The sequence below is a fragment of the Malaya genurostris genome, chromosome 1 (assembly GCF_030247185.1).
Source record: "Malaya genurostris strain Urasoe2022 chromosome 1, Malgen_1.1, whole genome shotgun sequence".
NCBI classification, from domain to species: Eukaryota; Metazoa; Arthropoda; class Insecta; order Diptera; family Culicidae; genus Malaya; species Malaya genurostris.
The window spans coordinates 79,598,197-79,659,144 of record NC_080570.1 but is presented as its reverse complement, the minus strand read 5'-3'; the positions used below and the strand labels follow the sequence as shown (position 1 = coordinate 79,659,144).

At 38.1% G+C, this 60,948-nt stretch overlaps 2 protein-coding genes across 2 annotated transcripts; both read right to left on the bottom strand.

Annotated features, from left to right (window-relative positions):
• Window positions 1–3,576: 3,576 nt before the first annotated feature.
• On the bottom strand, window positions 3,577–47,646 carry LOC131440588 (glycolipid transfer protein). The gene is made up of 5 exons (XM_058611998.1): window positions 47,562–47,646; window positions 15,132–15,464; window positions 15,000–15,055; window positions 14,675–14,944; window positions 3,577–4,825 (listed from the first exon to the last, which is right to left on the bottom strand). The coding sequence occupies exons 2-5, from the start codon at window positions 15,262–15,264 to the stop codon at window positions 4,658–4,660; spliced, it is 627 nt and encodes a 208-aa protein (XP_058467981.1). The 5' UTR covers window positions 15,265–15,464; window positions 47,562–47,646; the 3' UTR covers window positions 3,577–4,657.
• Window positions 23,053–47,568, bottom strand: LOC131440580 (uncharacterized). Its single transcript, XM_058611979.1, has 2 exons — window positions 46,724–47,568; window positions 23,053–24,195 (listed from the first exon to the last, which is right to left on the bottom strand). The coding sequence occupies exons 1-2, from the start codon at window positions 47,566–47,568 to the stop codon at window positions 23,616–23,618; spliced, it is 1,425 nt and encodes a 474-aa protein (XP_058467962.1). The 3' UTR covers window positions 23,053–23,615.
• Window positions 47,647–60,948: the final 13,302 nt, after the last annotated feature.

Here is a 60,948-nt window from a genome sequence, read left to right as displayed (position 1 = left end):
TGGCGGCTTTACGTCAAACTAAAAATTAATAAATCGTTAAAAACAATTGCGGTTTGATTTTCCGTAACAATCTGCTTCTGGTAGGAAAGGGCAGACAATCAATACAACCTTCATAGGGGTCTGTCGCTGACGATGTCCAGCCAGCGACTGGCACCATTAAGAAGGTGACAAGCGATTATAAATACACTCTCCTACTCAATGCTTGATCGGAGAAATAGGTATAAAGCGAGAGGACTAGTGTTTGATGAACAGAGAAGATGTTTGGATGTGAGATATCGGTCGGGTGAGACGGCCAGGATGTAGACCATGTTCGATGTACGTTGCTATTGTGTCTGTTTCGAGTTTTGCAGTGGCTAAAACAAGATCAGAGTGGCGAAATGGTAGCGCGTATACACGGAATGCATAAGAACGCAGGTTCGAGTCCTGTCTCTGAGCGTATCTTTTTCCAAAAAATTCATCTTTTCTGTTAGTTTTTCTTTCACTTGGCTTCTCCAATATATATTTCCGCTCAGTCATTGCAAAAACTGAACATAGTCATGGCGGCTTTACGTCAAACTAAAAATTAATAAATCGTTAAAAACAATTGCGGTTTGATTTTCCGTAACAATCTGCTTCTGGTAGGAAAGGGCAGACAATCAATACAACCTTCATAGGGGTCTGTCGCTGACGATGTCCAGCCAGCGACTGGCACCATTAAGAAGGTGACAAGCGATTATAAATACACTCTCCTACTCAATGCTTGATCGGAGAAATAGGTATAAAGCGAGAGGACTAGTGTTTGATGAACAGAGAAGATGTTTGGATGTGAGATATCGGTCGGGTGAGACGGCCAGGATGTAGACCATGTTCGATGTACGTTGCTATTGTGTCTGTTTCGAGTTTTGCAGTGGCTAAAACAAGATCAGAGTGGCGAAATGGTAGCGCGTATACACGGAATGCATAAGAACGCAGGTTCGAGTCCTGTCTCTGAGCGTATCTTTTTCCAAAAAATTCATCTTTTCTGTTAGTTTTTCTTTCACTTGGCTTCTCCAATATATATTTCCGCTCAGTCATTGCAAAAACTGAACATAGTCATGGCGGCTTTACGTCAAACTAAAAATTAATAAATCGTTAAAAACAATTGCGGTTTGATTTTCCGTAACAATCTGCTTCTGGTAGGAAAGGGCAGACAATCAATACAACCTTCATAGGGGTCTGTCGCTGACGATGTCCAGCCAGCGACTGGCACCATTAAGAAGGTGACAAGCGATTATAAATACACTCTCCTACTCAATGCTTGATCGGAGAAATAGGTATAAAGCGAGAGGACTAGTGTTTGATGAACAGAGAAGATGTTTGGATGTGAGATATCGGTCGGGTGAGACGGCCAGGATGTAGACCATGTTCGATGTACGTTGCTATTGTGTCTGTTTCGAGTTTTGCAGTGGCTAAAACAAGATCAGAGTGGCGAAATGGTAGCGCGTATGCACGGAATGCATAAGAACGCAGGTTCGAGTCCTGTCTCTGAGCGTATCTTTTTCCAAAAAATTCATCTTTTCTGTTAGTTTTTCTTTCACTTGGCTTCTCCAATATATATTTCCGCTCAGTCATTGCAAAAACTGAACATAGTCATGGCGGCTTTACGTCAAACTAAAAATTAATAAATCGTTAAAAACAATTGCGGTTTGATTTTCCGTAACAATCTGCTTCTGGTAGGAAAGGGCAGACAATCAATACAACCTTCATAGGGGTCTGTCGCTGACGATGTCCAGCCAGCGACTGGCACCATTAAGAAGGTGACAAGCGATTATAAATACACTCTCCTACTCAATGCTTGATCGGAGAAATAGGTATAAAGCGAGAGGACTAGTGTTTGATGAACAGAGAAGATGTTTGGATGTGAGATATCGGTCGGGTGAGACGGCCAGGATGTAGACCATGTTCGATGTACGTTGCTATTGTGTCTGTTTCGAGTTTTGCAGTGGCTAAAACAAGATCAGAGTGGCGAAATGGTAGCGCGTATGCACGGAATGCATAAGAACGCAGGTTCGAGTCCTGTCTCTGAGCGTATCTTTTTCCAAAAAATTCATCTTTTCTGTTAGTTTTTCTTTCACTTGGCTTCTCCAATATATATTTCCGCTCAGTCATTGCAAAAACTGAACATAGTCATGGCGGCTTTACGTCAAACTAAAAATTAATAAATCGTTAAAAACAATTGCGGTTTGATTTTCCGTAACAATCTGCTTCTGGTAGGAAAGGGCAGACAATCAATACAACCTTCATAGGGGTCTGTCGCTGACGATGTCCAGCCAGCGACTGGCACCATTAAGAAGGTGACAAGCGATTATAAATACACTCTCCTACTCAATGCTTGATCGGAGAAATAGGTATAAAGCGAGAGGACTAGTGTTTGATGAACAGAGAAGATGTTTGGATGTGAGATATCGGTCGGGTGAGACGGCCAGGATGTAGACCATGTTCGATGTACGTTGCTATTGTGTCTGTTTCGAGTTTTGCAGTGGCTAAAACAAGATCAGAGTGGCGAAATGGTAGCGCGTATGCACGGAATGCATAAGAACGCAGGTTCGAGTCCTGTCTCTGAGCGTATCTTTTTCCAAAAAATTCATCTTTTCTGTTAGTTTTTCTTTCACTTGGCTTCTCCAATATATATTTCCGCTCAGTCATTGCAAAAACTGAGTTTTAAGTTAATATGAGTCAAAACGGGATTGTATCCGTTTAAATCGTTCGAAATTCTAAAACAATCATTATGATTTATAAATACATTCAGGATTTCTTGTTATAATCGGGTGTTGTTCAATCCCGTTTACAGCAACAATGATTAACAGCAACAATGATTAACGTAACCCAAAGGCATTTGATTCTGACATGCAGTCGTTTCATTTTCATGTGTAAAATTATATAGTACGATTGTACATAGAAAGTTCATGATTTGTTTAACGAATTGGCTTTCATTTGTAACTGATAGAAAATTTCACGACATTAGGATTTCAAACGAGCTCACAGTTTTTACATTTATTAAATGTATAAACATTAATTATCTTGAATTAAATGTGTTTGAAAGTCTGTTTCCACTGTGATTGCAATGCCTTTCTGTGTGAGAAAGGCATAAAAGGCAATCAATAAAGTATTTCTGATTGGTTTTTGGGTAAGTTTAGCTAGTGTTTGGAGTTCACGAATTTTGGAAACTTGGGTAACAGAGGTATTTTGGCTCACTTTAGGATTGATTGTAATTTGGCCCACTTTGTGAAAATATCTACCAAATGTTGTAATATCTTTGGAAAACCCTTCCGCAATAGGTAAATTAATGTGATTAACTTCAAATTAATGCAACATCGATTAAAACCATAAAGTTTGTTAGGTGGGCCAAAATATATGAAGCGGCTAAAATACCTCTGTTACCCTAATCGTTTCAGACACCGTATTTTCAGCGGACAGTACATATAACATAACACGATCATATTAGTAGTTCATCAACAAACAAACTTAAACAAAGGTAATGCAAAAAGAACGCAAAAGTCATAAAGAAATTTATATTTTAACATTGAATATCGAAATTAAATGATTGCTTTGCAAAGGTTGGTTTTATATTTCTTTTATTATTTAAACACTGTGCTATCTTTTACTGAAGTTTGGCACTTGCTGCTATGGATACGACGATTGTAATGTCACTGGTTGCTAAGATAACTTATTTGGTAGCCTAATTGCTTCCAAACAGTTTGTTTCAAGCCATAGTTTAGAAGACAGTTTCAAAGTCATTGAACTAAATTTCGGGTCAGTTTTGAACTTGACTATTCTGTCGAGTTCTTTCACATCCCCGCTGCGTATTGTGAACACAAATCAGTTTCGTGAAAATAGTTTGAAGAAACTACGCTGGGTCAAATCCAGGTTTCACAAACAAAAACAACATAAGTTCAGAGGTGAATGGTTTTGAAAGCAATAAATGTTGTCTAGTAATGTATGTAGACAAGATTCAGATTATCGAGGTGATTCATTTGATATTTTCATATTCTATATCTGATAATACATGAATTATGTTTTCTTGTCTTTTAGAAGTACGTTACTTTGCAAATGTATGGGTTCAATTCCTACTATTCATCAATGTGTATTTTTGTGGATTTTGGTTAGCTTCTGATGTCATTACTTTTTATCACGAAGTAAGCAGTATGTCGCGTATAAAAGAATTATAAACTATTTATATCTAAATTGTCTATACATTTAGTTTTGGAACCTTTCGAAAACCAACCGCGTTTTGTCAATATTGTGTCTATCTGTAGCAGCTCCCACTGAATGTCTTCGACTGTATTTGGGTTACTCAGGAAATCTTTTAGACAAGGTATATACATCTTTAATAATTTTTTTTTCTATTATTGAAATATGTAATTTTTTGTAGATACCTGACTTTGCCGGATTTTGGATAATATCTATGTTCATACAAACTCCTCTTCAAACGTACATGTTGATTAGTGAACAAGTTTTAAAGCATAATATATGTTTAGTTTTTAATGCATTCCATTGCTTTTTGTTATTCGCACAACTTATTTTGAGCTTCGCTGCAATTCGTCGCGCATCACACTTCCGCCGTGAACAGTTCCAATTCGCTCATGGAAAGCTTCAAAATTAACATTAATATATTCGTGCGAGTGATTTTTTTACTTTATTATATCTTATAGGTTTTATTTAAATTATGTTCATCAAAGAAGCGATTTAAGTAATCTATGTTGGCTCTAAAAGTGACAAGGAATTTTGATAGAGCTTCCATATTTTTTTCATTTGAGTCTGATGAACCCAGAAGTGTAGTCCTAGAAGGAACATAATGATGAAGAATCTGAAAAATAAATGAAAAGTAAATTAAAATAAATAGTATAATAATCAAATTGACACTATACATATATTTGCAAATAACAGCCACCCATGTAGATATCTCAATGTATGTAAGAAATTTAATGGTTGTTTGGCAACCGTAGAATGGTAGCAGTTGGTCGAAGAGAAAAATGCGTATAGAATCATTGCATGGCTAGTACTACGATTCTACTGATACTATTAATCCTTCCAGAAGTTCTATGAGGAGCTGAACCGCTGGTGTATACAACGATCGAGAACACTCAAACGGCTGCCAGGAGCGATTCAATGATGACTGTCAAAACCAAAATGACATAAAAAACTCGATCTTCGTAACCCGCGAATTTTCACATTCACTTCTTCGCTGCACATTTCCTATCATTAGAGTCCGAAATAATCAGTTTTCTTGCGGTTCTGTTCACTCTGGCTGTCAGTGGTATGGCAAACGGCTGGCAACTATTTCTTCCTCAGAACCGATTGGTAAAGCCCTGGTGCATACGGTTGTCTTATTTGAGATGTACATCTGGCAGCGATGAGGCAGTATATCTGGCAGCGGATACCAGAATAGCTGCCAGCCATATTCTGCCCACTAGCTGATACTTTGGCTGGTTGTAGAACCACCTATCGTGCGGACAGATAAAATTGGACGGCTACGATAGGCCGGGCATGTCATTGGGATGCCGGTCGGCAACCTAGTTGAAAAGATTCTTGAATCTGATACGGTAGGCGGAGCTAAGTAAGCAAAGTGGATCGATCTAGTGAAAGGGGACTTACGGAGTATCCGGGCCTTAACTGGCTGGCAAAGAGCAGCCATGGATCGGGCTACATCAGGACGATTGCTAGATATAGCACACAACATCAAAAAACTTGGCTGATAGCAGTCCCTGTCAGCTTGGAGCGAAATCAATCTTTAGTTCAGCACCGCCATCGCACGACATCACATTCAATGTATCATGTCAATCGTATGAATGCGCAGTCCTGCTATTTTGGCGCGCATGAATTTAACATTCCTCTCCCCTACTTCTATGTACGAGATTCGACGCGAACTCGCCTGAGGGCGCCATGCTCGCAAGAAAGGATGCTGCCAATGATTTGTTCGGGAAATGTGAGAGCTGAATATCTTGTTAATATGATGTCTTTGTTGATAAGTAAGGTAGGTAAGTTGTAATCAAATTTTCCCCATACCGTGCCTGATTTAGCTCCGCGGTTTCAGCAATATTGGATTTTGGGTTGATCATTTTTGCGTGACTTAGTACTAAAACTAATGCAAATTGTTACAAATCACGATTGGGAGTTGTAGCTGAAGGTTGAATCTACTCAACGGTAGAGATAACCTGAGTAAAAACCGAGTTGAAATGAAGGTTTTTTTCAGTCTTCCTTCCGAAATGAAATTCTGGCTTCGCACCTGTATGTCGTTAGCCGATCATTTAATAATTACAAATAAAATACAAGTTGCAATCTTTTTGTTTCCTAATTCAATGTACCATGAGCATGAACTTAGCGTGGCACCTCTCGTCGATGATAACGCAAATAGGTGAATAATTTGTTGCTTATTTGTTGCTAATTAGTTACGATAATTTTGAATTTGTTGCTCAATTTATTTTTTATTTTTTTGAGTACTTCGCTAAGTTCATTTCTGTCAAATTGCCTATGGGTTGATTCTGACACTTATACAATACTTAGTTGTTTATTGTGTTGATTCATCACACTGCAAAGCGTGTTGTAATATCCGAAATATTATTTCTTTTTCTTTTTTCATAAATACGTTTATTTCAAAAGGCAATATAGATACAAAGACAAAACGTAAAGAATAGTAAAAACGATTATGTGCCCTAAGCACAAACATAGGCTAACCCCTAAATGACCATACCTGAATCGGCCAGTATAAGCCGAAAACAACGTTTTCGTTCGGCACGTCAGGAAAGACGTGGTACTTCGGTACCAACTGAATAAGTGTTTTGTAAGTAGCATTAACTTTACGTCTGCTTAGTGGTTCAAGTTGAACTGTTTAAGTTTGCAATAAGCAGTTCAATTTGAACTGCTCTGCACTGACGAGTCAAAGGCGAAACGTAAAGAATAGTAAAAACGGTTATGTGCCCTAAGCACAAACATGTTCGGAAAGTTTATTAGATCCATTTGTGATATTATTTAATACATCCTTACGCTCTGGAATTTTTCTCGAACCATGGAAGAGATCATTCATCTTCCCCGTATTTAAAAAAAGGCAATAAATGTGAAATATCGAACTACAGAGGAATTGCCGCTTTGTGTGCTGTATCTAAGCTCTTTGAATTAGTCGTTTTGGATTTCATCATACACAATTGCTCTAATTATATATCTTCAACTTAGCACGGTTTCATGCCAAAACGATCTACATCTACGAATCTTGTGTGTTATACTTCCTATGTCATTCAGTCGTTACAGGCGCGACAGCAGGTTGACGCTTTATATACTGACTTCTCCGCTGCTTTTGATAAAATAAATCACCAAATAGCTATTGCTAAACTCGGAAGACTTGGATTCAGCAGTCCCTTTTTGAACTGGCTGCAGTCTTATTTGATTAAACGTACTATGATAGTTAAAATCGGTGACTGCACAGCCGCACCCTTCCTAACTAACTCGGGGGTTCCTCAGGGAAGTCACCTCGGACCCTTTTTATTTTTGCTGTATCTGAATGATTTGAACCTCGCGCTGCAATGTAAAAAACTATCATTCGCCGACGATTTTAAATTGTATCATCCTATTAAAGACCTGGAAGATGCCAGATTCCTGCAGAAACAGTTAGATATCTTCTCCAGTTGGTGCGACCTCAATAGAATGGTCCTGAATGCTTCAAAATGTTCCGTAATTTCTTTCTCACGTAAACGCACAGTAGTTGTATTCGACTATACCATTTCCCAGACTATTCTCAAACGAGAATCGACTGTCAAGGACTTAGGAGTTCTGTTGGATTCAAAACTTAATTTTAAGAATCACGTAGAGTATACGATCTCTAAGGCTTCCAAAATGCTTCATATTTCGCATTACAAAGAGCTTTAATAACATATATTGTCTTAAAGCACTATATTGTGCACTGGTTCGCTCTATACTCGAATATGCTGCAGTCGTCTGGGCTTCCTATTATCAACTCGACATCCAACGCATAGAAGCTATTCAGCATAAATTTATTCGGTTTGCCCTTCGCAGTCTTCCTTGGAGGGATCCCAACAACCTTCCCAGCTATAGTGAGCGCTGTAAACTTATCGATTTAGACTTGTTATCCGTACGTCGAGACATCTGTAAAGCTATTTTCGTGGCGGATTTGTTACAATCTCAAACTGATTGCCCCGAATTGTTACATAAACTGAACCTAGCTATTAATTTTCGCAATCTCCGATCTAATCCATTTCTCAGAACTCAATCTGCTCGCACTAATTACGGCTATAACGGCTAGTATGTGTCGTCTATTTAATCGATGTTCTCAATTGTTCGATTTTCACCTATCTCACAACACCGTGAAAAAATCGTTTCTGAATTACTTCTCTACTTCTTGAGTATTGAGGTTAGAAATCGGGATAGTTTTAATTATCAGTAATAAGTATATGACATGGTATCTGCTGGATTATTGTGATCTTTCCCACTCCGCCTCTTCACAACCTCCACTGGAAACAAGTTTCGCTCGTCTAAATTAACTCGGTCGTCCATTCTACTTTTTCTTTGTCATTCACCATCCGTTTTTCGATCACTAACCAGATCTTTATGCCGATTCTAACCCCGTCGTTTTCTCTGTCTTTCACCATCTAATAGATCTACTACATGCCGATTCTAACACCGTCGTTAGCCCACTCTCGCTTACCACCCCACCCCCTCACCAACCCTTATATAACATTTACCTACCCACCTTTTTCTTCTCTCACCTTTTAAGCAAGAGCGCTATTACTGCCCTGCAATGTTTAGTGTCATCAACTAGTTGTAGAAAGGGTTATAGATTTAGTTTTAATTGTTAGTGTTAAGCCCAAATGTATCTGTTGGATCATTGTAATCTGTTGATACAAATGATGAGGAGGTTTTATGCCTGCTGGAGAGAGAGACAGATTGCCAAATTTCATCTCCATCGGGCTTTTCCCTGCTCTAAAAGAAATAAAGAAATAAAGAAAGAGGCTAACCCCTAAATGAATATAGATACGTTTTTCTTCGCCGTTGCATCCACAATACATAGTATTTTAAACCTAATACATTTCGAATATCATATTAGTATGTTGGAATGCATTAGTTAATCTAATCACTGTTTTTATCAAGCGATTTGCTAATTTAATGCCACTAAAAAAAAAGATATATATTTTGTACATTATCATATAACTATTTCTGTTTGTTTGTATCAGTTCATCGCTTTTGTTCAATATGAGACATCTAGCTAGTGGTTGAACTCATGGAATAAGAAGGAGTCTAACATAAAACAAAAAATAAATCGGAACTCCAATGGTCTTAATGAAATGATGAAGATGTTTCATGTCACGAACTGGGATATTGGATAGTCTACCTTGAGGAATATTATTTCTTGAACACTGATAATTACGGCTCGGTCGTTGATAAGGTTTGTTAAAATGACTAAGCAATTCACCCAAAATAAGATTTGCCGCCCCCACCGTTGGATTAGTGTCCAAAAAAAAGAACTCCTTCAACGAAAAGATGATCACGACTAAAATTTTATAGATATGATTATCAGACAAAAAGGCGGGTGAGTAATATCACAGACATAACTGGACGACGTAAATACGTATGAAAATGATAAAAAATATTTACATCTATTTTCATGCACATATTTGGAGCAGGAAATTGAATATAAAGTTACTCCTCAGATCTTTACTTTTCAATAGACTTTGAAAGCAAAACCAAGCGTGAATTAAAATATGTTGAATAATTCATTGAAAAATCAAGGCAATCTAATTTACTCTTACATCAATAATGGTTTTCAGTCATTTTTTTTCATTCAATTGATTCTGTTTCAAAGTATCATTGAATTACGTGTTGTGCAAATTTCATTTTTTTTCTGAAACTGTTAAAATCAAATTATTCTTGATTTCACTAAACTGATTCTTCGATTTACAAAGATGTAATCTTTATAGTACTTTAGATAATATTTGTAGCAATTAGAAGGGCTGAGTTTGCATAATGTTCTCCATCGTTGCCCACCTTTCGTTGTATTTTGTTCCAATGCAAACGAAGCAGCAGGATGATTCAATCGATCTTCTTTGCAGGGAAACTGGCTCTGCGAACGACCCACAATTGATGCAATACTGAACTGAGTTCTTGATATTGGAACTGGAACTGAGCTCTGTACCTGATCAAACCGGACAGATAGATTTACATAGTAGGAAAAGTTCGCATAGTTTTTTGGGAATATATTATTAGTTATAAAAAGTACCGATTTATAGTAATTCGGAACTGGAGCTAAATTCAAGAATTAAACAGGCTCAAAAATCAGTTGCAATTTAGGTCTAGAACTGAATTCTGAATTTGAATTCCGAAACTAGATTAAGCTCCGAAATCCAGTTCCAGAATGCAGTTCCAGCATGCAGGTTCTAAATTCTGGATCTAAATAAAAAAAGTTTTGTGACATCAAAGACATCATAGCCCTCACATTTTCCGAACAAATAATTTTCCTTACAATTGACATGATATGTTGAATGTGATGCCGTGGAATGGTGTTGCTGAACTGAAGATTGGTTTCGCTTCAAGCTGACAGGATCAGGTGACATCAAAAAGATCTTGCTAGTTCCAATGAAGATAGTGGACAGATGAGAGATCGGGTGAATCGAATGGATGTTAGAGTCGAACCTGTAGGTGGAGATTACTCTTAGCCACAGTTGAAATATCGTCGAGGAATAGGAGGAACTTTCTGAGAGAGATATATAACAGATTACACTTGTATTGAGAGCACGACCTGAGTGTTCGAAGTTTTGTACCACGCAAAGGATCTGCTTTCATAGCTTGTGACTGCTGCTCCCGGCATCCGAAGTCAAAATGATAGAACGACCTTCGTTTTGTACCACGCAAAAGCCTGTTTTCATAGCTGGCGACTTCTGCTCCCGACAAACAAAGTCCAAAGGAGAGCACTGATGTTGGTGTACAAACCTCACCTGTTCCATCTAATGCACTAGAAGAAATGAACGATTTTCGATCAAAGTTTACCTACTGATATGACCTGACTACCTCAAAACCATCTTCCGGATGCGAAAAATGCAAGCAAGCGTGACGAGTCTTTTCATTGTTTCCAAAAGTTTTAGAAAACTTTATTTTTGAGTTAGTTATGGTTATCTCACACTGTTATCACAATTTTATCACAAATTTCTGTTCATATTTCCGATAACTTGTGAAAAAGATTATGTTGTTGGGTTAAGTACAACAAGAAATTTTCACGACTGAGTTCTACTTATTTTTGTACAGGGTAAATTTTGAATAGGCACCCCTTAGTAAAGTAAGTCGTATTCACGACAAAACAAGAACACTCAGCCCCCGCGCAATCTCGATGAGTTGTTTAAACAATTTTGGAAACTCAAACTAGTCTAACCGGGTTCAATGATTTGTACTGTTTATATTGTACAGGAACTGTCAACGATTACTGAATTCATTCCCACCCCTCGCAGTTGGCGGTTAGACAAGTTATGTCTCGAGATTTACCAACATTTTCTGGCGACCCAACGGACTGGTCCATGTTTATCAGTAGTTTCATGACTAATTCAATCGCCTGCGAGTACAGTTTCTTATAAAATATGTTAAGGTTACAACGATACTGAAAAGAATAAGCATATGAAACAGTACGAATTAAATTACTTCTTCCTGAGTTAGTTCCACAGGATATCAGCACCCTCCAATTGTTATATTCATGGAGGAGAGGCACTGGCTAGAGCGCTGCACTGGATGATTTCTAAGATTTGGGAGGAGGAGATTCTACCGCAGGATGGATGGAGTGGTATGTCCAGTCTACAAAAAGGGCGATAAGCTAGACTGTTGCAATTACCGCGCAATCACATTGCTGAACGCCGCCTACAAGGTACTCTCTCAAATGCTTTGCCGTCGCCTATCACCAATAGCTAAGGAATTCGTAGGGCCGTACCAAGCGGGATTTACTGGAGCCCGCGCCACTACGGATCACATATTCGCGATAAGACAAGTACTCCAGAAGTGTCGTGAATACAACGTACCCACGCATCACCTATTCATTGACTTCAAAGCGGCATACGACACAATCGATCGAGAACAGCTATGGCAGATAATGCACGAATACGGTTTCCCGGAAAAACTGACGCGATTGGTCAAAGCAACGATGTATAGAGTGATGTGCTACGTCCGAGTATCTGAGCCGCTCTCGAGTCCCTTCGAATCTCGGAGAGGGCTATGTCAAGGTGATGGACTTTCTTGTATCTTGTTCAATATTGCCCTGGAAGGCGTGATTCGAAGAGCAAGGATCGACACGACACTTCCGAAAGTCCGTACAACTTTTTGGCTTCGCTGACGATATTGATATTGTGACACGTAACCTTGAGAAGATGGCGGAAACCTACATCGGACTGAAAGCTGAAGCTAGGCGTATCGGACTGGCCATAAATGCGTCGAAAACAAAATACATGAGAGGAAGAGGCTCTAGAGAAGAAACACTACGCCTCCCACCACGAATATTGATAGACGGTGACGATATCGAGGTGGTTGACGAGTTCGTGTATTTGGGCTCACTGGTGACCGCCGATAATGACACCAGCAGAGAAATTCATAGACATATTTTGGCAGGGAATCGTGCGTACTTTGGACTCAGAAAAACCCTCCGATCGAGAAAAGTACGCAACCGCACAAAATTGACCATCTACAAAACGCTCATTAGACCGGTTGTTCTCTATGGCCACGAGAACTGGACTATGCAGGCAGAGGACCAACGCGCCCTCAGTGTTTTCGAAAGAAAGGTACTGAGGACCATCTATGGCGGAGTGCAGATGGAAGATGGAACGTGGAGACGGCGTATGAATCACGAATTGCAACAGCTGCTAGGAGAACCACCCATCGTACGAACAGCTAAAATTGGACGTCTACGATGGGCTGGGCATGTCATAAGGATGTCGGACGACAGCCCAGTGAAAATGGTTCTTGAATCTAATCGGACTGGTACGAGAAGAAGAGGAGAGCAGCGAGCAAGGTGGATCGATCAAGTGGAGGGTGATTTCAGAAGCATCCGTGCCTTGAGTGGCTGGCGATGAGCAGCCATGGACCGAGTTTTGTGGAGACGTATGCTTGATACAGCAAAGGACACCCCAGGCCTAGAGCTGTTAGGTAAGGTAAGGTAATTGTTATATTCAAGACTTGAATTGTAAATTACTGCTACTCGAAAAGATACACTCTGTCCCAGACCCTAAAACAAAGAAACTGGAAACGCTATTAGAATTCAGTATGGCCGTATAGAGCTTGTGTGACCATTTGAAAGCAGCAAGGTAACATGCTCATCTGTCAAATCCAGCACACCTCATGGAATTAGTAAACAAGTTACCCACCCACGTGAAACTAGAATGAGGCGAATACTTGCGCAAGTGTGAAATGGTGAATTTAAAAACGTTCAGTGATTTCGTTTCTGAACTGATGTTATCCAGTTGCAAAGCTTTTGAAAATACTGGAAGCAGTAAAAATGTATCTGGTGAATATAGCAGAAAGCGAATGTAGCAGAAAGCAGACCCGTACCGAATGTAGCAGAAAGCAGACCCGTACCCGAGGGGGCCCTTCTCACAAATAAAAATAAAACATCTAACTGATGATTCTTTAAGTATCTAATTCCAAACCAATATGTCACATATTTCGAAGGAATATGGGGGATTGAAACAAGAAGTAAGAAGTTGTATGTGTTGTATCCTATCAAATTGTACCACAGTCCGGATTCAACTTCCTGTTCTGCAATTACAGAGTGACGAGTGTTAAAACATTTAATTCCAAGAATGTGTTTTAGAAGTGTTGGAAGGAGCAAATACTTTCAAACTATTAAGTAAGCTTTTTTAGTTTGCAAATGTTGATTATTCGTCTAACAAATTTAGGTTCCGGAAGCATCAGAGAGCGATCAAAAATTTCAAAATATAACTCACAACGATTCTGAGAAGATATGGCTTTACCAGTTTCAATTAACTATTGAAAATTTTAATCCGTCATCAGAAGTGACGATGAACAGCAAGAAAATTTTCTTAGTACCGGTCTAATACTCCATAATTGAGATTATATAAATTTCTCAGAGATGAAAAAAGGCAAATTTTGGCAATTCTGCATATGATCATTTCATAAGAACCTAATACGTAAAATGACCAAATTTTACAAGAATGATTTGAATGTGTCAAATATACTCCACCTTTCATATAGACGTGTAAGCGAACAAGTTTCAGTACTTAAAACCATTTTCTAGGTGTGTATGTAGTTGTAATTCCTTACTATATTTCATCTTAGCATTGCATAACTATGGACCATACAATAAATAGTAGCGAGATGTCAACTCATTAAAAACTACATAAAAAGAAGTGTGGAAAATATTCATACAACTTTTCACGTAACCATGATGGAATTCTTCTCGTCCGAATCGCCAGACATCGTTAAAATCATGTTCAATGTTATGATAAGCAAAAGTCACTGGCATTTGGTACATTTCATTCGAAGAACTGCACTTATAAATGTTGCTTAATTTCGAGCTGAAATACTGTAATTTACAATAGTTATAAATCAGTTCGTTATAACCAGATAATGTAAAAACACTCGTGACTTTCGGTGTTTTTTGTACTAGTGATAACTTTCGATAGTTTATATTACCGTAAAATTCAATTTGGTGTGTACTCACCTGAAATCCTTTCTGAGCCAAATAACCATGATAGGGTAGTAAAGTTATTTCGTATGCTTTCCTCAGATGGTGTTTCACAGTATCACTGGCAGATGGATCATTCAGCATGTTTCTAAAAAACATTTCGATCATTTCTAATGCACGTTTTAACCACAGCAACCCTTCCGTTACGGTATCGAATAATATGCCATTGCCATTCTTATCATACAGTATTAAATCTTCAAGATAGTAAAAATCCTTCTCGTTTTCATTATATTTGGCCTGCAATCTCTACAGCGAAAAAAAGTGAATCATAAAATTCATAACAAACTTTATTTGTACAAACCTTTACGTTACCACGCATGTCTTTGACTATTGGTGAGAACAATCGCCCGAATGATTCTATTGAAAATGATACGCAAAATGTGTTGTAAGTAGCATTACTTTAGTCGATATTTTGTTTTAACGAAATACCTACCTATACTTTCAATTACTTGGTTGGCTGATTCAAGGAATGCAGTTGTGATGATTTGACTTTTAATGTTCCGATTATCAATTGCGGGAAACGGTTTCATCTTGAAGAAGTCAATCTTAGGTTCCATCGTAGCCATAATCGAGGTTTGTTGCTGTTCTACTTCAACGTCAACACGGAATTAAAATGAACGAGCACGAAGCAGAGCCGTAACTGCTGCAAGTACTTGAATGATTCATGGTGTTGTTAGCATATTGATTAACTGCGATAAGGCTTCTGGCTGGCACTGATATCACCATTCGTATCTATTTACAAAATATTTTCTTTTCTGCTATCAAACTGTTTGACAATATTGATATGAAAAACCTGTTTTAATCCACCTAGTGGTGTAATGATGCATTTTACATTTCAATCATATTCTCATATATACCCGATCATAAGGAAAGAGTAAACTGCTATCATAACAATAGTTTATTAAGTTATCATTGCTTACCCCGGGTTGGCGGTTCAATGCATAGGACGCTGGTCTAATAAACCAGTTGTCGTCTGTTCGATCCCCGACCTGGAAGGATTCTTAGTGTCAGTAGGATCCATAGTACTAGCCATGCAATGATTCTGTACGCTAAGAATCGGGAGCGAAGTCTGTTGAAACAGAAAGGCAAATTCCACAAAAGGAATGTAATGCCAAGACTATTTAGCTATTATAATGGATTGTGAAATGTTTCAAGAATTATTGAACATAGTAAAATAATGAATAAATTTTTTCTAATAAATTTAGAATGATAGCTCGTTTTGTTATAACTTCATTATTTAGACAGTGAGAAATGTATGAATGTATTAAAGGATACTGTCTGCATTTTCCGTCATTTTTTTAGTAAAAGTTCATAATATGTAAGAAAAACTCAAGTTTTGGCAAAATAATGGATTGAAAATTGTAAACCCTGTTTAAAAGATTTTGAAGGCTGATTAATTTATTCGATGTATTATATTAAAACGTATATTGACTTTATGCAATTCCGTAATTTACCAACAAAATGACTACACAAAATTGTTTGAATCACCCAATAATGTTTAATCTATCTAAATACATAAAAGTCAATGTATGTTTGCATTTATGTACTTGGACTTCATAACGCATGAACCATATTTCGGCATATCTCGGGAAATGATAATAAGGGTTTCGATCGAATCTACAAAAAACAACACATCATGATCAAAATATATACTTCTTTGCCCGTAAGAAAGGGTTATTGGAGAAGGGCGTAGAAAATGTTTCTAACAGGCTTAGAGTGTTAGAAAAAGTGGTCTCAATTTGTTGGGGTATATGAAACTCGATCCTCCGGGTCTCGGTTCAATAGTCGGTTTTCACAGTGATTGCACAACCTTTCTCTATGAGAAAGGCAGAACACAATAATCAGCGAATGTAAATTTATGATTCAATGCAAAAATCGGAGAAGTATTACTCAGTATAAAAAACTCGTTTAAATATTTTTAAATACAAACACCGGATAAAAACATTGGGTATAGAAAAAGTCTCGGATTGTATATTTAATGCAAAAATTGTTGAAAACATCTTTTTTTTTCTAAAACTAAACAACAAATTTGTACGCCAAAACAGGTTTATATCTTCTGGTTAGCTGATTCTTTCGAACAAAATGCTTTTATCTGATTACTTTTGGGCCGGCTGTCGTTCAGGAATGCAGCGTGGATCAGACCCCATAACAAATAAATAAATTGCTCTGCGTTCGCAGCGAAATTCGGTCAAAACTCGATCTTTCGATACAAATATTTGTTCGGATGTCGCGAAATATATGTTATCTAAACAGTTTTAGTAATATTAAGTCCGTGTTCGGTTTCTGCATTCAAATATGCATACTTAAACCGCTTTTCTAAATTTAAGTCAATTTTTCATCCGATATTGACATACTACCTTAAGCAAATAGTTCCCGGAATCACCACCGTGTGTCGCTCTCAGTCACCCAATTAGATTTTTTTAGGTAGCCACATCTGTCTACGATATTCTATCAAATTTTCACCGTGATACCTGGACATGAGTAAAAGTTACGCTGTATTGAGTACAGCTGCGATCGTGCGTGTCCTCGATTTTGTACAATTTTCAAAATGGAAATGAATTTTCAACAACGAGTTTACATTAAATTTTGCGTTAAAAAAGGTTTCAATGGTGCGACTACAATGCAAATGTTAAAAGAATGTTTCGGCAACGATACTCTGAAGAAAACAGTCGCTTATCAGTGGCACGAACGTTACAGAAGTGGCCGTAAATCTATGATGATGAGAGAAGCAGTAGGCCATCGACATCAAAAACTGACGAAAACGTCAACAAAATCAAAGAATGGATGACCGTAGACCGCAAATTGACTATTTTGAGAGATGGCAGAAGAGTTAGACATTGTTTTTGGATCGTTTGCGGGAAACAATTCGCCGAAAAAGACCTGATTTGTGGGCAATCAACTCGTGGATATTGCACCACGATAACGCACCGTCACACAATGCCATTGTTACCCGTGAACATTTGACGAATATCATTCAGCAACCATCGAATTCACCTGATTTGGCTCCCTACGACTTTTTCCTATTCGGTCGACTCAAGAAACCGCTTCGTAAAACGCGTTTCAGCACCCGAGATGAGATAATGGAAAGATCGTAGATGGCTTTGATGGCCATACTGAAAACTGAATATAAAAAATGTTTCGAGGATTGGATCAAGCGCTGGCATAAGTATGTTGCGGTCTATGGGGAGTACTTTGAATAAGAAAATATCGATTTTGAGGAATAATCTTGTATTTTGAATTTTCTGAATAAATTCCGTGAATTTTTTGATGTGAATTCACATAATTTTTTCATGCTGTGTCCTTTACAAACATTTACAAAAAGGCCTCTTTCGAAATGGAATAGACGAAATGAACTTGTGCGTTAGCTGATTACTATGCTTCATGAAGTTAGTATAAGACTCATAACTTTTAATTTCGATGAGCATTAATTGAAGAACATCGTTTTGTAGAGTTTCTACTATATGTTCACAGTGGAAACTTTTTGCTGTTGGATGTTTGAAATGTTATATGTAATCAAATCTTCATGTGCAGATATTGTGTTCAAACAAACATTGGCTGTATGGCTGTTTGTCCTGTAGCATACCGTGAAGCAAAGTTCTTCATTCTTGTACAGCACCAACGAAATCGTAATCATGAAAGCAGAAGTCGAATATAAATAGAATTTATTGGAAACAAATGGGATCATAAAAACCTGTTTTAATCCACCTAGTGGTGTAATGATGCCTTTCTCATATCATATCATATGTAATACTGTGGTATTTTTCAAAATAATTTTCTGCGATTCTTAAAAGAATAACCGAAATCAGTTTGTTTGACCGTCTACTGATAAAAACTATCAATTGGAAAAGATTTGAGGACGATTTAGAATTTTTTTAGGGTTTTTCCCCATTTTCAGTGATGGTATAAAATGTTTAACCCACTTTACCCTATATTTCCGGATCCGGAAGTCGGATCCGCATGAAATTCAGAAATTACGTATGGGACCACAGGACCTTTCATTTGAACCTAAGTTTATGAAATTCGGTCGCGCCATCTATGAGAAAAGTTAGAACATATATTTTCTTATTTTTGAATATTTTACCCCATAACTCCTGAACCGGAAGTCGGATCCAAATAATATTCAGGAATTTTTTATGGAACTTCAAGAGCTTTCATTTGAATCCAAGTTTGTGAAAATCGGTTCAGCCATCTCTAAGAAAAGTTAGTGCACTTATTTTCACAATTTTTTGCACATTTTACCCCATAATTCCGGAACCGGAAGTCGGATCCAAATGATATTCAGGAATTTTGCATGGGACCTTTCATTTGAATCAAAGTTTGTGAAATTCGGTTCAGCCATCTCCGAGAAAAGTTAGTGCAAAAAAACGTTACATACACACATACGCACATACACACACATACACACACATACACACACAGACATTTTGCGTACTCGACGAACTGAGTTGAATGGTATATGACACTCGGTTCAAAAGTCGGTTTTCACAGTGATTGCATAACCTTTCTATATGAGAAAGGCAAAACGTTTATTTCAATCTATGGAACAGTCATCTATGAGAAATCGGACACTAATGTGACTAATGGAATTAATTCGGACATGTGTTATGCAAACTTGCAAAACGAAAGAATTGTTGTGTGCTGATTTTAATGGGCAGATTTTATTCAATAAAATTATAAAATTTAACAGCCGGCTATGAGACAAAACAGTTTATACAGGGTCTAACAGTTAAAAAAAAATGTCGGATTAGTAATATAATGCATTGTGTAACCTATACTTCTTCGCTTTCAGAATCGTAATGGTGTAGCCATATTGAATTATGACTCATTCACGACTAATCTATGATGATGATAATGGTCCCACCTCATACCCCTACAAAGATATGAGCAGAACGAGTTATCTAAATGATAATAAATATTTTTGCACATATCTTAACCAGTACACAAAAGAAAACGATCTGAATAATCTAGCAGGTATAGATTCTTCTTCAAAAGAACGGACCAAAAAATAACATTCAAATATTTCGGATTTACTATCCAGGGTTAATCAAGAAAATGTCCAACCCGGGAAGATCCTTGATCACATCAGGAATCGAACCCGATATCTTTATCAGTATCAGACAGTAATTCACCTGGCCCTTCCCGCCGGACCAGTTCATCACTATAAACACCAGCTACGATGGAGTAACGAGACTGCGGATGAGTAGAGCCAAGCCCAATTCCATGAACAACTGTCAACCCCAATTAAGTTCCCCGAATCTATTCCTTAAATTATTAATCAAACCTTGCGATCAAGGTCAAGAGTCAAACTTAACACACTGAATGCTAAGGCTCTTCGGCCAGTCCTGTTCGCTTTCCAAACAGTCACTACCTGAGTCGCGCGCGAGGCTCAACGTTTGTAGAATGCTCATTATTTTTAACTCTCAAACCAGCTAAAAATCCATTATCATCATACCGAACACAGTAACTTAATACGTCTCACAATAATATATATAAACAAAAAGAAATTACAATCTTCGTAATACGTAAAATAAAAAATCTAAAAAAATTGAACTAACTATAACACGGACTTTATGTGTGAAATACATAACTTTTTGAACTCCACCAATGTCGTTGGGCGTTTGATCTGTCTTGGCATCGAGTTGAAAAAACTTATTCCCTTGTACAATAATGAGTTTTGCGATCTGGCTAACAAAAAGCTTGGTGTTATAGCATCAGATGCGTTTCTAGTATTGTACCGATGCAAATCAGTTCCTCTTTCAATTACATCACACAAATATCGAAATAATAATAAAAACAATAATAATGATAAGCGCATGTTCAAGAGTGTTCCATTTCGAGATGCATAATTTATGTCAGTTACAAAATTTAAATCTGAATTTTATAACAAGAAAAACTGGCAGCCCCAGCAGTGTTTTACTCGTGTTCCAAATATACAAAAAATAGAACGGCATCGTAGACCAGTTTTAAATTTGACAGAAGAACTGGTCGAATAAATAAAACTAGAACAGCTTGCTGGGGACACGTTTGTTCCAGTTTCTGTTCTATCATAGATCTTCCATATAGAACTTTTAACTGCTGAATTTGCTCTAAGGGCGTGTTCAGTAGTGTTTTATTTATTCGACCAGTTCTTCTGTCAAATTTAAAACTGGTATACGCTGCCGTTCTATTTTTGCTATATATATTTGAAACACAGATAAAACGCTGCTGGGGCTGCCAGTTTATTTTGTTATAATGTCTAGATTTAGATTTTAAAACTGACAGAAATTATGCATCTAAAACTAGAACACTCCTGAACATGCCCTTAGAGTTCCCTAAAAAAAACTAATTAACTAACTACTTCAACCTCAACATTTTCCTGAGTTTTAGAGTCAATTTTGAAATTTTAGATCTCGATTCATGCAAATTTTTTTTTTAATATCAGTTCCGATATTAAAAAAAAAAATTTTTGCATGAATCGAGATCTAAAATTTCAAAATTGACTCTAAAACTCAGGAAAATGTTGAGGTTGAAGTAGTTAGTTAATTAGTTTTCTTTATTAAAGAGACTTATTGGAATGCTCGATCCTTGAAATCGAGTGAAGATGAATTTTATAATTTTCTCAAAGTTCACAAAATTCATATTGCCATAGTGACAGAAACTTTTCTTAAACCAAATGTCAAATTGAAAAGCATTCCACATTATGTGGTTCATCGATTTGACAGGTTTACTGGGATGGGTGGTGGAGTTGCCATTTTTTGTCCAACGGCAAATTAAAAATCGAATTTTACCTTCTTTCAATACTAAAGTTATTGAAAGCTTGGGAATTGAAGTTGAAACCATTCATGGAATTTATTTCATCGCTAGAGCATATTTGCCAGTCCAATGCACCGGCGAACAAAAACTCACAAGACGATTTGCAAAAACTCACAAGATATCGACCGAAATTTTTCGTAATAGGGGACTTAAATGCAAAACATGTCTAGTGGAATTGTAATAACAGTAATGGTAAAATACTTCATAATCAACTCTCAGCTAGTTACTTCACAGTTCTTCATCCCAGTAATCCGACTTGTTTCTCTTCCGTGAAAAACCCGTCTACAATTGATCTGGTTCCAACAGATCAAAGTCACATTTGTAGTGAACCGATTACACATGCTGACTTTGACTCAGATCATCTTCCTGTAACATTCAGAATTTCCAACGAAGCTATAATTAATCCAATTAGTTCTATATTCAACTATCATAGAGCTAATTGGTTGGATTACAGATCTCACATTGAAAATCATTTGGATCATGAAACTATTTTAGAAAATTCTACGGACATCGACACAGGAATTGATAATTTGAATCATTATATTATCGGAGCTAGAAATCTTTCAGTTCCCAAAGCTCAAACTAAATTAAATTCTCCTATCATCGATGACAATCTTCAACTGTTCATTCGGTTGAAGAATGTTCGTCGACGAAAATCACCCCGATTCTGAAATCCGACGGATTTGTGATACGAACGAATCTACATTTTCGTTCGAGTTCGAATTTTGCATTCTATATTCCGTTCGACTTGTATGATTCGTTCGGGACACTTGAAATTTCGAACACTAACTATCAAAGCTGTCAACACTACTTACACGTTCTTTTTCTTTTTATATTATTCATTTCTTGGTAAAAGAAAACGGTCACACTTGTATAAACAAATTAGAACGATTCTAAACCGAACAGAAGTAATACGAACGCAAGTCGATCGAGTAATGTTCGAAATTTTAACAACTCGAACGAATGATATTCGAGTTCATACCCAACTCGAACGGAATGCAGAATGGAAATTGCACATTCGATCGAAATATTTCGAATCGATCGACGTACAGAATAGGGGTGAATATCAACGTTCTCGTGATCCTGCTATGAAAAACATAGTTAAGAATTTACAAAAAGAAATTAAACATAGATTTACTCTGCAACTGAAAATTTCGCTAAAGAAGTCGAACAAATTAAGCCATATTCTAAACCTTTCTGAAAACTTTCTAAGGTTCTTAAGAAACCTCAGAAACCAATTCCTGCTCTCAAGGAAGGAAATCAAATACTTCTTACAAATGGTGAAAAAGCTCAAAAACTTGCTCAGCAGTTCGAGAGTGTCCACAATTTTAATTTGAACGTTGTGAGTCCTATTGAAAATATGATCATATTTCAATTCAAGTGTTATTACAAGATGACTTTATTGAGACGAATTTTGATGAAATTAAGTCAATTATTAGGAACTTAAAAACGTGAAGGCTCCTAGGGGCTGTCCATAAAAGAATCACGCTTTGTTTTGGCAATTTTTAACTCCCCCCCCCCCCCCCCCCCTTTGTCACAGCAGCAAATACCCCCTATTTGTGTCTAAGTTTGTCTAAATCGGTTCAGCCATCTCCGAGAAAACCTAGCGAGATTATTTGACACATACACACACAGACATTGCTGAGCACGATGAACTGAGTCGAATGGTACTTGGCCCTCTGGACATTTTTTTACTAATGGGTTTTTCAAGTGTTTGCTTAACATTTCTGAAACTTCGCATAAAAAAAGACCGCATAACTCTGAAACTCGCATAAATTCGCATAAAAAAAGTCGCGTAAAAGACGCATATAAAAGACCGCATAAAAAAAGACCTCAGTGTATTACATAACGGTTTTCGATTTGATTTTTTCCATAACAACTCTTAATTTTATCTGTTCCCTTTTACTAAGGATAATTTTATTTTTGCAAAAAGGATGTGACAGAAATAAATAATGTCATTTTCAAACAATATTTCGTATATTTATGAGCTTCATTGCGAACACAGTTATTTAGTTGGAAAAATATGTTCTCGTGAGATATAAGGAATAAGTATTTTCCTAATATATAACTAATAATTTCAATGAACATTTGGCAGTATAAACAAGAAAACTGAATGCACTATTTTTTATAAATCTTGTTTTAGAATATTACCAAAACTATCAATCACAAACAATGTCAGTCCGTCCAATGGTATATCTTCTACAATCTTAAAACATACCGTATTTGTATCTTGAAATGACCAGAACATTTTTAGCATCCCATTCCCTTTATCACGTAACTCTACGAGTTTGATGAATGAATGTGTGCTAGTTATAAAACGAGTAACAAAGTTGAAACTAAGCTTAGTATCACAATTATTATCGCATGTTGTTGAGTTGGAATTGAACCATTTGTTCAAATGTAAAGTGAGAGCACAATTATCTGAGAAATACGTGACATCACTTTCCTTTTGCTGATGATATTTACGAAGAAATTCTCCTGGTCGTTTAATTGTGGTTAGTTTACTATTCATAAGTTCTCTCTTCAAACCAGTCCGACTGACAATTCGATCTGGTAATATATCCGTCATGGTTGGCAACGTAAACACCCGATTAATGAGATCTATTCCGGAGCCCATGAGTCCGTCCTTCGTATGGCCGAGATCAAATATATGACCCATTTCGTGACAAACTGATCCAATAGTTGTAGCGAAGCAGCCACCGTACCTGTGAAAATTTTTAGCAATTAATTCCAATAACTTAAAAAAACATATTAAATAATTATTTGGTTAGTGTAGATCTGTCTATACTGACATGTACTAAAAGAACGAAAGGGCACTTGATTGTTATGTCGCATCGCACAAAGTAATTGAACTCATAAGTTAAAGTCTACGGCAAACAATTCTGAATGAGCTATAACAACAATTAATGTATCATATAGTGTATAGAAAATGACGTTTCCAAATCAATTGAAGGAAGTTTCCGTTCATGATTTCAATCGTCAACGGTACAAGTATTCGGGGGCATTCATAATAAGAAAGATCTTACACGAAATATTAATTAGATCAATGGTATTGAAATTGGCGAAACAAGAATCAAAAGAAGAGTATCCTTCGACAAAAGAGTACACGTTTGCCTATTATCTTTATAGAAAGGTAATAGAATTGCTGAAAAACCGATTTTCGAACGGAGCCTCCGAGTCTGTGCTCAATTTTCTCGAAGATAGTTCAATTTTCTCGGATATGGCTTAACCGATTTCAACAAACCTAGGCTTGAATGGCGTAGACGCACGAAACACGGCAGACTACAGTGGGCTGGCCATGTATCAATAATGCCGGAAGAGAGAATTGCATGCTCAGCTGAGAACCTGGGAGATATCGTCGACTGCGGGATACTCCTCACACTCGCTGGGTGTGCGCAATCGAAGAAAAAGCGCGTGCAGCGGAAGTACAGAACGACTGGAAAACGACGGCTCGAGATCGAGTGTCCTGGCAATCTACAATTCGTTCGACCATGTTTCAAAGACGAGATGTGCACCATTAAAGCAAAGACATCATATTAACAAGAAATCCAGTTCTCACATTTCCCGAACAAATAATTGGCAACATCCTTTTTTACGAGCATGGCACCCTCAGACGAGTCCGCATCGAATCTCGTACATAGAAGTAGGGGAGAGAAATGTCAAATTCATGCGCGCCAAAATATCAGCACTGCGCACTCATACAATTGACATGTTGAATGATATGTTGAATGTGATGCCGTGCGATGGCTTTGCTGAACTGAAGATTTATTTCACTCCAAGCTGACAGGGTCTGATTAAAGTAAAGTAAGTAAGTAGACTCGTGTGAAAGTTACTATTGGACTATGGATCAAATTCGAAGACCAAATGACTATCATTTCTGGTTCCGGAGATATAATGGTATAAGTGACGTAACCGACAAAACGCGTTGATTTTTTACCGCTCAATTTTATCAAAGATGGCTGAACCGATTTCAACAAGCTTAGGTTCATTTCAAAGCAACTATTGAATTGTGGATCGAGGTCGAAAATCAAATGACTGTGATTTCTGGTTCCGGAGATATGATGGTATAAGTGACGTAACCGACTAACCGCACATTTTTCATTGCATGAAGTTCTCCATTTATCCAATATGTTGGACCGTTGGCCCGATGAATGTCCACTAAATCGTCCAACGGGAGACCGATTTGAGACTTTTGTTTGCCGATTTTGGAACATACCATACGCACATACCCACGTCATTTATTTTCGATAAAGAAACTCGACAGGTAGAGGTTCATTGTTGGGCCATTTTCAATATGAGGAATTGGAGCTCCGTTGGACTAGATTTACTGGAGATTTTGGAAGATTCTAACTATCTATTTTTAAAAATCACACTACAGAGATGTAGCATACTTGTAGTAGAATAACAAAACATTTTCTTTTTATACAAAAAATTTCACATTTTTTTGTAGTACGCTCAACATCCAAAAAGATTTGCTTCCATTGCTATATATGGAATAATATGGTTGAGGGTCGTGTTAACAAGGCCAATGTATTGATTGTGCAGCGCCCTTAGGAAATTTTCCTTTGAATTTGCTAGTATTGTAGAAAAAAATAGGAAATTGTGAAGGAAACTTTCATAGCAGCGTAGCCGCAACCTTCAGGTATAAACTTTGTTATAAAACCATAGACAGTTCCGAGCATTAGTCAGCGCAGCAATGTTGTAAAAACAAAGCTATTCTTTTCACGGACACTAGTCACTGCCTCTGGCCTAGCAACAGTGGTCTCGACTTTCGGTAGAACTTCGGGAGAAAGTCGGATGAACTTTCTACTTGAAATCACAAGCTCGGCTTGTACTAAAATCTTCGGGCTTCACCCGAAAGTAAATGTTAGGAGCTTAAAAACCCATAGTTGGGAAGAGTTAGGAGCCAGTTCAGTCTCAGAGTGCGCGGAAAATATCCGTTAGTCTCGGGCGTCGGCCCGTAGACAAGTTAGTAGCTAGCTCAGTAGCGGAGTATGATACAGTATGCATAGGAATATGTGTGCATTGTGAGGCTTGAGGTAGTTCGTCGAAATTACACAAATGGTTCGCATTATAATTTTGTATTATGGTTCAATTTCGCCCTATTGGCATTAAAAGAATCAGTGACCTCAAAGTCAAGTAAGAAATATTGTTTAAAAATGGGATATAATAGATTTCTGAAGACATTTAAAGAATTGAGTGAAAGATTGCTGTAATGAGTGAAGATTTAACAGTTTCATGTGCAGTGTTTGATATTCACATGCGAAAATAAGTATAGTTAGACACAACCATTGCTCGTGTCAGGGTAGTGTTGATAATATACGACAACAAAAGTATGTGTTGAAGAATAATTTCTTTTATTAATGTAAACAAGTAAATGTTGAGACATATATTCGACGAGATCACCATGAAGTGTTGTGAATAGATTTACAAACTCGTGGAGTATGCAATAGAACTATGAGTCAAATTAAAGAAATAGCTCAACATACTATGGTTGTACCATAATTGCACAGAATTTACGGTGAAAGGTAAGAGGTTCCAGTTCTAATGCAGAGTCGGTGTGGAATGGTGTAAACGTGTTTGTTTTTCTTACTGTAGTAGGACATACGTTCATATGTGCATACACCTAATGATATGCCGAGCTTAGTGAGACTGCGTGAAGTGTTAGCCTTATTAACAATCGTTAGTGACTTTTGTTAGATTGTGGGAAAGAACTCCTAAAACAGCCTAATCCTTCACTATTGAGAATAAGTAGCTGTCAAGTGAAAAGCACAAAAAATTGAAACTCAGAAAAGGTGAATTTCGTGATATTAAACTCAAGTACATGGATGAATCAATACAATGACATAAAAGAGAAACCGAATTGGAGAGTGTTACTCCGTATAGAACTGAAAGAAACATCCTCTTCGTTATTCCTCTCCCGCCACCGCTCGGCCGAGGGGATTGCAATTGTATTTATCCACACACTAACAAACATGGCACTATGAATTAATGCTTCTAAAACCAAATTTGCGTAGGCACTAGCTCCACCTATAATGAACTGCGTGAACTATTTACTACCCGTACACTCCTTGTGTTATGTACGTTTTCCTACTAGTTGGTTCCCCCTCGTTTGTCAACACAGATCAGCTACAATTTTTTTTGTATGAAGATGCGGCGCCCTCACCAAAGTTTTTCATTGAATTTCATTGAACTTGCAGCATTGCAAGAATAGCAACCCAGTCGTGAAGGAAAACTCGTCACCTTTCAAGTAAGCCTTCACGTCAGCGTAACCGCGACGAGTAGCAACAAAAATATCTTTTCACGGGCACTGGTCACTGCCATTGACACAGTGACAGTGGTCTCGGTTCCCGGCTCTCGGCATTTTGGTAGAAAGTCGGTTGAACTTTCTACTTAAAATCGCAAGCTCAGCTTGTACTAAAATCTTCGAGCTTCACGCGAAAGTAAATGTTAGGATCTTAAAAACCCATAGTTGAGCCATTTCTTGAAATGCCCATTCTTGAAATGTTTCATTATAACAAATTATAAAAGAAAAACCTGTTTTAATCCACCTAGAGGTTTAATGATGCCTTTCTCATATCAATCATACTATCATATATAATACTGTGGAATTCTTCAAAATAATATTCTTCGATTATGGAAAGAATAACCGAAATCGGTATGTTTGAACGGTGGCGCCATCTATGAGAAAAATTAGAACACATTTCATATTTTTACACATTTTACTCCATAACTCCGGAACCGAAAGTCGGATCCAAATAATATTCAGGAATTTTGTATGGGACCACAAGACCTTTCATTTGAATCTAAGTTTGTGAAAATCGGTTCAGCCATCTCCGAGAAAAGTTAGTGCATAAAAAAACGTTACATACACACTTACGCACACACACGGGTTTCGGGTTGAATTTCACAGTGATTGCATAACCTTTCTATACGAGAAAGGCAAAAATATGCTTTTTTGAAAATATTAGACCCTACGGGCTCTCTTGAGTAGTAAATTGTTTCCATTCTCGAAAGCAGGTTTTGAAAGTCCGTGTCCATCGTCATTCAGTAGCTGCACCAAATTTGTTTAAATTTTGCACACACGTTCTACATATAAAAAACTTTGTTACTTTGGGGAGATATTACATCTACGGCGGATTTTTTCGTAAAAAATCGTAGTTTCCACTTTTCGCCGACTTATTTCTCAATATTTTCCACGAAAAAATCACAAAATGTTGTTCGAATGATGCTTTTAACATGCAAAACATTTGAATTTATTTTGTTGACAGTAATTCTGAAAAAAAAATCGCAAAAATGATGATGATTTTCATCATTTAGACCCTACCCCTCCTTCAGTGAAGCATCACCTGTACAACCGATGCAACATTACGAGGAACATAGAGATAAACATATTTTACTTACTCTTACTTTTTCAGTCGTAGACCACGCGGGTCTCTGCTGTACACAGGAGGCGTCTCCATTCAACTCGGTTCATGGCTGTTCGCCGCCAGCCTCGGTGGCTGCGAAGGGTCCGCAGGTCGTCCTCAATTTGATCGATCCGTCTTGCCCGCTGCCCGCCTTTTCTTCTTATACCTGTCGGATCATTATCGAGAATCATTTTAACCGGGTTGGTCTCCGACATTCTAACAACATGCCCGGCCCACCGTAACCGCCCGACCTTGGCCGTTTGGACGAGAGTTGGTCCTCCCAGCAACTGGTGCAGTTCATGGTTCATTCGCCTTCTCCACGTACCGTCTTCCATCCGCACTCCGCCGAAGATGGACATGACAATGTACGACGGCGAATTTTGCTCGATCGAAGCGTCCTGCGCAGTCCAAAGTAAGCACGATTTCCTGACAATATGCGTCTCTGAATTTCTCTGCTGGTGTCATTATCGGCAGTTATCAGTGAGCCCAAGTACACGAACTCGTAGATCATTTCGATTTCATCACCACCAATCAGAACTCGTAATGGGTGGCTGACGTTATCTTCTCTCGAGCCCCTGCCTTTCATGTACTTTGTCTTTGACACATTGATGTCTAGTCCGATCCGCTTGGCCTCAGCTTTTAGTCCGATGTACGTATCTTCCATCTTCTCAAAGTTGCGTGCTATAATATCAATATCATCAGCGAAACCAAGTAGATGGAGGTACTTTCTGAAAATCGTGCCACTCGTGTCTATCCTCGCTCTTCTTATCACACCTTCCAAAACAATATTGAATAGCAGACACGAAAGGCCATCACCTTGCCTCTGCGAATTTCGAAGGGACTCGAATTTATCCCCGATACTCGGATAACGCACATCACTCGATCCATCGTAGCCTTGACCAATCGTATCAGTTTGTCCGGCGTTCATAGACAAATAAAGATTAATTTTACCTGAGTTCATTGAATTTTCCTGCAACATAGAATCAGACCTTCTAAAATTATTTTAAAAATTTTGCACTTCAATCAAATTAACAATAGCAATACTATCTAGCACGTCTATGTAATTCTTGCCCATCTCCCAAATATGGAAAATGACAATTGATGTTCAAGATCTCCTTCTCATAGTATAAATCCTCCGACTGTTCTCGTTTGTCGACCTATGAGATAAATTTTGCAATAAACACTCCTTTTTAAAGACATTTGCTATAAATTCCACCCTTTTGTTCGCCTTTGCAATGAATATCTAAGCTCGCCTCGAAAACTACAAAATACAATTTGAAAATCAGTAAAAGCATAAAAAAATTCATCTAGATTCCCCAGTGTAACAGTAATGTAATTGAGCAAACCGTGGCACCAAAAGCACCGTCGGGTTTAAAATGGGCGCGTAAAGGCTCCTATAATGTATGCCTACACATTTCACACAACCACCGTAGCTAGTGAAAAAAGTACACCGGTTTCTCACTAGAAGCGCTGTCAGCGACACCGTACAGCGGGAAATTTAGGTTTCTGGATTAAATGTAAAAGTGAACAAACTCAATACTGATGGTTATTTGTAGTGTTTTAATCTTATTTACAGAAGAATGAGGAGAGCCATCTGCAAGAAGAAAAATTCTTGCTATTTCGATAAGAAATGTGCATGTTTATAAAAGAAATTAAAAATCACGTGTCCAACATGACACAATTGTACGTAGTTTTAAGATTAGAGGTTAATTTGGACTTCAAAACATTTGTTCATGTTGGAATAAAAAAAACCTAACAAACTCCATCATCCAGGGTTGTTACAAAAAATAAATCGAAATCAAAACGCACGAAATCCGCGCTATGCCGAAAATTAAAACGCGCGAAGTTGTAAACTAAAACGTGCGATATTCGAGCGAAGCGTTTACATCACTGATTTCATGCAGGTATGTTATTACTTTCCGCAGAACTTGAAAATCCACTTCAATATAATATAAAAATCTGACTAAGTTCGTCATATAAACACAATAAATAAGTCCGCATACAACATGTCACTTTGAGAAACCCCATGAAAACAATTTGATTTCAATTCGCCATCTTTTTCGATGTCCTTAGTTAATGAATGCTTTCTGATGCACGGAAAATGTAAAATAAAATTGCCCACAATTTTGTGATTTCGAAAGAAGTTAAACAGATTTCAGCGAATACATTTTTTGTCTGAAGATCTTCTTGGCCTTTTCCTTCTCGGTATCAAGAATTTGTAGATAGACCACATCAGGTTGATCTAATTTAATCTTTATAATTTCAGTTTCAATTATGTATCACCTCCTGATTTAGCTTTTGTTTTCTGAGACAGCGCCTTCTCCTGTTGTCGAATTTTACTCTGCTTGTCTTTTTGCCTTCCTCATATAGAAAGGTTATGCAATCACTGTGAAAACCGACTTTTGAACCGAGGCCCGGAGGGCCGTGTGTCATATACCATTCGACTCAGTTCGTCGAGTATGCAAAATGTCTGTGTGTGTATGTGCGTATGTGTGTATGTAACGTTTTTTTGCACTAACTTTTCTCGGAGATGGCTGAACCGATTTTCACAAACTTAGATTCAAATGAAAGGTCTTGTGGTCCTATACAAAATTCCTGAATATTATTTGGATCCGACTTCCGGTTCCGGAATTATGGGGTAAAATGTGGAAAAAATTGTGAAAATAAGTGCACTAACTTTTCTCAGAGATGGCTGAACCGATTTTCACAAACTTAGGTTCAAATGAAAGGTCCTGTGGTCCCATTTGTAATTCCTGAATTTCATGCCGATCCGACTTCCGGATCCGGTAATATAGGGTAAAGTGTGTTAAAAATTGTATACCATCACTGAAAATGGGGAAAAACCTTTAAAAAAGTTCTAAATCGACCTCAAATCTTTTCCAATTGATAGTTTTTATCAGTAGACGGTCAAACGAACCGATTTCGGTTATTCTTTTAAGAATCGAAGAAAATTATTTTGAAGAATACCACAGTATTATATATGATGGTATGATTTATATGAGAAAGGCATCATTACACCACTAGGTGGATTAAAACAGGTTTTTTCCTCCTCATCTTCTATTCTTTAATTCTTTATTTATTTGAAGCAGAGAAAATCTCATTTGAGTTAGTTTCTGTCAAACTTGCTCTCCAGCAGACATAAAACCTCCTCATCTTTTTGCATTAACATATTACAATCATCCAAAATATACATTGCCTTAAATCTTTTTATAGTAACTAAATCTAATGAGACAATAACATGAGGAACGATTTCTTGATAACATTACGTGATAAATGAAAGCCGAAAGAATTTAAACATTTGTTAAATATGCGTCACAAGCTACCAATGGGCTCGTTATATCCGTAATTAGTTCTTAGCATAGGGAATCCGAAGAAAAAATAAGATGGAAGATTACGACGTCGAATGTTTGATAGTAACAATTGCAATAGCTCGAAGCAATCGAGTCGCGACTGCAGTAGGTCTGCCACAAAACTAGCCTTGGAAATATTGCGAAGAACAGATAAAAAATCGAGACCAATCACTTTGCAGCCAGCAAAAGTGCAATACAGAGCCTTCAAACAATGTACGTAAAAGAAATCTTTAGAAACGCGGAAAATAAATCCTTACAGCTTCGAGGCCATGTGTTCCTTAAAATTTAACTCCAGAGGAGCACCCAGGTTCTTCAAAGATGATGCGCGTTCGAGAACAGCTTGTGAAATATTATTGTCGAACATGAATACAGACTTTTTGCGACTAAAAGAGATGATGGAGAATTTAAAGGCATTTATAACCATTTTGTTTATGTTACACCAATTAGTTGAATTATATAATTGTTTTTGTAGGAACTCTGAGTCAGCTGCAGATTTGATTGTATGAAATATTTTGAAGTCATAGTCAAACGATAGTTTCATACACTTCATCGAAAAATTTTTATCGTTAAGATACAACAAAAATATAAACAATCCAAGGTGACTTCCTCGAGGAACTCCACAGGTAACAGCAAATTGTGAGGTTGTTCAGTCTCCTATTTTCAGTATGATTTCACGACCAGTTAGATATGATCGCTTGCAATTTTGTCATGTTTTCGATAGTCTTCATATTTATTACATTGGTAAAATCATGCATTCAATATAAAATAAAGCATATTTGCCCATGGCATATTTTCCAGTACCTAATGGATGTAAAATTTGATGCGTAAAAACTTGGAACCGCGCATATATTCGAAGGCTCGTCAAAAAAAAACAGCATTTTACTATACTGCTATGCTTTCTGCAATACACTAATTTATGATATGATTGCAAATCACCTTTAGACTCGAAAATTGATTCGCAACATAAAACTGACGAATCGAAACCACGTCATTTCGTCTATTCGTCCGTAAACGAGAATGGAACTTTCCGTTCGTACGAATGATGTTCGAATACACGTATCGTTTGAAGTTAAACTGCCATATATTTTAGCGTTTCGCATATGGTTAATCACAAGAATTGGACTGATTTCATCAAGGCTTAGCATTTATTTGAAGAAGTTTACTGATATTTGATTTTTTTGTGGCAAACGAGTCGCGTTCAAATTCATTCGAGTGAAAACAAGAATGGCTTATTCGTATTCGTTCGAAAGAACCCGTTCGTCGTACTGCCGATACGGACGTAAACAAGAATGAGGGTGAATGTCTAGATAATTTAATTTAGATGCGAATAGTGCATAAAAACTAATAGATGTTATCGCAATAAAAATGAAGTGAATGTTATTCGTGTGAAGGTAAGTCGAACTCTTTGCAAAGTCAAAGTCTTGGCATTATATTCCTTTTGTGGAATTTGGCCTTTCTGTTTCAACAGACTTCGCAGCCGATTCTTAGTGTACAGAATCATTGCATGGCTAGTACTATGGATCCTACTGACATTAAGAATCCTTCCAGGTCGGGGCTCGAACATACGACAACTGGCTTGTAAGGCCAGCGTCCTATGCATTGAACCGCCAACCCGGGAACTCTTTGCACGCGCCCTTTTTTTTGCTCCAGTTTCCTGGTAACGTAAAGAAAAATGATAGAGAAATAAATCAGGCTCAGAAAGGCTGCCAAACAAGCGGTAGCTCTATTGGATTTTATGTGATATAGTCAAACTTGTAACCGAAACTCCTTGGCCACTGGCCCATCGAGAGACGTTGTTCCATATGCGAGAGAAATGTAATCCGCAGAGCGAGACACGTGGTTATACTTGGGGATCGTTACGTGTTTTAACTTTTTCTTCTTCGTTTCTTTTCTTGCTCAACTCGAGATCGAAGAGCATAAAATCGATGTTTTGTCCACTGAAGAAACTATTTGCTAGAATCGCCTCCTCGTAAATTTTGATCGATACGGCCAACTCAACTAATTGCTGAAACGTTCGCCCATCTTTAATTTTTTGGGGTTGTATAGAAATCACACGAAATATAAGGGAAGGAATAATACGAAATTCACACGAAATATAAGGGAAGGAATAACACGAAATCCGCGAAAATCGCGAAATCCGCACGAACGTAACAACACTGATCATCCTACAACTTACTGGATCAGAATTTCGTAAGAGTCTCAAGATCAGATTTAAAAATTTCGTTTCTTTTTCAAGCCTTCGTTTTTTTTTCTCAGTGTGTAACATTCTGGAACATCGTGAGAGTTTTCTACGCTAAGTTTTTTACGATTTTGGGAGTGTTTTACTCAACATATTGATTCACATCAGTATTAGTCGTGTTCGGCAGTATATTTTACAATACCGGGCATTGGAGTGTACATCTAGCTTAAACTTGTTGTAACGTTATTTGCTGTTAATTCTGGTCAAGTTTGATAGTTTTCGGCACTATACCGACCGTTAGCACTAGCACCGCTTCGTACTTCAATAAGCAGTCTGTGTCATCCTGTGTTCTGCTGTCAACATTGAACAAAGCAGAGATGGAGAAAAAACAATGCGGAGAGTGTCAACACGAAATCAATGATCTTGAGCCAATACGTTGTAGAATGTGTGATACTTTTTTTCACATTAGCCAAAATTGCTGCGGATTCAATTTGCGCTCATGCAAGGATGTTTTTGCCAAAGGCAAGATAATGTTCATTTGTACATCTTCTAGGGGTGAGGTTAATGGTCGATCTATTCGTGCATACATGGCGGATCAAAACAAACGTTTGTCTGTTGAAGTACTCAGCAAAAAAGTTGATTTTATTGCAAATACTTCAACTCGGAAACCCTCTACGACTCGTGATCCCATGACACCTTTATGGCCAAATTCTAACAGGAAGCGTCGTCGTGTGGATAATGACACATCAACACCACCTGCCGATCGAGGCACTAACTCAATGGATTTTGATGAGATCTCAGTTGCTTTCGTCACACCGGCAGCACTTCCGCCTAGATTTTGGCTCTATATATTGATAAGCAATGATGATGTAAAAAAGATAGTCACCCGTTGTCTCCATTCGTCTGATCCATTTGATGTTATTCGACTTGTGCCTAAGGGTGTGGACATAGTTAATATGACCAACATTTCTTTTAAGTTTGGTCTTGATCCAGCACTCAAGCAGCAAGCTCTCGATCCTGCGTGTTGGCCAACCGGCTTGGTGTTTAGAGAGTTTGTCAACGTTTCAAAAAACGTGATGTGCTCGCTTATTTTCTCCCGAGACCAACCAGCAGTAACGACACCGGTTCTCCGGATGACAATTGTTTGAATGCAACACGTTTTTCGGTGGAAATTTCTTAACCGATTTTCACAAACTAAGAAAGAAATAAAAGATTTCAAAATTCTTTAAAAAGTCCCCGAAAAGTTTATCCAGATCCGACTTCTAGTTCCGGATTTACAGTGCGATTAGAAAAAATTTACTATTTCATGAGCATTTTTTCACAAGTGGTGGCGAAACGAGGTGCACATTTTTATAAAACTTACTGATAAATTCATCTACTTGGCAGCTAATCCGATGCGACATCGTGAATTCGATGGTGATTGAAAACTTCGAAAGGCTTGTCGAGCTTAATTCTCAGACCGGTTTTATGTCCTTGTATTTTGATTACATGGCTCAGAATATTAATCCTTCTTCATTTGTTTCCAACCGTGTTCGATTTTCGAATACTTCTGATTCTACTGTGTTTTTCGACACATCCATGAGAGAAGAGATTCGTGGAATTCCGGATCACATACGCCCTCAAGTGGCCCATAATATCTTTCATAATAAATTTAGAACAGTCAACTGTGAAAAGGTGTTTTACACTGACGGATCAAACATCGCAGGTCCACAGGCTTCGGCATCTTCAATCAGAACATCACCGCTTCGTACAAACTCAATGATCCGGCTTCAGTCTACGTCGCAGAATTAGCTACTATTCAGTACACCCTCGAGATCATTGAAACCTTGCCCAAAGACCATTACTTTATTGTCACGGACAGTCTAAGCTCAATAGAAGCTCTCCGGGCAATGAAGCCAGGAAAGTATCTCCCATATTTTCTAAGGAAAATACGGGAACACTTTAGAGCACATAAACGATAAAGAGATAGACGGTCTTATTCGATATCGTTAGTCTGGGTCCCTTCGCATTGTTCCATTCCGGGCAATGAAAAGGCAGACTCATTGGCTAAGGTGGGCGCATTAGAAGGTGATATTTATGAAAGACCAATCTACTTCAATGAATTTTTTAGTATCTCTCGTCAGAAAACTCTCGAAAGTTGGCAAACTTCATGGAGCAATGGCGAACTGGGACGATGGCTACATTCCATTATCCCTAGGCTATCGACGAAACCTTGGTTCAGGGGGATGAACGTGAGTCGCGATTTCATTCGTGTTATGTCGCGGCTCATGTCAAATCACTACACTTTCAACGCACATCTCCGGTGTGTTGGGCTCGCGGAGAGCGGTTATCAGGACATCGAACATGTCGTGTGGTCATGCGTAGAGTATCGTGACGCCAGGTCGAAGCTACTGAAATCCCTTAGGGCCCGAGGTAGACCGCCTGAGGTTCCGGTTCGGGATGTGTTGGCGAGTCGGGATAGTTTACCTTATGATCAAAAAAGAACCGGAATTTTCATTTTAAAATTCCCGCGCTTGTCCAATCGGTAAACTTTTATTTTCTCAACGTTGGCAACACTTTTATACACATTCTGTCAAATGACGCATATCGTACGATTAGTTTTTGTTTGGCGTGTATACAAAGAAGTTGAAAAATTTTCGTGTGACGATTTTTATAATGGATGAAATATTTGGAACAACGTGCGTGCATCAAGTTTTGTGTTGCAAATAGATTTAAGTGTTGCAAATGGATTTAAGTGTTCCTTCAGTGCGCTTCAAAGGTGGTCGTACAAGCTTGGATCATGATGAGATCCCTGGCCGCCCAACAACATCTGTTACTGAAGAAAACATTGAATCGGCGAAGCAAATCGTGTTGTAAAATCGTTCTGTACCGATTAGAGAGATTGCTGTGTTGTTGGGCATCTCTTATGGATCAGCCGAACACATTTTAAATGATGTTTTGGGTTTGAAACGCTAAGATAGTTCGGTTTCACATCTCAACCAAGTCAGTCGATAAAACAAAACCGCTTACGTTCGGGACAAAAGAAACCAAGTACAGCAGGCGCGTAGCCAGAGAAAATTTTCGGGGGGGGGGGGGTTTAGAACATGGTGATAAATCAACACATGTACAATTTATATCACAATGTTTCCCATGGGTTATAATTTTTTGTTTCGGGGGGGGTTTGAACCCCTAAACCCCCCCCCCCCCCCCTGTATACGCGCCTGAAGTACAGTATTGTGTAGTGAACAATCCAACGATCTCGAAATGGGTGAACCAAGCGAACAAAAGCTACCGCCGACACGAAAGAATACAATTGTTGTTGACTTCAGGCAGTGCAAAATTCGACCTTCGATACGAGAACTTGAAGGTTTGCTTAAGGAGCAAATGCATCTTGACATTAAACGTGTGCATTTACTTCAATGTAATAAGACGAATAATGTTGTTTACATCCAGTTTTATAAAGAGTTGGATGCAATTCAATTTGCAAAAGACAATAACAATGTGCACTATGTGGAGCACGAGAACATTAAGTGCAACATACCAGCACAGACTAACAGACATGACAGTATGAGTAAATTCTTATAAAAATCATTTTTCGTGATGCACTAGTTCCACCTATATTGTACTGCGCGAACTATTTACTATCGGTACACCCCTTGTGTTACGAAAAAGTTTTTTTACTAGTTGGTTTCCCCTCGTTTGTCAACACCGATCAGCTGCTTGCAGGGTTGCCTGATTTTATCGAAATATTTGATAATGAATCGTCACAATAAATTATTGGATTACGTTGATAATATATTTAACTTTTTTAGCGATGTTGGAAGGTAAACATTTATTTTTCTCAACGTTGTTCATCTAGACTATTTTTGAATGTGTTGGTAATTTTCACCCTAAATTAAGTGGCAAGTAAATATTGTAACAACACGGATTCGATTTTGTATTGCGTTGGAGGATGAGAAGTAGGCAGAACGAGGCACAATTATGTATATAGTTTTGGCAATATGTATTAAATCGGTATCCTGTATGAAATTCGCATGGACGTATACAAATCAATACATTACAGGTAATTCTGTATGAATGGCAACTCTGTTGGTAAATGAAAAAAATAAACACAGTCTAGATGACAGACAGGATGTTTTTGATAGGGTAACGTGGCGCCATCATGACACATGTGAGTACTGTCCCAAATAAAGGAATATTCGAAACGACCGTTAAAATGATTGAAGAATCTAATTTGAGTGTCCTGTCTGTTAGTCTGTGATACCAGTATATATGGGAGATAGTGCTATAGAAGTGCGTGTGCATGATCTTCCCTCAAGCGTCACCGATTCATATATTCGCAAAACTATGTCCCAATACGGAGAGATTCTCTCTATGGAAAAAGAAAAGTGGAAGAATTTTTTCCCCGGTATTCTAAATGGCGTACGTTACACTTGAAGAAGCCTATAGCTTCTTATGTGATTTTCGGTCAAGATATAAGAATTCCGTGCAAATCACTTGTTACCTATGACAATCAGATGGCCACATGTCAATATTGCCAAAAAGCTGTTCACTACAGTAAGCCATGTGATAAACTGGACAAGGAGACAACTACACCAAAGGACAACGGTGCTTCCTTCACACCAACCCCAACCAACCCCAGTACACCTGTGACAGCCACCAACAACAATGAAGCATCCCCTTCAACGAAACCATCAGTATCCCCTATAGAACAAAGTACACCAACTGCAATGAACAACTTACCCTCCAACCAACCAGCAACTGCAACTAATGTACAAGGCACATCCACAGCAACTCTCAACGAGCCCAAGAAAACGAAAATAAAACGGAAATCACACACAACACCGACGATGAAGCAATGGATGATGAAATAAGCCGCGGACGAAGTGACCCCCGATCCTCGTTGGATGAAAATGGAAACTCATCTCCCCCTATAAAAAGGGTGACAACGAGATCCAATAGCCAAAACAAATTTAAGTAACAAAAATGTAAGCCAATCGGCCACGTAAAGCTTTTACGCAAAAAGGCCAGAATAAAAATTTTATAAAAAAAACATTGATTACAAATAATTAAAAATTTAATTTTTCTGAATTGTTTGGTATCAACCAGTATCAAAGAAAAATCATGACGCGTGTTTGCCTGTTCTCGTGCCCGAGCCGACGGTTTTCAAAATTTCAAAATTTCATGACGCGAAAGTGTAACGAAATTACTCCAGATTTGATGTCAATAACTTTTTCCTTAATTGAGTATTTTCTCTAATTCTTTCACGAAACGAATGAAAAAAAAAATTAGAGGGTTGTATTCAAGACACGACCGAGCACAATAACATTAAAAATGAAACGTTTCTAGGGTCTTCATAATAAATACAAAAATAAAGATGATAATGATGATGATACACTAAACTTCACTACACTTCAAAGTTACTTGAAAGCTCAATTTTAGATATAAACAACCTAAAGATTTAAACCTGAACAAATGAAACTATTTTATTTTATGATGATAATTTTCGAGAAACGTACAAACTTATTAATTTGATTTGATTTATATCGTTTATTTACCCCCAGTTTTAACATAATAATGGTCGTTAACAGTCCGCATAAAATATTTAGTTACTTACATTGATTTTCGCTTTGGCATATTAGGAATGTACGGAATGGATACGCAACAAAATTCCGAAATTTTGTTCATATTGTAACTTGATGTTATTAACACATGAATAAACATTGTCATAGTTACAACGCGTGTAACCATCAGACGCTTATTGTTTTGAAGCAAATAATAATTGAACTCAGACCCTGTCACTTTGGAGCGAAGTCAATCTTCAGTTCAGCAACGCCATCGCACGGCATCACATTCAACATATCATGTCAATTGTATGGGTGCGCAACCCTGCTATTTTGGCGCGCACGAATTTGACATTTTTCTCCCTTACTTCTATGTATAAGATTCGATGCGGGCTCGTCTGGGGCGACATTCTCGCAAAAAAGGATGTTGCCAATGATTTGTTCGGGAAATATAAGAGCTGGATATCTTGTTAATATGATGTCTTTGTTGAACTGAAACTGGCGGTTAACCAAATTCTACGAGGGTTCCTATTCAAACGATACATGTAAAATCGCAAATAAACTTACCTTGAGCTTATCTTTGATACTATATGATATTGCATCTAATTGTTCTGTATATGTGAGCCTGTGGAACTCATTTATACTACTAAACCGAGGATTCCGCTTTTAGATAAGTTTCAGAATTTAATTTTGAATCTTTTAAAGCGTTTAATTCCTGGTGGGACAAAACTTGTTCAGTCACATTCAATGAAAAAGATGAATACAACTTTATACTAAATCCATTTGCGCGCCACCGTTTTGTTCGTATGGTAATGGAGATTTAGGTATGCAAACCGATCCGCTGCCAAATTAAAACATTTTGAAGCTTACAATATTGAATCTTTGGAATCATTTAAATTAGGAAAATCCATTAACAAATCATCGAGGAACAAGCGCTGCACATTAGATCCAAAAATCTATCGCCGATAATTCTAAATTGGCCTGACAGTTACCAGAAAACCAAAATAAAATACTCAATTCAAACCAATTTATCAATGGTATGCAATTGAAATATTCAAATGACGTTATCTCATAAGTTTAAGTTAAATGTTTCCAAATCGATTGGTTGTCGAATTATATAAATCCATCAACAAATGACTGAGTTATAAGCGTTAGAAATTATGACAGAAAAATGTTACGCGATTAGTTTTGCATGTTTTAAATTGACACCCAGCCTCGGGAAGCGAAGTGTAAGGCATTTTTAATGGCAAAATCGATCAAAAATTTGCTAAATACATATTTCAAAAGAATCGGAAACCACGCTGATTCGGTTTTTCAATAGCTAGATGATACATAAGATACTCAAGCGAACACGGTGTTGCACAGACAACAGGAAATTTCACCAACACATAATGCAAAAGCGACAATCCAGCAAGTGAACAATCCAGTCATCAGCTCACTGGACAAGCTACTTGTTTCATTCACAGTCAAACATCAACTAGGCAAAGAAATATTATGCAGCCTATATTTATAGATTTCTCTTCATACTACGCATAACGATACGGTGTTTTTTATGCATGACGCAAAGCCTCCTATGCCGAACAAGAAGTTGACGTCATTTTGTACAACAGGGATTGGTGGATGAAAACATAGGTCGATTCCAACCATTTTTTCAATAGTATGCTATTGAAATACTGAAAAGACGTCGTCATACATGTTTAAGTTAAAAGTTTCCGAATCGATTGGTTGTTAAATTATAACAATCCATCAACAAATGACCGAGTTATTAACGTTCAAAATTATGACACAAAAAGGTTACGCAACTATTTTTGAAACTTTTAATTGACACCCGGCCCCATATAGTGAAAAGTAAGGCATTTTTAATGCCAAAAAGTAAGATTGTTGTTAATACCAAGTTTATTACGAAAACATTGTTTAAATAGTGAAAAAATAGATCCAAACACGAAATATTAAAATTAGCTGAATCTACAAATAGACCCTGTTGCGCGTTTGCTAGCTTCAGTCTATGATAATTCATTAAACAGCAGCCTATGAGACTATAGGAACTTTTGTTTGAGCCTGTTTGTGGAAATCGATCAAATCATTTCTGAGAAAATTGAGTGAGTCTCGTTTTAAACTTTTCGACCACTATTTACGGTACTTATGGAACCGGGAACTTGGAACCAGTATAGCCGAAATCGGTTCGTTTAGTAAGTAACTAATATAGCCTACAAATTGAATACGTTTTAAGCCAAATCTAGAAAAAATTTACCATATTTTGCATCGTCGCTGACAGTGTGAAATTCAATAGCAACCTGTGGAACTACGAATTTTTTTATTTTATGAGTGACATTCGCCCTTATTCTGAATAACGACGTATTGATTTTTCGATCGAATGTGGTTCGATCGAATCATAGCTACCTTTGATTTTGCTAGCGTTATTGAGAATACAATTGAAATACGATCGAAAAAACGATACGTCGTTATTCAGAATAAGGGTGGTTATTCGACACACGCTCACACACATACACCCACAGACACATACATTTCTCAACACGATGAACCGTGTCGAATGATATAAAACACTTAGCCTTCTGGGCCAATTTTTCGAGTGATTGCATGAACTTTCTATATGAGAAAGGCAAACAGTGTACTTTTATAGAAAAGCACCGTTATCATGATCTTGTAATAACACTAACAAGTAGGTACATATTGAAAAAAAGAATTAGAAATTTATATTTTTTCACCTGAAAAATATAAATTTTAATGTGGCAACCCTGCACGCTACACGAAATTGAAGAAAAAAACACGCTGCGAACGGAGTAAAGCCGCACGTACCGACGCATACCAGTTTTGCATCGTCAATTTCAAAAACGATTTGAATGTTTTGACACTCATCGCCCTATAATTTCGGAACCGGAAGTCGGTTCAGGATTAAATTGCACAGCATATTTAAAGACAATAAGAGCTTCAATTTGAATCATGATTCGTGAAAATCGTCTTAACCGTTGCTGAGAAATCAAAGTGAGTTCCGTTTTTAGAGATTTTCTTCATTATTACCGGTGATTTCGAAAGCGGAATCCGGGGACTAATGGTCCCGAAGTAGTTTTATTTATCCACTAACTAACAAGATCTCCCAAGTAGATGAGAATGTACACCTCGTTTTACCATCGCTTGTGAAAAAATACTCATGAAATTGTAAATTTCACTAATCGCACTGTAATACCGGAACCGGAAGTCGGATCCAAATGAAACTCAGGAACTTTATACGGGACCTTAAGACCTTCATTCGAATGCGTTTTAATCGAATGCAAATAAAACCAACATTCAGTTGCTTTGAGCTCAAGAAAAATGCACGAGCAGTGTTTAAAATGGCAGAAAAATCCACAATATGGCACCTTTAGAGACTGTAAATGAACCCCAAAAAAATATTATGACAGTTTCATATCGGAAAACTTTCATGAAGTAACTTTACAAATGCTTTATTTTCAAAGCCTAATATGGGCGGAGCTTTAAGCAGTTTTTTTTTGAAAATATTAAAGAAATGTAGCCAATCGTTTAGTTTTATCTGTGTAAAAGATTGGAGAAAGCTTGAACATGTCTCAATACATGCAGGCAACATACGACGTGGCAAAGGCCAAGAAGAAGCACGATAACGAAAGTTCGCATAATTCGTCGAAGCCTGCCATGTCATTTGCGAAGCGCGTTAAGCGTCACAGAGAGAATAAAATACAAACGCAATCTTTTGAAACCAAATCGTCCTTTTCAATATTACAATTTTTAAACGGTCAAACGGTACCAAATGAATTGCTATGTATACACATCTCGAATGCAGTCCTACGTCGCGGTTATGTCTCCGGGATTACCTACTCCAAGTTTTTATGTTGTGACATTTCATTTCTGCATTAGATTTTCAGTCATAATTTTGAAAGCTTATAACTCAGCGATCTGTAGAAGGATTTATATAATCTAACTATGAACAAGTTAAAAAAATTTCTGGTTGAACATGTATTGCAACAACATTGAAGTGTTCCAATAGTACACTGATTTGACACATGTCAGCATCAACCATTTTTGGGAAGATAACAAAATGTGTACTGCTGCACAACTGTATCGGTGATAAAAATGAACATTCCACTTTTCCCATTATTTGCTGTGAAACGGTTCTCGAAGCAAAACATACGGAAGAGAAACACCGAAGACCTCACGCTTGGAATGAAACGAGCAGCAGAATTGTGTCGAAGAACTTTCGCAGCAAGAGACACATCAAAACCACACCAAAGGCCTGTCAACCCTGTTGAAATGTAGCGAACAGCAGAATGGTGAGAAGGAACTTCACTGGGAGATTTTTTTTCAACAGCGATTTGCGTTTCCAGTTGTCAGTCGTCATGGGAGCGCTTTGTTTGAAAACACCGCTGCCTAATTAATACCGTTTTCGTTTATTGATCAGAGCAGCTGACCCAGAGTCGCCAAAACAACTTTTGATGAGTTTGTTTTAGCAACCTGGGGTCGCTCTAGATCGGACTTCAATCGCGTAGTTTCGCTCTGAAAATTTTCTCGGGTCGCACCACGCATCCATGCGAGTTTGTTTATTTTTTTCTTTTTTATATGAGTTGTCCGAGTCGGAAAACATTGTGAGTTTCAAATGCTTCAAATCGAACGTTTAATTTTATTTTAAATTCAATTGGAAATCACTATTAATTTCGAGTCAAACTGCAGACGAGTGTACCAATGGTAAGAGAAGTCTTGGCATTTCATTCCTTTGGTGGAATTTGGCCTTTCTGTTTCAACAGACTTCGCAGCCGATTCTTAGTGTACAGAATCATTGCATGGCTAGTACTATGGATCCTACTGACACTAAGAATCCTTCCAGGTCGGGGCTCGAACATAAGACAACTGACTTGTAAGACGAGCATCCTATGCATTGAACCGCCAACCCGGGACAACCCGGTGTACCAATTGTACATGATGTCTATTAGACTGCTCATCAAGGTGGACGCGGAGTGCTACATGCGGAGGAACAGAAACACCCGTAGGACTTCCATATGCGAGAGGCAACGGAAATGGGACAGCTCAACTAAGGGCAGGTGGACACATCGGATCATTCCATGAGTCTCTGGATGGATCGACAAATCCCACGGCGAAGTGAACTTCGGCCTGACGCAGTTCCTCACAGGCCACGGTTGTTTCAGGTGGTACCTTCACATGTTCGGCCACGCGGCATCTCCTGCTTACCCTGGCTGTCCAAATGAGCTAGAAATGGCAGGACACATCCTGTTTACTTGCCCCCGCTTTGCGACACAAATGGGTGGTCTACTGGAGGTATGAGGCAGAGAAACTACAACAGAGAACCTAGTCCAGAGGATGTGTCACAGAGAAGAGAACTGGAACGCAGTGTCGACCGTGACGTCCCAGATCGCGGGCATCTTGCAGCGGAATCGGAGAGCAGAACAACAAGCAGCGTGACCTCCGGCCGTTAAACTAAAAGGGATCAGCGAATAAATGTCGGCTCGGGAGTTTTTCCTTCGTCGGGGATTAGAAGAGTAGATTGTTTCGTCGGGGATTAGACGAGTAGATTGCGACGTAGCCCCGGAATCATTGGACCGACACAGACATCTTGCCGATCTATCCGTTCACGGGTATCGGATGCGATGGTTACGGGAGAACTTCCTCCGCCGGGGAACTCTCCGTCTGTGTAGGTTAGATTCTTCGTTGGAGACTAGTAGAGTAGTAGCCACAGCACCAAAGTCGAGTCATCGGAGCGCCAGTAAACTGTAAGCCATGCTCCAACCGGAATCACAGGACCGACCTCATCACTCATTCAAGTCCCGTGTGACGTAACACGAGATTCGGTGTCGAGAGGAAGTTTTTTGTCGGGAAGCTCTCCGTCGGCGTAGTCTAGATCCTTCAACGGAGATTAGACGAATAGATTGCGACGTAGCTCTGGTTTGGATCGCCGGAGAGCCAGTGAAGCGGAAGTCATCCTCCAACCGGAATCACTGGACCAACCCAGACATTCTGCCGATCGAACCGTTTACGGGTTTCGGTAGCGTCGGCCCTGGGAAAATATTCATCGTCGGAGAATTACCCCCCCCCCCCCTCCCTCCCTTGAAGCGGAGAAAGTAACACAAAGTCTGCAGACGTCCAGACGTGCCGGGAAGGGAGCTTTGAGCAACGATAGCCTTTCACGCCGAAGTAATACCTAACGGTAGCTCCGAGGAGGAAGGGTTGAAGATCTAAGGTGTTATAGTGGGTAGTTTCAATTATTTTTTGCGACTGACTGTAGCTCTGTTGACGCCCCGTAGAAAACTTTACAGTTGGCCGACGAAATTGGGCTCTTGAAAATCGATGGATTAGTTTACGACTGAGTTGAGTAACACATTCGAATGTGTTTCGTAGGCATATTAATCGGCCGATTTAATACAAAGTATTTTTAAACTCCCGACTAGTACACCTATTAAGTCGTACCACCTTGACCGATTTGTACAAGATTAAGTCTGTTTATTAAACCATCGGTCGCATCGGTCAATGTTAATGTTAAACTCCCATAAGAGTCTGTGCAGCAATCGATCAATTAATCGTTTGTTCCGTCTGCCGATTGTACCAACCAGACCCTACTAAGTCGGTAGAATAATCGGAAAGATTTTCTACGGGGCGTTGAGAGTTAGATTGATATTGATTTCAAGATGAAATAAAAATAAATAAAAAATTTCGGAACACTGTACCTGTACTTAGGGGTATGCTAGTATAAAAATGTAAACCGTGAAACTTACGTATACCGATAGTTGCTATCGTCCATAAAAAGCTCACGATTGACTAACTTGGTATTCAGGAAAGCTGGTATAATATCAATCAATTTTCTTGGCCACGTATATAAACAACCTGTACCAAACAACGCAAATCCACCACCGCCAAGAGCAGCGTGTCCCGTCGTTCGACGTTTTATTGTTTCATAAGAGAAATCTTTGCCTGATATACCCTCGTAATAGGTACTACTAATAAATCCTACAAATTTTTGCTTTTCAGGAAGGAATAACTCAGATCCTAGAATTTCATTTGCAAAATATGTCCATAACTCTTGGTCAGTCATATTTTTTGAATCTGTCAGTGGCAAGGAGCTGTAAAACGGATAGCATTTGCAACCAATTGTAAAAGTTTTCCTTCCGAAACCCTTTTCGGAAAGTTTCTCAGCATATAGGCATTGCACTAATTCTACGCCTAAAGTGATCTTTTCACATGCATTTTCGATTCCATTATCTTCCGTATCGGATTGGTAGTGTCCATTATGTCCTTTACATATTATATACAAAGGTGTAACCGTGTAATTATGGTTTGTTTCTTCGTAGAATAAACACAATTCAAGTTCGTGGTTACAGTAAATGAGAGTCAGATTGTTTTCACCAGATTTAAGTTTCAAAAGAAGTTTGAATTGCCCTCGTTTTTCATTAATAAATTTCACAGTACTAGATGCAGGATAATCACTATTGTTGATTTTTACTTTCAGTATGCTTTGATCGCAGCGGTTCACTATAACACCCTTCACTAATATAAGCGAATGTGTAAATTTATCGTTATCGGCCACATTTATTAATTGAATAGTGTGTTCCTTACTGCACATTTTAAATGAGTTCGGGTAATTTAAGACTATTTAATTTAAGAGTTCCAACACAGTTCATTTGAATCTAAGACTTCTTTTTCGTCTCTGTCAGCAGCGTTGCCATTATTCCAGATTAGAACAACTTTTACTTGCTTATGTAAAATTTCAACCAATCACTAGCTGGTCCGAAATTGGTACTAAAAGTGGATTAACAATTGTCAGGTCCTGTCCTACACGCAGAGAAAAATATTGTAAAAGTAACTAAATTTTGGTTTCTTGCAACGATTTATTTTATTGAAATAGTGACAAAAGAAAATTTGGTTTTATATAGCAAATATTATTGCTTGAAACAACAAAACTAGGTATTAGATTTGTCTCAGTGAATTAGTTTATTTCAATAAATATTTTGTTAAAAACAACAAATATTTGACTTGTGCATTCCTGTCAGTTTCTTAACAAACAATTCCATAGTAAATTTAACTTGCAAAATCAGTTCACAATGAACTAACTTTAGATGAAGGTAATCTTTATAGTGCTTTGAATTTATAAACTTGGCAGTTGAAATAAATGATGAGATATAAACTCAAAATGATTATTATTTTTACTTACGCTTTTTGTTTCTTTAAATCCGTCTTTTTTGTTGTTAAGAGTAAAATGATTTCTTTCAAAATAATTTGGAGGGTTATTTTTGATACATTTTTTGCCGATTTATTTTATTTTAGCAATTCTAAATACATACATTAATAAAATTACAATTGTTTCCAAACCACAATCATGGTGCGACGTTATATTATTGATTATCAATACATACGCTTGGATTGTTGAAATGCTTCACGGAAAAGCAGATGAAATTTCACTTTTTGAAACACATACATACTATTTTGTTTATTCACAGTTGAAAAATTGTCTCTGGTTTATAAGGAATATAACTGACACGGTTCATTTCAACAATGAATTGTGTTGTATCATTATACAAATTAGATCATAGATTTTTTTTTTTTTTCAAATAAAATTTTTATTAGGCTCATTTGCTTTAGCTTAACGTGGCCGATTGTCTTGTTGTTAGGGAGAGAGAAAGGGATGCCGTATTACGGGGCGGCATACTCCCCAGTTAGTAAGGGGACATAGGGAGGGTGGGACCTACACAGTATTGAATTGAAATTTGAATACATCATTGGTTTGTGGCATACATCTTTTAGACACATTTTGCGTTCGATGAATCTTCATGTTTTTCAGCTTGTAGCAATGAAGAGATTATTCTGGATTGGAATGCTTCGTTGGTGTGTTCTGACGTTGATGTGACGTTTTTGGGTAGCTTCCAGCAACTCAGTCAGTTCAAGGCAGGTGCATGCTCCGAAGCATCGTTTACACAGGCCATACTTCCAGCAACGTAAAGAAGAGTGCGGTAGAGCTGTAGACGAGAAAGAGATAGGGAGAGCACTAAATTTGAGCATTGATAGTTTTCAAGAAGTTATAGATGAGAGTCATATAAGAAAGATTTCGAGTTGCCAAGACGTCGCGGACTGGTACGAAGGGTAGTATACCTCGGGCCCGAAGGGAACCTATGAGTTGGGACCTGGCATCACTATACTCGACACACATCCAAACAACATGCTCGATGTCATGATAACCCTCACTGCAAACGCAGACACCACTCTCAGCGAGCCCCACACGACGGAGATGCGCGCTGAACATATAATGATTAGACATGAGCCTTGACATTACACGAATAAAGTCTCGGCTCACGTCTAACCCCCGGAACCAAGCTTTCGTCGATACCTGTGGGATTATTGAGTGTAACCATCGTCCCAGAGTTCAACTATTCCATGTATTCTGCCAGCTAGCTAGAGTTTTCTGACGACAGCAACTGAAAAATTCATTGAAGCAGATTGGTCTTTCATAGATATCACCTTCTAGTGCGCCCACCTTGGCTAACGAGTCCGCCCTCTCATTGCCCCGTATGGAACAATGTGAGGGGACCCAAACCAAGGTAATCTGGTATGATTTTGCAGATAAAGCACTCAATTGTTCCCGTATTTTCCCCAGGAAATACGGTGAGTGCTTTCCAGGCTTCACTGAACGGAGAGCCTCAATGGAACTGAGACTGTCCGATACAATGAAGTAGTGATCTGTGGGCAGAGTGTCAATGATCTCAAGGGTATACTGAATTGCAGCTAGTTCTGCGACGTAAACTGAAGCTGGATCACTGAGTTTATAGGAAGCGGTGAAATTTACATTGAATATACCGAAGCCAGTGGACCCGTCTAGATATGATCCGTCAGTGTAAAACATTTTATTACAGTCGACTTCTTTAAATTTATTATTAAAAATTTTTGGGATCTCTTGAGGGCGTACAGGATCCGGGATTCCACGAATTTCTTCTTTCATGGATGTGTCGAAAAACACAGTAGAATTAGAAGTATCCACAAAATGAACACGATTGGGAACAAACGAAGAAGGATTTATATTCTGAGCCATGTAGTCAAAATACAAGGACATAAAACGGGTTTGTGAATTAAGCTCGACGAGCTTTTCAAAGTTTTCTATCACCATCGGATTCAAAATGTCGCATCGGATTAGCAGTCGATATGAGAGATCCCAGAACCTGTTTTTCAACGGTAAGACGCCCGCCAGCACTTCAAGACTCATCGTATGGGTTGATTGCATGCAACCCAAGGCAATACGTAAACAACGATACTGAATTCTTTCCAGTTTAATGAAATAAATATTCGTAGCGGAGCGGAAACAGAAACATCCATATTCCATTACTGACAATATCGTCGTTTTGTACAACCTGATCAGGTCTCCTGGGTGAGAGCCCCACCAAGTTCCGGTTATTGTACGAAGGAAATTGATTCTCTGTAGGCATTTTCGTTTCAAATACCTAATGTGACATCCCCAGGTACCTTTGGAATCGAACCAGACCCCGAGATATTTAAATGTGAAAACCTGAGCTATGGTTTCACCCCCTAGTTGAAGCTGTAATTGCGCAGGTTCTCGCTTCCTTGAAAATACAACCAGCTCAGTTTTCTCCGTAGAGAACTCGATACTCATTTGAAAAGCCCATGTCGACAAGTTGTCGAGGGTATCTTGCAATGGTCCTTGGAGATCGGCAGCTTTGGGTCCTATAATAGACACAACACTGTCGTCGGCAAGTTGTCTTAGTGTGCAAGATGCGTTGATACATTCATCAATATTATTTACGTAAAAGTTGTATAAAAGGGGGCTTAAGCATGAGCCCTGAGGAAGACCCATGTAACTGAATCGCTTTGTCGTCAAATCTCCATGCTCAAAATGCATGTGTTTCTCGGACAATAGATTATATAAAAAGTTGTTCAAAACTGGTGAAAGACCATGCTGATGCAACTTCTCAGATAGAACGTTAATGGAAACTGAATCGAATGCCCCCTTGATGTCGAGGAAAACTGATGCCATTTGTTCTTTACGAGCAAATGCCATTTGAATTTCTGTTGAGAGCAACGCTAGACAATCGTTCGTTCCTTTGCCCCTGCGGAACCCAAATTGTGTACCTGAAAGCAATCCATTTGTTTCGACCCAATTGTCTAGACGGAAGAGAATCATTTTCTCCAACAATTTCCGAATACAGGAAAGCATAGAAATCGGCCGATACGAATTGTGATCGGAGGCTGGTTTTCCAGGTTTTTGAATAGTAATAACTCTCACTTCCCTCCATTCGTGTGGGACAATATTACCCTCGAGGAACTTGTTGAATAAATTCAACAAGCGCCTTTTGGCAGAGTCGGGCAGATTTTTCAACAAGTTGAATTTAATTCTGTCTAACCCCGGGGCTCTATTGTTACACGACAAGAGCGCAAGTGAGAACTCTACCATCGAAAACGGTGTTTCGTTTGTATTCAATGTCGCGACGCGGGATATCTTCTGTTCCGGAACAGAATCAGGACATACTTTCTTAGCGAAATCAAATATCCAGCGGTTAGAATATTCCTCGCTTTCGTTCGCGTGATTTCGATTCCGCATGCGACGGGCCGTATTCCAAAGAGTGCTCATTGCTGTTTCTCTCGTTAATCCGTCAACAAACCTTCGCCAGTAACCGCGTTTCTTAGCTTTAATCAGACTTTTCATTTGAAATTCTAACGCCGCGTATTTCCGATAATTATCTGGAGTTCCGTTCCTTCTAAACGAGATGAAGGCTGAAGCTTTTTTCGTTTTCAGCTCTGAGCACTCTTTGTCCCACCATGGGTTGGGAGAACGCATACTAGTTTGCGCGCTAGGTACTCGTTTCGTCTGAGCTTGAATTGCGGTGTCAAGAATCAAGCCAGCCAAAAATGTATACTCTTCCTCCGGAGGAAGCTCCTGTGATGTTTCTAGTTTCTCAGATATCGAGCTCGCGTAACGTTTCCAATCAATGTTTCGTGTGAAATCGTACGAAACATTGATTGTTTCCGATGGTCTTCCACGGTTGGTGATAGAAACTATGATCGGCAAGTGATCGCTACCGTGAGGATCACAGATTACCTTCCACTTGCAATCTAACTGTAGCGAAGTCGAGCAAAGGGATAAATCCAGCGCATTTGGTTGTGCTGGCGGTCTAGGGTTCCGTGTCATTTCTCCCGTGTTTAGAATTGTCAAATTGAAGTTGTCACACAGATCTTGGATTAACGAAGAACGATTATCATCATATAAGCAGCCCCATCCTGTACCATGCGAGTTAAAGTCCCCTAAAACCAGCCGCGGTGAAGGAAGAAGTTCTATGATGTCTGCAAGCCGACGATGCCCTATCGAGACTCTGGGAGGAATGTAGATAGAAGCTATACATAGATCTTTGCCTTTAATATTAATTTGGCAAGCAACAACTTCAATTCCCGGTGTCGAGGGGAGGTTAATACGATAAAATGAATAGCACTTTTTAATCCCTAAAAGTACCCCTCCATAAGAGTCTTCTCGGTCCAGGCGGATTATGTTAAAATTATGGAAGTCTAGGTTGATGTTAGAAGTAAGCCAAGTTTCACTCAAGGAGAATACATCGCAATTATGAGTATGTATTAAGTGTTTGAAAGAATCAAGTTTTGGGATGATACTTCTGCAATTCCACTGAAGCACAATGATCATATCTTCGATTCTCAGTGGTAAATTATCCATCAAAAGATACGATCGCTGCAAGGAGGGGCCATTGTTCTGTCAACTGTTTTAAAAATGTCCTTACTGTTGGCAGTAGAGCAGTTAGGAAGCTTTTCAGAGGATCAGTAATATTGAAGGCTGTTAATATCCAGTCCACGATATCAGAAAATTTCAATAAACCAGCGTTTGTTGGATTTTCTGGTTGTGCTTTGGGGTCATTCGGGTTTTTTGATGCCCCAGGAAGTGCTGGGTACTCCTTATCATCCCTAAGTTTTTTGAACCCAGGAGGTGTTTGCTTCGGTTTTGAGTCAGCACTTTTTGTTTCCGTTTGGTTCTTTTGTGACGAAGAGGACAATCTGAGGCCTTTACGAGGAAGCTTGGGAGAAGCCAGATTTTGTCTTTTCCTGCTTCCTTCAACCTGTGTGTAGGAAGGTCCTTCGCCTGGGTCGTCAGAGGTATCCTCTTCAACTGGCAAGATTGCAAACGGGTTCTCAGGGGTCGATGGAGTGGTTCTTTTTAAGATTTCCGCATAAGAACGTTTGGAACGTTCTTTCACGGATCGCTTCAATTTCTCCGCACGCTGTATGTACGTAGGGCACACCGAAAGATCATGAGGATTCTCCCCGCAGTAGCAACACTTTTCCACTGCTCTTCTGCAGAGATCGTCCTCATGGGCCTCTCCGCATTTGCCGCATCGCAGTTTGTTGCAACAATAGGTTGCCGTATGACCTAGCTGTTTGCAGCTTGTACAATGCATTACCCGCGGTACATACAGCCGAACAGGTAGACGAACTCCACTCACTACCAAATAATTTGGAAGTGCAGATCCGGCAAAAGTCACGCGAAATGAGTCCGATTGGTAAAATTTACCATCTATCGATTTGGAGTGCAATTGCTTGCACTCCAAAATTTTCACTGGTTGAAGGTCGGGGTTTTTGAAACGGCCTACCCCGTCCTTCATCAGATCTTCGATTGTCAGACTTTCGTCACGGACGACACCGTCGATCTCCACCACATGAGACGGGACGTACACGCGGTACTCCTTCGTGAACAACTCGTTGGTAGCAATCCCGTTTGCTTGCTTCAGGTCGGACACAACAACGCGTAACTTGTTTGGCGAAACCTTATCTATTGTTTTTATTGCCGAGTAATGTTTTTCCAGGTCCCGAGCAATATTTAAAACTCTGAGAGACTTTAATTTGGGCCGGAAGTATACCACCCACGGACCCCCCGAGCCATCGTCTTGGTAAACTTTTTGGCGAGCAGGCAATATCTTAAAGGGAGATGGAGGCATCGGAGAGGGAAATGGCATCGGAGAGGGAGATGGTATCGGAGGGGGAGATGGTGTCGGAGGGGGAGATGGTATAGGAGGGGTAGATGGCATCTCGGAAGCAAACTCAGCCTCTAAATGTTCTTCGTTCATTCGTTCAGCTTCGCCCTCCTCCGAGACACCCCCACTGTCATCAATATTCATATTTAAAGTGCGGGAGTAAAGAAGTCTCCCGCACTTGAAATGAGAAAGAAAGAAATAAAATGAAAAGAAAATATATGAATAGTAAAAGTTGAAAGAAAAAGTTTGAGAAAATACTTAACAGTATGTCACGGTAAGCTGTTAGGTGAGTTGCTCCTTCACTCCTTCGTTGTGCTTCAGCGTGACCTTGACTCAGGATTTGGCTGCTGCGATGCGGGTAGCAAACAATAGAAATAACTGCTGCCCGAGGATAGCACAATAGCGTCTACTGTCGATACCGATACAAAACCGGTGCACAGACAGAACTCACTTGCGGGGATGCTACTTTTTATCACTTTTATTTAATGCCTATACTACAGCCTCTGCTGTGATAGACACCTTCGTCTTACCGATGTCGATTGTTAAAAAAACGCGTGTGCTCACTTCGAACATTCGGTTACGAATGATTAGATCATAGATGAAAGGAATCAAATTTTTTATTAACATAAAAATAAATTAGAATTGAATCAACAACAATTTTGCCAATAAAATCAACGCAACTTTTGTTGATAAGCAAACAATTGGTAGTTTATTTCAACAATAAAATCAGTTGGAACAGCAATTTTTTTCGTTGGGTTAGACCAAAATGTTGATTCACATCAAACAGAGATCATTGTTGATGTTGGCGGGGAAAATTGGTTTGAAACAATCATATTCTAGATAGAAATTAACAAAAATCAAATTTAAAAATCTACTAACTGTTTCGTTCTTTCAAAGAAGCTCCATTTTTCTGCGTGTAGGTTGAAATCAATATTACTGCAGGGTGGTAGAAAAAGTGTTGTCAGTATCGTCGGTAACAATGTAGCTTGATATTGGATATTTTATTTTTCGGGCCATCTTTTCAAAATTATTAATTTCAATAAGATTTAAGTTCAATTTGTTTTTAAGTCCTGTCAATGCGGAAAGTATACGAGTACATTTAACAATCACTGGATGATACAAAGAGAAAGCCTGAAATCACGAAGTGTGATATGGACGAGAATATTGATTATGTGGGTTGAGAATAGCACCGAATCTTTGGATACTTCTGTGTGTTATTATTTTTCTCAAACAGAATATGTTGAATACCGACTTTAGTTAATAAAGCTGCAAAAATTAATTACCCAAAATTGAGTGTTTTAGAAAAATTTTATTAAGCTGTTTCAACTAAACGTTTTCTTCAAAACAAACATCTGTTCAACATGAATCCAGAGCTATATTTTTGGCCGATATAACATTTGTCTAAGTGTTTTCAAATGATAAATAATTGCATGTTATAAGGGGAGAAAGTTTTCAGAATGAATAATTATCTCTACTGGCAACAGTGATCCCGAGGCATTTATTATTTACAGCAGGGAGCAACCGGAATAAGAAGAAAAATATTTTTCTGGAAAAAGAAGCCAGTTGTCTGGTCCTGTCCTACACGCTGCCAAAAAAAAAAACCCAACGGTTGACCTAAATTCACCTAACATGAAGTAATCAAACTTGTTTTTAATTGTTGGGTGAAAAGTACTGTATCGATTGAGTAGTTTTCACTCAACAGTGTAGTTCACTTCAATAAGTTGCTTTTGGGTGAAAAAATTGTGTGTGTTGCATCGCAGAAACTATCGGTCAGATTTTAAGTGAGTGAAATTATTTTGTAAAATTGCCGGTTTTGGGAGAATAATTCAATGATTGTCATCAATCGCAGTGTGAGTAGCTTTGTATAATTTCTTTTTAAAACAATAATTACACCGCAATATCATTTCAGGCGATGGAAGATATTGAGATGCGTTCGATCGCTCAACGGTGCAGTTCCAGCAGCTCAATAGAGCAGCCTTGGCAGTTCAATTATATAGTCTGTAGATTTAATACTGTTGCAGCTCCAATTGCAAAGTACAATGAATATGAATTCCCATAAGTGTGATTTAATTTTATTACCCATTCTGAATTTTGTAAATGTAACGGTAACAAACCATCTGAACATAATTACATTGTTGAAATATGTAAAAAGATAAATATTAAATAAATAAAGTAATCATAGTTGACTTTATTGTTTGCGTTTTATTTCTCAAACCATCGAACGAAAACTGAAACAAAATTACCCAATTTGATTTTTATATCGCTTGCGTAGTTTCTACCTAATCAATACTATTGATGCTTTTACTCAAAAATAAGTAAAACCCATTTTACCCAAAATTGGCTTCCTGCACACAACCCCTCTATTGAGTGAAAAGTACTTAAAATTAGGTAATTTTTTGGCAGCGTGTAGGTTTCGACTTTCGACTCGACAGACACTCTGTTGTACACGCTTAAAAATAGTTACTCAAAAATGAGTAAGATCTCACTCATCTACAGAAAAAGTGGAACAACTCTAATTTAGAGTAACTCCGAAGTTACTCAAATTTGAGTTCTTCCACTGGAAACGATATTTGGGTAAAATCTACTCATTTACTGAGTAATACCAAAGATAAATAATAAAGACATGTATGTGCCTACAAAAATTTAAAAAAATCTGGTTCGTACCCGGTACTTTCTAAAATGACCGCACTCACCGCTTGGGGGAGCGCGAGAGTTATTGTGTTGTAAACAGTTCAAGTTGAAGTGTGCCATGAGTGAAACGAAATCAAATGTCAACAATTCACTCATTTCGATACTGTGTATCGCGTTACTGTGTAATCTCCGTTTCAATATTTGAACTTCCTAAGGTAATCGAATTTGACAAATAAAAGCAATTACCAACTACATTTGATCTGTATATCCTTAGCTGCTTTCAGATTGGCATATTTGGTAAACGTTCAGGACGGCGCCTGACGACAATGGTAAGGTCTTCAATCTGCTGCCCAACGACATTGACTGGCCAGTTAGGTAAAGTTTTTAGCTAAATGAATTATGGAAAAACACCAAGTTCGCTTTCTGAAGGTAGCTGATTTGGTCATAGGGTGAAATATCGAGACAAGGTACTATACAAGATCGTAAATAGGATTTGATGATCAACATTGTTTAGTTTAGGAAAAATGAGAGAGAAAAATGCACGAAGAAAGTTCAGGTAAGACCTTTAGTAAACTACGGGGCTCACTGGCTCTTTTTTTGAGATCATCGACGAAGAGAAATCCGAATCTCCAAATGGAACGAAAACATGCAGCTCGAAGCAAATGTTCAAAGTTCTGTTTGATTATGATTTGCGAATTCTGTGATATACGGACTGCTCATGTTGTAACGACATAGGTGGTCACCTATGTCACAGAGCCTATGGAACCACCATGAAACGAGCTAATTCTCTTAACTCCGAAAATATTCCTCTCATAGCAGATGGAAAACTTTTGAATACAAATCTGGACTTTTTTTATAAATAAAGTATATAGACTAGAATTAAACCATTTTTTTCGATCCGAAACTAACATCCAAACTAAAACCATTTTATTAATTAGAAAAAAAAGAAAGCTTATTTTGACATGTGGATCTGGTCCTTCGGCTGTCAACAGTCGGGCAAACGGCTGACGGCGATGGCTTCATCAGAACCGAAATCAGAACGAAATTCAGGCGGACACAGTTGTATCATTTGAGGCGTGTCCCTTGTTGCATGAGGCAGCCAGGCACTAGAATGCTTACCATGCTGACATTTTAACGTCTCTCCTTACGTCGCACTCGAATCAAGTTCTGAAGTCAAAGTCTGCTGTTAAGATTATAGAATCAAAATGTTTGTCGGGTGAGAAGAAACTTTCAATAAATATCATACCACACTTTACGAACCTCTTGCAACAATTATATGGATCGAAAAGTTGAACAATTGACCGAAAAACATAAGCTACGGTTTTCCATTCCAGAAGCATCCTGAGCCTTCCGATGTTCTTCAGCGCTAAAGAGACTGATTGTATGTAGCTTTACTACAAACGGAAAAAGGATGTATTCAAACTTTCATTTAACTGCTATAATGCGCATCGGATGTAAATCGTCCGCTTGTGGTTAATGTAAATAAACGCAAGACGAACTTTAAATAATTGAAATAAATATAAAATATCAATGTTTACCAATAAGTTAACGAATCTAAAGGGTTCTCACGGTTTGACATTTGCATTATGAATATGATGATGGGAACTCAGCAGTGCAACCAATTTATCACCATTGGTGCCAGTTTCACGGAGGACCGTAGATGTGTGCCAAAAAAAGATCGTGACTGTCATGTCTGGAAATTCGTTTGTGGTAATACTTTATTTGTACATGTACCAAAAATAGAGTAACTATCACTCAAATTTTGAGTGAAATTTTATTTCACATATACCAAATTTGCAAAAAAAATTCTCCTTTTCTGAGTGTATTGTATTAAAATATTAAGTAATTGAACTCAATACTATATCAAGTGGTGGTTGCTTGTAGTAGTGTGTTAATCGCAAATTAACATACATGTCAGTTATGCTCAGGTACCAATCATACACTTATTCCTCATAAATGACATTTGAGCATATTCGGTTTCATTCTAAAGCACAACACGGAGTTTATCATTCCGGTTTTTGCAGACACAACACCGTTTGTGTTGAGCGACTCACCCTCGAAATACGCGATCTCACTAACAAAATATACAACCTGTTGCTACAAATGGTTATTACAACCTTTAGACTGGTCTTGCGAATAGTAACAAAAAAACGAGCTATTGCGTTAAACTCAAATTTAGAGTAGGAGTTACTCAATATCATTGATGATAACTACTCAATTTTTGACGTTTCCATGTATCATTTGAAAATGAGTAACTAGTACTCAAACTTTGAGTAACTTTTTCTAAGCGTGTACGATTCAGACGATACGTTTCCTTTCGTCACCGTTACCGGAACGTCAGCTTCCGTCAAAAATAGTTTAATACTTCCCACATTATCAGATACGAATCGATTCCGAATCAATTCCAAATCGGCAAGAAATTTTCATTCGGAATTCCATGTGGAAATCATGTGGAATTCCGAATCATTTCCAACTCCAGTGCAACAACCGATTCCGAATGAATTTCGCCTACAACCGATTGATTCGAAAATCTGTCGCAATTGAGTGAGAAGATGCGGACTGAATTGTCAATTTGTCCTCTTCGTCTTCTTTCCCGATTTTGCACGTTTTCGTGCTGATTTTCAGTTTATTTTTAAATGAAAACATTACATAACTGAGTATGCATATTTAAATCTTCATGTTTTTCGGATATACAGTACTAGTAAATAACCAGTTCTTCTCAGAATTCCAACATAAACTGTTGAAATTCGCTGGAAATTAATAAAACGGCCTACCTTAGTCAGCATCATCCATTCCTGCTTCCATGTCGTAAATTGCAGGATTTTTTTTCCTTTCAGTTATTAGATATTTTCAATGTTTCACTTCTGATTACTCTATTTTACTAAATTATCTCTTCATTCAACCTATCAATTTCCGTCTAGCTTCGGAGAAAAGTTTTATTTGGAATGTTTTCTTCTTCCATGTTATTGATTGTCTTTCAGGATTATAAATTGAATGATAAAAATCAACTATTGCGCAAATCTGTTGATATTACAAAGTTAATAACAGAGATAACATATATGGGTATATTGAATACATAGGCTGTGAACGATTTCGCGGTTAATTTTAACTTTTGGTTAAAATCTGACACTCGAGTGGTTAATTTGATGTTGTCAAAAATAACCCTGCTCGAGAGCATGGTTATTTTTGACAGATCGATAGTTATTCTCCAACACTGAAACACTCGCGATGAAAATTTTAATACTAATTCTTTAGTTGAAATTATTTCCAGTGGAAAATAAACCCAAATAACTTTCCGTTCGTCAAATTTTGAAATGGGCCACAGTTTTAGTCAAATTTAACTACTCGACACCAAATAAACACTCAAGTGTCAGATTTTAACCAAAAGTTAAAATTAACCGCGAAATGGTTCACAGCCATAGTAAAAAAAACTTGATACTAATATTTCATACAATAAATTATTAGGCTTCCCAGATCAACCAATATTTGATATATAATTTTAATAAATAATTAAAAAAATAAAGCGGAAATAATACACAATCAAGACGCGTGTGAAATCTGTTGACCTTCATTTGGTGATTTAAAATGATTTTATAACAACTGTTAAGAATTTGTCAATGCAATGAATCAACTATTTTGTCTAAATCCTATTCACTCGTTTATTTTGTCTAAACCCTATTCACTCTTTCGTGCATCTGAGCATCTTGAAATCGGAACATACTGAGTCGCGCGCGAATAATACCAATACTGAAATTTTTACATCCTTCTCCCGTGACACTTGTGGAGTGCGCAGTAGTATATACGGCTCTAGTAACAACAAGTGTTGGACTAACATCCCTTCCCATTCCTTAGACGATCTATGTTCGGGCCTGGCCGGCGCCGGTACTGATCAATGAATTCTGGAATTACCAGAAGATGTACATTGAAGGATGATTTACCAGTCCCAGGTCGGATCATCTAGAAACTCCCTGTACAATTTCAGCTAATCCCGATCAGTAACGGAGTAGCAACCAGAGGTGGTCGCTTAAGCTCAAGCTCAAGCTCAGTGACGATATAAAAGTCTATCAATCAACAGACAAATCACAAATTAATATGGGACTCTGTGAAATCCATTTAATTATAATTTGAAACCAATTTGAACTGATATTCAATTTTTTGCAATGACTTAGTGGAAACATATATCGGAGAAGCCAAATGAATGAAAAACCAACAGAAAAGATGATTTATTGGAAAAAGATACGCTCAGAGACAGTACTTTATTCGAGGAAGTAATGGCACAGACTAACAGACATGACAGTATGAGTAAATTCTTATAAAAAATAATTTTTCGTGATGCACTA

Bases quoted from the DNA above. Each gene is read 5' to 3' on its own strand.
- LOC131440580 (XM_058611979.1), bottom strand. From the start codon at position 47,568: ATGTGCAGTAAGGAACACACTATTCAATTAATAAATGTGGCCGATAAC. The intron at 24,196-46,723 runs GTAAGTTTCACG...AAATTTTCACAG, and splicing joins GATAGCAACTATCGGTATAC to GTACGGTGGCTGCTTCGCTA.
- LOC131440588 (XM_058611998.1), bottom strand. From the start codon at position 15,264: ATGGCTACGATGGAACCTAAGATTGACTTCTTCAAGATGAAACCGTTT. The intron at 15,056-15,131 runs GTAGGTATTTCG...CATTTTCAATAG, and splicing joins CCAAGTAATTGAAAGTATAG to AATCATTCGGGCGATTGTTC. The intron at 14,945-14,999 runs GTTTGTACAAAT...TTTTCGCTGTAG, and splicing joins ACATGCGTGGTAACGTAAAG to AGATTGCAGGCCAAATATAA.